Source organism: Pongo pygmaeus, chromosome 12 (genome assembly GCF_028885625.2).
Source record: "Pongo pygmaeus isolate AG05252 chromosome 12, NHGRI_mPonPyg2-v2.0_pri, whole genome shotgun sequence".
In the NCBI taxonomy this organism is placed as follows: Eukaryota; Metazoa; Chordata; class Mammalia; order Primates; family Hominidae; genus Pongo; species Pongo pygmaeus.
In genome coordinates, this window is record NC_072385.2 from 25,787,468 (window position 1) to 25,848,415 (window position 60,948).

At 56.5% G+C, this 60,948-nt stretch overlaps 3 protein-coding genes across 4 annotated transcripts; all 3 read right to left on the minus strand.

The window, feature by feature from the left end:
• Nucleotides 1-9,535: 9,535 nt before the first annotated feature.
• On the minus strand, nucleotides 9,536-13,241 carry ADRA2B (adrenoceptor alpha 2B). The gene has a single exon (XM_054476595.2). The coding sequence runs from the start codon at nucleotides 12,806-12,808 to the stop codon at nucleotides 11,453-11,455; it is 1,356 nt and encodes a 451-aa protein (XP_054332570.1). The 5' UTR covers nucleotides 12,809-13,241; the 3' UTR covers nucleotides 9,536-11,452.
• A 6,247-nt stretch (nucleotides 13,242-19,488) lies between these two features.
• ASTL (astacin like metalloendopeptidase) lies at nucleotides 19,489-39,960 on the minus strand. 2 transcript variants are annotated; one of them, XM_054476369.2, is made up of 9 exons: nucleotides 38,844-39,960; nucleotides 34,178-34,303; nucleotides 32,101-32,162; nucleotides 30,723-30,816; nucleotides 30,141-30,258; nucleotides 29,258-29,439; nucleotides 26,776-26,857; nucleotides 26,538-26,692; nucleotides 19,489-20,938 (listed from the first exon to the last, which is right to left on the minus strand). In XM_054476369.2, exons 1-9 carry the CDS (start codon nucleotides 38,899-38,901, stop codon nucleotides 20,517-20,519), a joined length of 1,299 nt encoding a protein of 432 aa, XP_054332344.1. In that variant the 5' UTR covers nucleotides 38,902-39,960; the 3' UTR covers nucleotides 19,489-20,516. The 2 variants fall into 2 exon arrangements, with proteins under 2 accessions (XP_054332344.1, XP_054332345.1); XM_054476370.1 differs by lacking the exon at nucleotides 38,844-39,960 and adding an exon at nucleotides 34,974-35,094.
• Nucleotides 39,961-40,046: 86 nt separating this feature from the next.
• Nucleotides 40,047-42,377, minus strand: DUSP2 (dual specificity phosphatase 2). Its single transcript, XM_054476371.2, has 4 exons — nucleotides 41,843-42,377; nucleotides 41,639-41,760; nucleotides 41,032-41,251; nucleotides 40,047-40,915 (listed from the first exon to the last, which is right to left on the minus strand). Exons 1-4 carry the CDS (start codon nucleotides 42,228-42,230, stop codon nucleotides 40,701-40,703), a joined length of 945 nt encoding a protein of 314 aa, XP_054332346.1. The 5' UTR covers nucleotides 42,231-42,377; the 3' UTR covers nucleotides 40,047-40,700.
• Between the last annotated feature and the right edge of the window lie 18,571 nt (nucleotides 42,378-60,948).

The window sequence follows — 60,948 nt, forward strand, 5'->3', positions numbered from 1 at the left end:
CCAGGACGGGAAGGGGGCTCCCCACTGGCCATGAAAGGCAGAGGGCTTGGGGCCCCCACACGTTTACCCCTCAGTGGTATCTGGAAGCCTGGCAGGTGGGCTGAGATGGGTGTCATGTGAACCCGATGGCTGCGGGATAGCTAGGGCCCGTCTGCCCCCGGCCCTCCCATCCACACCCAGAGGCCTGTTCTCACAACTGCAGGCCGCCCCTTCCCTCCTGCCCCTGCTCCTCACAGTAGTGTGGGCTGATGCCCCACGCAGATGGCTGTGCCTTGTGTGTGTGTAGACCTGGGCTCCAGAGTGGCTCCAAGCATCATCAGACACAGAACCTGGGATACATCCCTAAACCACCTGGGCCAGGTTTCTTCATTTGCAGAATGGAAGGGCTAGAAATCAAATTCAAAGCACCATGTTGTTCTCTTCCTCCAAACAGGCTCTTGGAAACCTGGTTCCTTTTGGCTGCACTCAGTGGGGTCCTGTCTCCCGCCCTCCACTGACTGGGTTTCTAAGACATTCTCAGGACACAAGGGTGCTGGGTGTGCAGCAGGGCTCCAGAAGACCAGTGCCCTTACCGGACCCAGGGGGCAACAGCCTGAGACTTCAGGCCAGAGAGAAGAAAACAAGTTTGTTGGATGCCTTCAGCTGTGACTGCTGTCTCCTCCCCTTTTCCTCCTCCCTGTCTTGTCCCCTTCCTCCTTTTCCCCCTCCATCTCTGGCTCCCCTTCTTCTTCCTCTCCCCTCTTCCTCCTCCTCCTCTTCCTCCCTTTCCTTCCCTTCCTCCTCTTCCCCCCACCCCCTCCTCCTCCTCCTCCTTTTCCTTCCCTTCCTCCTCTCCCCCTCCTCCCCCCTCCTCTCCCCCTCTTTCCCCATCCTCCCCCCATCCCCTCCCTCTTCCCCCTCCTCCTCCTTCCTCTCCCTCCTTTCCCCAACTTCCCCTGCTCCTCTGCACTCGAGGCCAGCTCCTGACACTCATCACTCTTCTCCACTTCCTGGAGACAGGAGACTCTGATATCCCAGCTTATTTTAGTCAGCTGCCTCCTGGAGCCTGGCTGCTGGCCTGGGGCCTCACTGCCTGTCCCTTGCCCCTGAGGGGGCAGCCTGGGGCCAGAAGTCACCTCAGAACATGAGCAAGCCCACACCCAAGCCACAATCTGGAGAGCATGCCCCCTGCTCCCCTTCTCCTGCCTGTGACGCTGGCCTCCAGCCCTCTGCAGGGTGCTACCCTCCCACAGATCCTCCTCCCTGCGCCCCACCAAGGCCCACCCACTCGGGTACCTGCTGATCCTTGCCTTCCCCAAGGGTCACTCACGCCATCCCTCAGTGCTCTGCGCCCTTGGCACTGGTGGTTTGACCCCATCTCACAGCCAGGGTGCAAGGTGGTGTTGGTTCTCTGTGGCCTTTGAGCCTGGCATGGAGCTTAGTGCACTGGAGACTAGTGTCAAGGTAGATTTGACACAGGCACTCTAAATTGTGTATCCTGGACCAGCGGTCCATCCTGTTTCTGCAGCTGAGACGGGTGCAGTGGCAAAGGGCACGTGCCTACCTCCAAGTTCTCCAGTAATTCCCTTCCAGCCCCAAACTTGCCCACCCTACTCAGCAACACCAACACTGTGCTGCAAGGGCACTCAGCCCAGCCGCCCTCCACAAGGGCCACTTAACAAACAACCAGCATCTGTTGTTGTTCAAGCTTGTCTCTGGAGGCTTCAACTATTCCTCCCTCTCTGGGAGGAGATCTCATAAATATAGTTTTCTCCATCTCACCACTTTTCCAGGGATATTTTAGCGCCCCTGAGAGACTGGTGTCAGGGGCCACTGACAAGCCAGGCCAGCCCTTCCATTTTCACTGTTTGCTGGGCATTGTCACACATGATCCTGGGATGCACAGGGAATGAGACAGAAATATCTTGACACACATGGATGAGGGCCCCCTGTGTTGTCAGGATGGGAACTGCAGGGTTGGCCCCATTGCTGTGGAGCACTGTGCTGGTGGAGGGAATTGGGGCACAAGTTCCACTCCTGGAGCATGGGGAGCAATGATGCCCACCATGAAACCAGGCAATCAGACTCACAGGCAGCACCAGAGGCCATTCAACTGTGTGGGCTCAGGCAGTGCTTGAACCATCCTTGCCTTGCTTTCCATGCTCCTGAGAGAATGGGACTTCCAAGTGCCCCTGCATCCCTTCACCACCCTTCCTGCCCGTCTTCAGCCTAAGTCAAGGTATGCTGGCTCAAGAAGCTCTCACCCTCACCAACACCTACCCTTCTCTCTGCTCACTGGCTGTGTTTCTGATGCAGGCTTCTCCAAATATCAGAGTCCTCCTGGGTGCCGACATTTGACCCCTGGATGCCCCTACTGCAGCAGCAGCACAGGAATCCTAGAGGTCTCCGGAGATGGCCCTCTTTACTGCCCTGGATGACACCCCTCACACCAGGGTGAGCAGCCCTTTCCCCTACACCACCAAGGACAAGGCTGGGGTTCTCCACAGATCTGAGGGACAAACGGTTTCATCTTTCACACCAGCAATTGTTTTCCACCTGGGACTCCCTGCAACTTTGTCTCTAGTCATGGAGAGAGCTCTGGGGCCCATTATTGATGTCTGGAATGAGCACAGCAAGACGGGCATAGGCTCACATGTGGCACATTTGACACAGCTGCCTGAGAACCTTCCCCTACTAGCTCTACACTGGAGAGGGCCTGCTGAAGCTCTCCATGGGAGAGTCCTGGAGCCCATGGAAGCATGGGGTGAGAGCAGGCAGGACACAGGGCGGAGTCCACCCTCCTTCCATCAGGCCTCTGAGCAGGAGTCAGAGGACAACTGGGGCAAGGAGTTCTGCCCACCCACTTTGAAGAGAACCTGAGGGTCCAGAGGATTAAATGTAATGGGTCTGCCATTTGCAGGTGCCCGTCTGTACCTTCACACTCTATAGGAACACCTTACATGTCATCTCTACCTCTCAACACGCTCCCCAATCTTAAAGTAGTTGATGTTATCCCATTTATTTATTTATTTTAATTATTTTCTCCTTCCCTTTTTTTTTTCTTTTTGATACAGGGTCTTGCTCCATTGCCAGGCTGGAGTGCAGTGGTGCAAGTACAACTCATTACAGCCTCAAACTCCTGGGCTCAAGCGATCCTCCCACCTCAGCCTTCCAAATGGCTGGGACCCCAGGCGCACGCCACCACACCTGGCCAATTTTAAAAAATTTTTGTAGAGATGGGATTTCACTATGTTGCCCAGGCTAGTTTCCAACTCCTGGGCTCAAGTGATCCTCCTGCCTCGGCCTCCCAAAGTGCTGAGATTTCAGGCATGAGCCACCACACCTGGCCCTTTTTCGTCTTTCTTTTTTTTCTGAGATGGAGTCTTACTCTGCCGCCCAAGCTGGAGGTGCAGTGGCGCAATCTCAGCTCACTGCAAGCTCCGCCTCCTGGGTTCACACCATTCTTCTGCCTCAGCCTCCCCAGTAGCTGGGACTACAGGCACCCACCACCACGCCCAGCTAATTTTTTGTATTTTTTGTAGTAGAGACGAGGTTTCACCACGTTAGCCAGGATGGTCTCGATCTCCTGACCTCATGATCCACCCGCCTCGGCCTCCCAAAGTGCTGGGATTACAGGCGTGAGCCACCGCACCCGGTCCACGTGGCACATTTTAAATGTGAGCAAGTCAAGGCTCAGAGAGGTTTAGCGGTCTGTCTGAGACCATATATCTGGTAAGCAGTAGAGCCAGCTGTGACTCCAAAGCCAGTACTGTTTCCATGCTGCTCCAGGCCCCAACCATGCTCTCCCTCTGCCCATGCCCTCTCTGTCAGGCCCTGTCTGAGCCTCTGCTCTCTGGGTCTGTTCCCTGCCACCACCTCTGCAGATGCCCTGGTGCATCCCGGGTGCTGTGGGGACAATTCTCCTGCCTCTAGCTCAGCCAAGGCCAGGATGGAATTTTCCAACAGAATTTCTCTAGGAAACTATGGAGAAAACAAAACAAAACAGAAAATGAAAACCCCAAATCACAGACACACTCCCAGAGCCCAGGGTCCCCAGCCTTAGATAACCAAGGCTGCCCCAGTTTGCTGGGAAAACTCACTTCTCCAACAAATATTTACTGGGCACCTGCTCCGGGCCAGGCTCTGCCAGAGGGTGAGGAGCACAGGTACAGACAAGGTAGCCAAGTCCCTGGCCTCTTGGGCTGTCCTCTCAGGGGAGGTCCCTGGGCACAGACCCAGCCCTGCTGGGGTGAAAGCAGGTCTGTTGTTAGGAGCTGCATCTTCTCCTGCATCATCCTGAGCCATGACCCCATGGGAGCCCGGTTTCCCAGAGCGCACCTCCCCACTTGCCCCTTCCAGAGTATCTCACCCACTTCCTCCTCTGTTGCCCCCCAACTCCAGTGCCCCTCCCAGCCTTACTGTAGACACCATGTCCCGCCCAGACAGGTGGCCACTCCCCTCTCCCACCCGCTTCCACCTGCCCTGGGGAATGTCTTTCAAGATGACCCTTCTGGGGCTCAGCCACCTAGATTTCCCCAGGACACAGGTGAGGGGTGTGACTTGAGCCCATGTGGGGTTGGTGGATGGAGGCTATATGGGTGCAGGCGGGAGGGCAGAGGAGGAAGCTTGGTGAGCAGGGAGGGGAGCTGCTTCCTGAACAATCAACAAGTAGAAAGGTGGGGGGGGGCGGGGGGCAGGAGGCCTTGGTTTCCCCTCATCTCTCCTGGGGCAGCACCCAAGACATCATTAGAACCATGCTCCTGTCTGACCCCCTCACTTGACAAGAAGGCATCTGAAACCCAGAGAGGTGAGCAGCCTTGCCCAGGGCCACCCAGCAATTTGGTGGGCCTCCTAGGATCACATCCTGAGCCTTTGGACCCCGAGACAGCTGAGGAATCCCTCAAAGAGCTGCCAGCTAGGTGCCCACCCAAATCCAGCTGCCAGGCCAGCAGGGGCAGAGGGGCCACAGCCTGAGGGGATTTGCAGCTGGAACAGCTGCATCAAAGCTGCACCTGACAAACAAGGACCAGTGGAGCCTGCTGCTGTGGCTGCTCCACCAGCCTTTCCCGCACCGGGAGGAGGAAGGCTGTGTTTAACCCTTGGCTCCCCAACAATTGACTGGGGAATCCAAGCGGCGGGCCCAGGTAGTCTCTCACGCTTGCTTCACGGCTGGGCTGGGCTGGGCTGGGCTGCGACACCAGGACACCTGGATCCCCCATGCCACAGCCCAGCCCTCTTCCCTCTTGAAGCAGCTCCAGTCCCCATGGGTGGGGAGCAAATTCCATCTGAGTCCCAGCTGCTCTGAGATTGGTGGGGTCCACCCTGCAGCTCCAGAAGGGGGCCTGCCCTCTCCCTGGGGAAATCAAAGGTCAGGACCCTCGGCACCTCCCCCGCCTGCCCTGCCAGAGAGCCGGGGGCCCCATGGGCTGCCGCAAGGACAGAAATAGCCCTGACTTTCCAGGGAGGGAGGCTCTTTTTTGGTCTCCAGTGTGTTCCGGTCCCCTCGCAGGCACCACTGCTCCATGGAGCCCGTAAGCTCATGAAGAGCCAGCACCATCCCCCTGGGCAAGGCAGGGGTCAGGGGATCAGCAGGAGGCAACAGGAGGCTCGGAGGAGGGGGAGTCGCTGAGGACCCGGAAGTGGGAAGGGCCAGGATGGGGGAAGGGAAGAAGGGAGGAGAAGGGAGAGCAGAGGAAGGAGGGAACGTAGACTCCCAGGGGGTAGTGGTAGGCAGTAAAGGGGCACCTCATCTCTGAAATCACTGCTGATCAATCGCTGGCCTCAAGGCCACGCCAAGGGCAGGAGCCTTTGGCCAGGGTCAGTCCAGGGTGTGAGAAGATCAGAGCAGACAAGCCCGGGGGAGGGTGCGAGCTGACATCCAGGCCCTTCCAGCACTGGCCTTCTGACAACAGCCTTTCCCAAGCCCAGATGGAAGAGCGGACGGATGTGGGAGCACGAAGAATCCCAGAATCTAATTTTAGCCCAGAGCTCCCCGCCTCCCCTGCTGACAGTGAGCAGAGCCTGGGAGGGTGGTAGCCTTGCACCCCCTGCCAGGGCTCCTGCTCTCGTGGAAGGGCCAGCCAACAGGGAGAGCTGCTAAGAGTGGCTGGGGTCAGCAGGTGAGGCTCCCAAGCTCACACAGGGCAGGGGCTTTGCTGGACTGGGAAGGACCCAGAGCCTGAGCTCTGGTGCTGGAGGCAGGGCTAGTGAAGAGGCAGAGGTTGATGCTGGAGGCAGGGCTGTTGAGGAGGCAGGGCTGTTGAGGAGGCAGAGTGAGGCCAGTGGGTGACACCACTGAGATGAGATTGGGTACGTTTATGTCCTGGTTCTGGAAGACCTCAGCCAATTGCCTCTGCCTCAGTTTCCTTGCCTGTGAAATAGGCATAGTAATCACATCAATTTCAGATGATGTGTATCCAGCCCTGGACCCTAATGTCTTAGGACTGTCATGATTGCTTTCACCACGGCACATCTCAGAGGGCCCCAAACCGATCTGTTACTCCAGAACTGGTGCTTAACTTTGCGCTGAGGTACGAAGGTGAGGAAAACACCACCGCCATCCTTCCCACGAGCCTGACACTACGAACAACTGATTAACTCCAGGAACCTTCATGTCTGGACCTCCCAGGGAGCTGGGGCAGGGGGTGACAGTGGGGGGAAGGCAGAGATGGAGCCCCAAGCTGGGGAACCCTGGGGACCGCAGGGGCAATCCTGCGTGGGCAGACAAGGACACCAAGGCCCAGAGAGGGACCGAGTCCTGCCTAAGGACAGCCCAACAGGTGGTGGCAGGGAGAGGACATGAATCCTGAGTTCCCCACCTCCCCCTGCCCTGCCGCCCACAGCAACCAGGATCTGGGAGCAGAAAGCCCCACCAGTGCCAGGGAAGCCAAAGGCTGCCCAGGTCCAACTCCAGCTGGGCAGACGCCTCCTCCCCAGCCAGCGGCAACCCCATTTGCAGGTGGGAGCTGGGCAAGGTCTCACACCCCTTGCCAGTGGCCCCCCACACACAGGGTGGGGACCATGCAGAGGATGGGGAGAGGGTCCAGGGCCTGATGAACCCACAAGCCTCCTGCACCTTAAGCACTGACAGTAGATCAGCCGGGCCCTCCTGCCACAGGTCCCTTCTTAAACAAGGGTCAGGAGTCCCTTCAGCCACAGTGCTCCAAAGAGGAGTTCTCAGCAGCCCCAAAGTTCTCAGCAGCTATCCCAAGGTAGAGCTGGCTCTTAAGGCCCTCTCAAGGGTATTCTTGCCATCTAAGGACCCAGGCTCTCAGAGGGGAGGTGCCGCTGTGGGAAATTCCTCATCCTGCTCTGCCCAGCTCCTCTTTAACTGCGTTCTGCAGCAGCGCCTCCCTTCCAGCAGGGAAGGGGTCTTAAGAAAGGGGTGTCTGGAAGGATGATGTGACCATCTGAGACAGCTCCCGTCCACCTGGTGAACTGCCAGGTAAAGCACCCCTGCCGGCCTCACACCTGCCCCCACACCCACCACCCTCACCTCCAGGTGACTTGCCAGGATTATTCTTGGAGGCAGAGGGCTGCACCCACCCCACTCCCACCTCTACTGTTCTCAGCCAGCCTGATCAACCTGTAGCCCTCAGATGGGCTCAGGGTGAAATCAAAAGCACGTCCTACTCATAGAGAGCTTCAGGAATGGAGCATGAGAGAGAAGAAGGCCTGATCGGGAGCCAGGTCCTGGGCCCAGCTCCAGCTGCACCCTGTTAGCCAAGGGGCCTGGGCAGGTGCCTGAGACTCCGCCCCCCAGTTCCTCATCTGAGAACTGAAAGACAGCAAAATGGGGACAAGCCAAGCACAGGTCCTGCCACACAGCTGACTGTCAGTGGATGTTTCCTGAATGTGGGCCTGTTATTCCTTGAGTTCGGATGCAATTCCTTCAGTGTGAAAGTGTGGCATGATGGGCAACCTGGGTCTAGATCTAGATCCAACTCAGCCAGCTGTGTCTGTGTGACGCCCTCTGAGGCAATTCAACTCCTCTCTCTGGGCCCCAGTCTTTTCCTTCATACAATTCAGCGGTTGGACTGAGCTGTCAGGAATGGAAAACCTGGGAGACACCTGCCATCAATTACATAGTCTGTGGCAGTGACAGACATGAACAATCGATCACAGCATAGTCACCTGGTGAATCCATCCACATGCAGTTTCAGGATCTTCAGATACCCAGCGCCACTGAATGAGAACTGGCTGAAGAGATGGAATCACAATTCTTCATCACCTGAATTTCATAGTTGTGTGATTTCAAGACTTAGAGAGGTCACTTTAAGTCTCAATTTCGTTTTTTGTAAAATGATCATTCTCAGCAAGGTTGTGAGGATTAATGAGATAATGTATTCAAAATGGGCTTGCAAACAGTCCTGCTCTAGGAGGGGTACCTTTCCACCACCATTTCCAGAGTCGGGGCAGGGTTCTCTACTCCCAGGCTCAAGGGCCTGCCCCTTGCAGACGCTTAAGCACTGGGGTACAATGTGGTCCAGCAGAAAGAGCCTGGGCCTGGATGACCTCAAGCGGGTCATTACAGCCTTCTCAGCCTGCATTTCGCTAGTATAAAATGGGCTGATACTTACCTTACAGTCAGGCATAAGGATTAAGTGAGGTCATCAGACAAAACCAGAAGAGCCTGGATCAGTAAAAGGGAGTCAATGAACCATCCTCATCTACCCATATCAGGCCTCTGGGTGTCAGCAGTGGGCGCTTCGGCAGGTGTGGGGAGCTGAGAGCAGAGCAGGGCATGTCTTTCTTGTTAAGTCCTCAGCAAAGCCCATGTCCCCATGTCTGTCAGTGATGGTGGGTACACTGGAGGTCTCGCTGGTTGTCCCTAGCAGAAGCATGGCCCACGCCAGTATGGAGGTGGTGAGAGTGAAGATTCTGGGCCAATGTGGAAGTAGAGGGGTGGCCTCACACTGAGGATTCTGGGGCTTCACGTGTCCTCCTTCCTCCCTCCCCTCCCTGGGCTGGCCACTGGCGCTGGCCCTGCCCACAGCCTCCTGCTGCCAGCCTGCCATCTGCCCCCCTGCCCATGGGACCAGGCCCACCTGGTTCAGGCCCCGGGGACTGCCCACTCTGTGGCGACTAAGTAGGGCAGGAAGGCTGTGGCACCAGACCACCCAGGGCTAGCTTGGGGCTGTTTTCAAACCCAGTTACACATCCACCAATCACATCCTTTACACATGCCCTTCCCCCTACCCAAAACACCCTCCCTTCTTGCCTCTTGTTGTACTCCTGCTCTTCCTCCAAGACCCAACCCAAAGGCCACCTCCTCCAGAAAACCCTCCCTTTTTTTCCCTCCCAGGGAGCCAGTCTCAGGCTCCTCCAGCCACCCTCACCCATTGGCTTGTGATGATGAGTAAGGATGCTTTGTGGACAAAGATGGGTAGGAAGGGCAGGGGCTTGGGGGAACCAGCCAGCCACATCTCGGGGAGGAGAGGACTACTGGCCCTGGGATGGAGCCCCGGGTCATTGGGCCAACACCCAGAGTCTGCTGTGCCAGCGGCTGAGGAATAACTGCTCCAGGCAGCCCTTGGGCAACAAGGACACCACTTACTTATTACAAAATATCCTTTATTGATAAAATAGCTCAGAGTTTAAAAAAAAAAAAAAACCTGCATGTCACAATAAGAGGTCACAGGCAAGAACACTGGGGGTCCCATGGGGCACACACAAGACCAGCCAGCAGAGGGTCACAGTGAGTCCCTCTCCTGGCCCAGCTCCCCACCACATCCCAGGGCGACGCTCTGGCCTCAACAACCCACCGAGGACCAAGCTAGGAAGCCTCCCACACCCCAGGAAGGACTCTTTTTGGTCCCCTCCATTCTCTCTACACCCAGAAAACTCCCTCAGTGCCCTTCCAAATCTAACAGGTCCATCTGGCCCATTCCCCTGACACCTGCCAAGCTAAGATGCCTACTGGCCCAATGTTGAAGCCAGGCCCTCCCCAAGGGAAGGCCGGAAAACCTCCTTTCCACACTTCCAACTGTTCTGGGTGCCAGGTTTTGGGGTGGGACTGAGAACCAAGAAGCAGGGGTCCTCAATGCACAGCCCCATCAGCATTGCGGGGAGCAGCGTGGCTGGGTCTGAGGCAGTCCACAAGCACCCACCTGGGGGGATCAGTTGTGGTTCACAAGGACTCATTTGGGGCTTGGAGACCTGGCTGGGCACTCCAGTGGGAGGCTCCCCTAGGGGCGCACCAGGCTTTCATGCCAGTACCCCACCTGGGGGCGCTGCCACCTGTCACAGTCTCTCATCTTAGACTGTTGCCAAGGCGTGGATATTTTGGGCTGTCTTGGGGAAACAATTTGCCTCCTTGATGACAGAAGACTTATCCCCCACTGGGGAGGCCCAAGCCACTAAAAACCCTCTTGGTGTTGCAGGTGAAATGTCGAAACATTGTCATGTAGCATAATAACTCAGAACTTTGCAGCCACAAGAACACATTCTCAAAGAGATCCTTTAACTTGAAATAGTGATTCTGTCTGCCACTCCCGGCTTCCAGTTTGGGGTAGGAATTCACACACCCCAGGGACAGAACAAAAGTCTACAGGAAGACAGGTGGTGGTAAACACAGAGGAAAAGGATTTTTATATCACCGGATAATCACATTTTTGGTTCTCTAGTGCATTCCCCCACAGAGCTCAAAGCTTTCTGCAAAGCCTTTCATCTCCCTGCAGCAAGTAGGCGGCGAGCTATTGTCGCCCCGATTTTTGCAGGGGGTGAATGCCAGTGATCGGGGATCTCCCGTCGAGGCAGAGACCAGGCCTCCAAGACCGCCCCAGCGAGGCATCCACGTGGCCACCCACCTGCTGGAGGGGTGCTGGGTAAGGAAGCCCATCCATTGTTCTGGGTTTTAAAGGAACCACAGATCCGAAAACAGGCGAAGGGGGAAAGGAGGGCCCAGAGATGGTGCCACCCCATAAGCCCCCATCCCAGCACCTGCCGGGGACCGCGAGTGCCTAGCGTGGGTGATCAGTCTTCGTTTCTTCCTCCCCCTCAGCAGCAGGCCCCACTGGGAAAAGTGGAAGGCTGGCTCCGTGCTCTTTGTGGGTGGGGGGGAGATGAAAAAGAAATGAAAACACCACAAGCAAGTGACCTGCCAGGAACACAAGGTCCTCAAGAAAGGGAAGCCCAGACATTGGCCTGGAGAGCACGGGGCTCTGGGAAGAAAGTGCTCTCTCTTCTCCTGGTCTTGGGTATGTTCCAGAGGATTTGAACCACCTCCATCGGCCTGTGCTCAGGGAGAGGGTGGAGAAGGGGTCCCCCACAGCTAAGCCGGCAAGGGGAGCCTTCACTGGGACCCTTGCTAGCAGCTCCCCTGCCCACCTCTCCCAAGGGGTCCCTAAGATGAGGCCTGCAGGATCTGGGCAGGGAGCAGAAAGCCCAGGGGATGCAGCCACACACAGCAGGGCAAGAAGCAGGGTGGCCCCGGTGCCACCGCACCAACCCCACAGGGGCAGCACAGGCGGGCTCACCAGGCCGTCTGGGTCCACGGGCGGCACAGGATCCTCCGGAAGGCACGGCGGAAGTCCTGGTTGAAGATGGTGTAGATAACAGGGTTCAGTGAGCTGTTGCAGTAGCCGATCCAGAAGAAGAACTGGAAGAGGCCATGGGGCACCTTGCAGTGCTTTGGGCAGATGGCGCCCAGGCTGTAGCTGAAGAAGAAGGGGAACCAGCAGAGCACAAAAACGCCAATGACCACAGCCAGCACGAAGGTGAAGCGCTTCTCCCGGGTCAGCTGCGCCCGTCGACGCCACCACTGCCCACCTATAGCACCCACGCCCCTGCCCAGGAGCACCTGGCCACGTAGGGTGGCCAGCACCCGGGAGCCCTGTGGCTGCTGCAGCGGGGGACTGCAAGCTGAGGCCGGAGACACTGGCACTGCCTGGGGTTCACACTCTTCCTCCTCCTCCTCCTCCTCCTCTTCCTCCTCTTCAGCTTCATCCTCTGGAGATGCCCCACAAACACCCTCCTTCTGGCCCTGGCTTGAGTTGGGAAGGGCAGCCCAACTGGGTGGCAAGGCCCGGGTCCCAGTATCTTCAGAGGTCTCCCCCTCCTCCTTCTCACCAGTGGACTTCGAGTGTCCATTGACCTCTCTGGCAGAAGCCAGAGAGGCCAGGGCTGGCAGCTTGGCTGAGGCCAAAGTCCCACCACGGTCGGGTCGGGGCTGCTTGGACTCACCCTGCCCAGGCCCCCTCTTGGCCCTGGGACCTCTGCGGTTGCTGCGTTTGGCGATCAGGTAGATGCGCAGGTAGACAAGGATCATGATGAGGCAAGGAGCAAAGAAAGATCCGATGCTGGAGGCCAGGATGTACCAGGCCTCCTGGTTGAGCTTGCACTGTGGGCGCCCACGCGGCTGGGGGCCCTGGTCGCCCTTGTAGATGAGGGGCGGCAGCGAGATGACGGCGGCGATGAGCCACACGGTGAGGATGATGCACTTGATGCGGCGCGGGGTGCGCTTAGAGTTGTACTCCAGCGCGCGGCTCACGGCCCAGTAGCGGTCCAGGCTGATGGCGCACAGGTGCACGATGGACGAGGTGCAGAAGAGCACGTCGAGCGCCAGGTACACCTCGCACCACGTGCGCCGGAAGTACCAGTAGCCCAGCAGCTCGTTGGCCAGCGAGAAAGGGATGATGAGCGTGGCCACCAGGATGTCGGCGGCGGCCAGCGACACCAGGAACAGGTTCTGAGGTGCGCGCAGCGAGCGGCTGGTCAACACAGCCAGGATGACCAGCGCGTTGCCGAAGATGGTAAAGAGGATGAGGAAGGTGATGGCCGCCGCGATGGCCGCCGTGGCCTGCACGGAGTAGGGGTCCTGGTGGTCCATGGCGGGGCGGGACGTGGGCAGAGGGAGCGCTGCCCGCCCAGTGCGCAACGTGGGCGACAGTGCTGCCCGGCTCGGCTAGAGAAGAGCGTCGCCCCTTCGGCGGCGCCGAGGGCGCTGGAGCCCCATGGCCTGGACGGGCGGGGCCTAGGAGGTCGGGAACACCCAGGACCAGCAGCCGCCCTCCTACATCCTCCTCCACCGGCGCCCGGGGCCCCTGCCGTCCGCCCCAGAGAAGTTTCCCAAGTTGTCCCGCCGCCGTCCCCGTCCCGCCCGGGACCGGAGAAAGTCGCGCCCTCCCGCCACGCGGATGCCGGACGCTCTGGGGGCGCGGGCCGGGCTGAGCCAGTTCTTGAAGGAGGCGCAGAGGACCCTGCGCCCGCTCAGCTCACAGGCTCTCGCCCCAGCCGCGCCTGCAGGGGAGCCGGGAGCGGGGAGCGCGGCTGGAGGAGGGCGGAGACTGGAGGCGGGCGCGGGAGCGGGCGGGAGACGGGAGGCGGGGCGGTGGGCGGACCGAGGTGGGCTGAAGGTGCGCTTCGCGGGAGGCGCGAGCTCCGGACTTCCCGCGCCCGGACCCCGCCCCGCGCCACTGCCTGCCTTCCTCCCGGCGGCCGCGCCTCGGGAGAGCGGAGGGGCCCGGCGGCCGGGGTCTCCGGCCCCCGGGCAGGACGCGCGCAGCTGTGGAGGGGTCGGTGGGTGCCGGGAGCCGGGACGCGGAGCTAGCGCGCGGGCCGGCACCGGGACGGGACCCTTCTCCTGGGGGAGCTGGGCTGGGCCGGGCGCCGGTGCGCGCTGCTCTCCCTTCCGCCGCCCGGGAACCCGCAGGGAGGGCAGGGCGGGCATGGGGCTGGGGCGCCGGGTCGTAATACACCACAACCCCGCCCGGCCCGGCCGTGGAGACGCCCTGCGGAGAGGTGGGGGAGCGGGGAGCCGGTCCCGACCCCTTCCCAGGCGCTGCCCCTCGCGGACGGGCTCCGTCGGGCCAGCGCCGCGCGAGGAGGGCGCGTCCCGGCCTGCGAGCGCCCCCTGCTGCCGCCCGCGGGCCCAGCCCGTCCGCGGCAGCCCGGGTCCCGGAGCCACCGCTCGCAGCCTGGGTCTTAGGACTTCGGCTTCTTGTGTCTCCGCAGCTGCCTCAGTTTCCTCCATTAAGGGCAAAGGAGGTAAGAGGGAATCTGGCTTGGACTCGAATCACAGCATCAACTGCGATTCAGCCGAGGGTTTGTACGGGGCACAGGGCAAGCTGCCGCCCCTTAACTAATGCGAAGGGGAGGTCCCTTCCTGGGAGTAAAGCAAGGAGACCTTGCGGTGGGTGGGTAAAGGGTGGGGCCTTTGTCACACAGCTCCGAGAAAAAGCAGGTCTCAGGGGCAGCCGTGAAGAGAGGAGCGTCCCTCCGCTTCTGTAGTGACCCCGGGGGAAGGGGTTTACCCTCCCTTCCTGCTGCGGTCCTGCCCCGCTTACACACTGAAGCCCTTCTGGGGGTGACAGTGGAAAGAGGGTTGGGGTAAAAAGAAACTTCAGACTAAGGCCCCCCACTCGCCTTCAAAGAGCTATGAGCAACTGTTCTCCCTCAAGGCCCCAACTCACTCTCCCTGCCACACCGCCACCAGCTCCAGCCTGGGCAGCCCTGAGGGCATGTTCCCCCGGTTCTGGAGCCCCTAATGTCATAAGCCCCGCCTCGAGCCAGGCCTCTTATTCACAGTCCACGACTCTGCAAGGCAACTTCTGTATAAATAAGCACCAATCCACTTCTGACGGTGGGGCTCCCCCAGGCCCCATCCAACCTGCTGGACCTCCTCTCCTCCCTGCCCCCTCCATGAGAGCAGAGCACGTGGCCTCACAGTACCCACGGACAATGTCTAGCACCTCCCCAGGCTCAGGTGGGAGGTGCCCCGTCTCGGGTACCCAGACCAGCACCCCCAGCCACGGGGGGGTGTTGGGACTCGGTGCCTCCTTGATACCCCCATCCCTGTCATTCTGACAGACTCCCCAGCTTCTGGTGAGGTGCAAGTGCCCACAGCCCATGGGGTGGATGCTGCCAGGGCTGGGTTCGGACAGGGCAATCAGCCTCCTCCCCACCCCCAACCCCAGGCTTCAGCTCAAAACCGACCACTCTGCTAGACACAGTTTCCTGGATGTGTCTTTCCCACCCTCTGGGCTGGGCAGGGCCTGGGCACCGCCTGGGCATACGTCACCAGTGATGGAGAGATGCCAGTAGCTCTTTCCCTGAGGAAGGACAGAGGGTGGCCACGAGAGCCTGGGAGCAGCTACTTAGGCAAGTGCCTGTCCATCCCGGGGCTCCCAAGGCCTGCACAGTCTGGGCCTGCTAGAGGCCCACGTGGGCATCGGGAGGAACCGCCTTTCCACCGTCTCCAACCACACTTGGGCTGGGGGCCAGTGAGCAGCTCCCCAGACTCTGCAGCCAGCATCAGCCTTTGTCTTCTGACCCATCTTCCTTCAAGGGATGCTGCAGGAGCTGAGACTGGGTTGCCCGTGTGCCCTCCCCACCCTGCAAGTCCCCACTGAGGACGCTCACCTGGGCCTTCCTAGAAGTGACAACTTTGGGTCTACTGAGTGCCAAGCCTTGCTAGGCATCTTTCATTGGGCCAGCTAGGCACTAGGCCAGATGGGGACAGCCAGGGACAGAGTCTACAGCTGGCAGACCTGGGAGATGTGTGCCCTCCGGGCAGCAGGAGCTGCCTTGGCATCCATACCGCTGCCCCAGGTCGTCACCTTCTACTGCAGCCGTCTCCTCCTGGCTCCACCCCAGGATGGACAAGTGCAGTGTGGGTGCGCCGGCTCTCCAGGGCCACGTGGGCCATGACGTAACTCAGCTCCTGCTCCTCTCCGAGGCTCACCGTCTCCCCCCGCACACACACCTTCAGGCCTTGCCTGCTCCAACCAGCCCCATGAGGCTGCTAGGTGCAGGAATTGGAGCCTACTAGCCATAGCAAGGCTTCCTTCAGCTTTTCCCAAACTAGACCTGACCTTCCACTGTCATCCTGTTCCACAGGGACGGGCATAGTTCAGTCCCAGACCAGCAACAGCCAGCAGCAGGAGCAGCCGGAGCGTTCCCAGACACATAGCAGGGGAGTGGGCAGCAGGGCACAACCTGAATCCCAGCTCTCCATCCCTGCCCCGCCAGGCCAGTGTTGGATTCTGAATGTGCCCTAGGTCTCCACTCTCCAGACCTTCCCCGGGGCTGTTAGCTATGATAGAGATGCCCTGTCACCCTTCCTTCTGTGCTTGATGGGTTCCTACTCACATTTCAAGGCCCACTCACCAGTCACCAGGCTCTCAGGCAGAGGGAGGACCTCCATTCTCCAGGTTCCTCGACGCCAGGCGGCACCACCTTCACACTCAGCACACTGTACTAAGATGCTGTCTGATGGGTTTGTTGCATCACCTCTGCCCATCAAAGTGGACATCACTTCTCTGTCCCCGGTATCTGGCACAAGGTCATTGGCCGTGAGGGACAGTGGCAGCAGGCAACAGTGCACACATACACATGAGCATTCTAAGACAGATAGCCCAAATGAGGGTGCCCTGGAGGGATGTCCTTGGGAAGAGGGGCCATGGGGAAAGGACCTAGCCATGGAAGCGATCCACCTTTTCCAAAGAAGGGCAAGACTGTTGTCCCATCGCTGGCTGTGAGACCTTAGTTGGAAGCCATGGAGCCACTTCTCCAGGCCTGAGAGGTGACATGGTGCCACCAGATCTCCTGGGCTGGGGCTCCAGCAGCTCACAACGGTGCCTTCCCTCCCCTAAGGGCCCACTGGGACAGACCCCCATCAGGCCACACACCCCACCTTTCTCCAGACGTACCCCACCCCCCACCAGCCTTTCAGTCCCTGGGACTCTTAACCCCAGACCATCCTGTATGCCCCAACATCCCCACTTCCCAGATCCTTGGGTCGTGTCCTCTATAATAGAAGTCAGTTGTCCTCTCTGCATAAAGATCTTGACAAAACCCCAGCTCTGGTGAAACCTAAATCATCCACCCACTGCCTGCCTTTGACCAAGCAGCTGCTCTTTCCGGAGCAAAACACTCTCTGCATCGACTGGCCTCACTCTAAATTCATGACCACAAATCTCCAAACTTCCCTAGTACGCTCACTTTCCCACTTGTTAAAATTGGCATCCCTCCCTCCGTCTCCAACCTCCCAGCCGCTCCTCCGCCCCCCCATGCTGTGACTCTGCCTGGTACTTAGGGGAAAACGGAAGTCCAGGCAGGAACTCACCCCCCAACACCCGCCTGCATCTGACCTCAAACTCTCTCTGCTGATTGAAGGGCAAGTCCTCAACCTGTGCCCTAGTGCCCAACCCCTCTCATTTCACCCTAGGGTTCCCCCACTTCAGTTATCTCCCTCTTATGGTCACTGCCCCTACTCTACAAAGCCAGCCCCACCCCTTAGAACCGCCCCCGCCCCCAGCCCCATCCCCTTTCTGCTGCCTCCCATAGCCACCTTCCCCACGTGTCTGTATCCAGGCACTGTCGCTGACCTCTCACATTCTCTCCTTAACCCCCGGCAGGTCATCTGCAGACCCTCCACCGAGGGTCTTCTGTGGGTCATGCCCTACTCCACATCACCAAGCACCAGGCTTATTCTGCCCTCTTTCTTGGCAGCACTTGGCACAGCAGCCCTTCCCCTGGAACACTCACAGGGTCTGTGACCGCCTTGAAAGCCACTGCTCTGCAGCCCTTTCTTCTCCCAAACTCTTAAGTCAGAGGTTCTTGCTAAGGGTGATTCTCTCTCCTCCTCTAAAGGACGTTCGGCAATGTCTGGAATACAGGGAGGGGGGCCACTACTGGCATCTGTGGGTAGAAGCCAAAGATGCCGCCAAACGTCCTGCAAAGTTCAGGGCCGTCCCCACAATAAAGAATTACCAGGTACAAAATGCTGAAACGCTGAAATTAAGAAATGCTGCTCTAAATGCAGCCACCCAGCTCAGTCCGGGGATCCTTCCTCTTCCTCTACACGCATGGCTCCCCTCCAGATGCGACAGCACTCCCCCAGGCACCTCCTGCCCTGCTCTCCCCGCTGAACCCCGGGCTCCTTCAGCCCACCTACTCTCTGACCCCTTTGATGTCGCATGGATACCTCAGACCTGACATACCCATTTCCCCCAGCCCTGCCTTGCCCCGAGGTCCTCAGTGCTGGATTCTCAGTGAATGGTGCAGCTCCCACCCAGAGCCTGTGCCCTCACCCCATGCATGCAATCACAAGTGGGGCCACTGTGACCCCTAAACACTCCAAAAGCACCTGCTCCTGTCCATCTCTGTAACCTCTCTCCCTTGCATAACCTCAGTGGATTCCCGGCTGTTCTGCTTCCAGCCCATTCTCCAGAATGCATCGAGGACGTTTTAAACCTTAAGTCGGATGTGGCACCATCTTCCTTCAAACCTTCCAGTAGCTGCCGCCTGTTGCTTATGGAATAAAACCCTCCCCGTCTCTGACTTGGCTGTGGGCCCCTCCCCATGCCAGTTACACAGACCCGACACACCTTGCTTTCCCCTGCCTCAGGGCCTTTGTACTGGCTACTCAGTTCCTGAATTTTCACAGGCAGCCTTCTGCCATTTAGGGCTAGGCTGAAATGTCACATCCTCAGAGGGGCCCTTCCTAACCAGCAGCCTAAGAGGGTGCTCCGCTCTGCCATCATTTGCCAATGCCAGATGTTTTCTGGTTTGCTGACTTATTGTCCAACCCTCCCCACCCTGAATAAGCTCCATGAGAAGAGGAACCCGCCTTGCTCACTGCTATTCCCAGCAGAACAGAGACTGCCTACCTGGTATGTTGGATGAGTGAACAAATTGAGCCTACACAGCTGCATGGTCGTGACTGGGGAGGTGAACAAGCCACAGACCCCTGGGAGGGGATGGCTAGCCACCTGGGCTTGGTTTACACCCCAAGGCCCTGTACCCCTCCCACCACCCAGGCTGGGGCTCAAAGCACTGAACCTTGTCCCTGCGCTCCCCTTAAGCCACCACGGTCAGACAAGTGCCATCTTCAAGAGAACACAGGATTGGAGACCAAGAGCCAAATCCTAATGGAGGCTGGTGACGGGTTGCCCGAGAGCCAGGGGCCTCCCCGGGCACGAAGCACAGCACCTCCTTCCACCCAGCAGCAGAGGCCGAGAGGAGTGCCAGCCTCTACTGTCCTTGATAAACGGGGCACTGCATGTACTGCCTCTGTCCTAGGGCTGCCTCAAGGTCTCTGCCTGGGAGCCTCCCAGCGGGGCTGTCCCCTACTCCTAGGGGCATGGCCAGAGCCCCTATCCACTCTACACTCACACAGATCCCACTCCCCCAGCCAGGAGCAAGAGGAGGAACAGCACCTCCCTGCAGTCCTTCCCTTGTGCTAATGCCCGGGACTGGGCCACTGTTCAGTCTCAGGGGTCGTGACTCATGACTGAAACCCAAGGCCGACTGAAGGCAGAGGACACAGTGTTCCCTGAGCGCGTCCTCGTGTCCTCAGTGCGGCCCCAGCATGTGACCTTCTAGAAGGCTGGCAAACAGCGACCTCTCCCCAGAACTTGGGAACTCCAAGCTTCAGCCCTGCCCTGCTGCTTCCTGGCCAGGACCCCTGGAGTACTCGCTGAAGTCTTTGTCTTCCCTGGAAGGTGGGATAGCCACCTGGGGCTCCAGAGGGCAAGGGGAGTTAAAGGCACACAGGAGGCGGGAAGGTCAGCACAGCACACTCCACTTTATTTCCTCCCCCAACATGTAGGGCTCCTACCCGTTCTACCCCAAGCAGCACTTCCTTGCCCCTCTGAGAGGCCAGCAAAACAGTAGCCTTGGGGACTGAGGGGCCTCAGGCCCAGGCCCACTCACTGGCACCCTGGATGCTTTCTTCATGCCTGGGACAAACCTCATGGGGAAAGCCGGAGCTGGGGCAGAGGAGTGGGGCCTGCCTGGAGGAGGCCAGGCTGGGAGCTGGGGCAGAGGAGGAGGGGGGCTTGCCTGGAGGAGGACAGGCCAGGTAACCCCAGCCCTTTCTCCTTCCAAGGCTGTGCCTGGCTGAGCTCCAGGGAATAGCGGTCTGGGGTGGAGACGACTGAGTCCTCTGTTCAGGGGCCAGCTGAGGTTCCCATTGTACAATCTGGTGGGGCCCCACTTCTCTCTCTTCTCCCCGATGGTGGCCGCCCTTGACCTAGCACCTTCCTGCTCTGCAGGGGAGTGAGTTGGGCTCTCAAAGCCTCCTGGAGAGAAGGGCTGGAGGCTACGCCACTGCAGAACATTCCCCCACACTTGGGCATGTTGGGTGGGATGGGAGGCCGTTCCCAGGGTCCCAGCCACAGGGCTGCCCTGATGGAGAGGTAGGGACACCATTAGTCCATGCTGGGGGACAGGGCCTCAGGCACAGAAGGGATTCCAGGGTTCTGCGGGGCTGGAACCTACTTCTTCCCCACTCCTTCCAGGACCTGTCCCTGGAGAATGTCACCTCCCATTCCCAGCATCCTCCAGGGCTGGGGCAAAAGTCAAGAGCAGGCACAGCCAGGCCTGCTTCCCCTATGGCAGAGCTAGAAGAACCCCTGGCCCTAGGAGCCCTTAGGGGAACACAGTGAAGAGAGGGGAAGAGGCCTGGTCCTCTGAGATGGGGTGGTAGGTTGGGGCTGGAAGACAGTGGTGTGGCCCAGAGGAGCCAAGAGGTAGATGACCCAGCTCCACTGGGCAGAGGATACCCTCCCTACTTGGGGACAGAAGCCACAGGCTTAATCTTCGGACCTCCCCTTGAAATGATTTCCAGGTACACAGCCCCCTGGCAGAGCTGGGCTTCCCTGGACAGGGACTGACTGGATTCCTGCTTCTGAAGATGGGACTGTGGGCTCGGTGGGCACTCCGGCCAGCCAGGACTGCTCCTGAGCAACACCGGGGGCACCTACTCCAGGCCTTGACCTTGAGGAGGAAGCCAGGGTCTGAGGCTGCCTTGCCGAGGCCTCTGCACTGAGCTTTTTCAGGGCAGGGGACTCCCACCCACGTGGGCTCTCCCCAGGCCCTGCAGGAACGGGCTGGCCTCGCGCACTGGAGCCACTGGGGTCGGGGCTCCTGGATTCCGCCGACAGTGCCTCCAAAAGCTGCTGCAGGGATAGGGAGGCCGGAGTGGGGCTCCTACCAGTGCTGTGGGCATGGGACCCTGCAACAGGAAAGACAGGAGGTGGAGCCTCAGAACTGTAGGATGACTTGTGGCCCAGCTGTGCAGAGCCAGAGCTGGCTTTAGTGTTATTCACGGGGACAAAGAGCCCGGCTCACGGGAGTGGTGCCCACCCATGCCACCGCCTAGTGCCTCCAAGACCCGGATTCCCACACTACCAGAGACCAGGACAATAAAGCCATCCCATCTCTTCCCTGCCTGGCCCCTGAAGTCACCATCAAAATGTCAGGCCACTCAGGCTTCCACCACTGCCCCATTCACACCCGAGACTGCTGGGACAGTTAAGTCGCCTGACCTAGCACCAAAGCGCCCGCCTTCCGGACCCTTCACCCAGGCTGCTCTGCCCGCGGCCACACCCTACCACTCGCCCCGAACCCAAGACCTCCCTTAGAACCGTTCCTGCACTTAATGGCCACATCTAAACCCTGCACCACTGCCAGGAGGTAGGTTGGGGCTTCCTTGTTCTTCACTGTCATGCCAGACTATAACTGTACCCCACTTCTTTGTGGGCACTTTTCCTCATTCAAGCCCATGTTCTCTGGCTGGCCCCAGCCCCTCAGCACTGCCTCCCATCCCAGTTCCTCCTGCGCACGCAGCGGGGGCTTTACCAGGAGCCTCTTCCCTCAGCTGACCCTGACCAAATCCTTACTCCCACCCTTCAACTGGGGACTCTTCTACCAGGTCCTGTTAGCCTCACAGCCCACACCTCCCTCCGGACCTGGTCAGCACCAGGAGCTACCACCACTGCAGCCCGTTCCTGGGGGCCACCCTCCACAGTACCCCCTCCACCTGTGTACACTGAGGTAGCGCGGCTCTGCAGACACTCCCCAGACCCAGCATCATCCTACACCAGCCCTCCCCACTTCAGATCACTCCCACCTACATAGGCTCCACAGCCCCCATGGCAGTCATCCCCTCGGAGACAGCCTCAACCACCTTTCCCTGCTGTCACACCTGCCGCCAGACAGAGCTAGAGCACTGGCATCCCCCACCTCTACCAGGTGTCTCCTGCTCTCCAGTCAGCGGAGGCACATCTTCTCCTTTGTTTCCATCCCCTTCTCCCTACCTCTGGTGGCCTCACCTCTCCTTATGTAACAGAGTCCCCCGCATCCGTACATCAAGATCCTCCTGCAGACTTGGGTCTATTCCTGTCTTCTTCCTTCCCACTAAATCCAAGGAAATGCCTCAGCTCCCACCATGTGCAGCCTTTTTCCAAACATTCTGGGTGTCCTTTCTCCCGGCTGTATCCACCCCTCTCCTCCAGCAGGTCATGGTTCCAGCATCTGAAGGTACTCCCATGCTCACCATCTTGATAGACCCATCCCTTGACCACAGGCCTTTCCACCACCTCCCAATTCCCTAGTCATGGTAGTCAAACCTCTAGAAAAATTGCATACAAGGCCAAGCATGGTGGCTCACATCTGTAATCCCAGTACTTTGGGAGGCTGAGGCAGGCGGATCACTAGAGGTCGGGAGTTCAAGACCAGCCTGGCCAACATGGTAAAACCCTGTCTCTACTAAAAATACAAAACGTAGCCAGCATGGTGGTGCTCACCTCTAATCCTAGCTACTCAGGAGGCTGAGGCGCACAAGACTCCATCTCAACAAAAGAAATTACATACAAATTTCTCACTACATCTATTCTTTAGGGATTTTTTTTTTTTAGAAGATGTTTAGTACAGTAAAAAAGTGTAGGGGAAAGAATGGTGCTGGAACAACTGGCTAGTTATATGAAGAATGAAGTTGAACCCCTTCCTTACACCCTGTTCAAAGGTTCACTCCAAATGGGTCATATACCTAAATGTAAAACCTGAAACTAAGACTTACATGGAAACAGGAGCAAATCTCCATGACCTTGGGTTAGGCAAAGGCATCATAGACACCAAAAAGGAGTGACAAAATTGGTCAGTTGGACTTCCAAATTTAAGATGTTGGTGTTCAAAGGACATCATTAAAAAGTGGGAAAAACAAAAAACATAGGATGTGATGAAATATTTAAGGGCAACATCTGATGAGGGACATGTGTCTAGAATATATAAAGAACTCTTACAACTCAGAAGAGACAACCCAATTGAAGAAAAACAGACAGAGGATACGAACATTCTCCAAAGATGCAGATGACCAACAAGCACATTAAAAGATGTTCGTCATTAGTTATTAGGGAAATGCAACTCAGAACTACAATGAGATACTACTTCATACTCACTAGGATGGTTCTAACCAAAATGATAGATAACAAGTGTCAGCAAGGATGGGAGAAATCGGAACCCTCGTATACCGCTGGTGGGAATAAAAATGGTGCATCCACTTGAAAATATCTTAGGCGCGGGTGGCTCATGCCTGTAATTCCAGCACTTTGGGAGGCCGAGACGGGTAGATCACGAGGTCAGGAGTCCTAGACCAGCCTGACCAACATGGTGAAACCCCGTCTCTACTAAAAATACAAAAATTAGCTGGGCATGGTGGCACATACCTGTAGTCCCAGCTACTTGGGAGGCTGAGGCAGGAGAATTGCTTGAACCCTGGAGGTGGAGGTTGCAATGAGGCAAGATTGCATCATTGCACTCCAGCCTGGGCAACGGAGTGAGACTCCATCTCAAAAAAAAAAAAAATCTTTGCAGTTAAACACGGAGTTATCGTAGGACCTAGCAATTCCATTCCTAGCTGTATACTCAAAAGAACTGACATGTTGACACAAAATCTTGTACATAAATGTCCATAGTAGCTCTATTCATAATAGCTGCAAAGTAAAAACCCAAGTGTCCCTCAACTGGTGACTAAGTATGGCATATCTATCCAACGGAATGTTATTCAGCGATGTTATTGATACATGCTACAACATAGATGAACCTTGAAAACATTAAGAAGCCAGACACAAGAGGCTATGTGTTATGATTCCACTTATGGGAAATGTCTAGGTAAATCCAGAGGGGCAAAGTAAGTTAGTGATTACCTGGGGCTGGGGGCAGAAGCAGGTAGTGAGGGGAGGGAGAGGGCATTTGCATAGAAGATGACCTAGGAGTAGAATCTGGATCAGGGGTTATGTACACTTCAACCTTCCAGGATGTCAAATTGTTTTCCAAAGTGGTTGCAGCCACTCATATTCCTACCAGTAGGGTCTAGCATTTCCATTCATCACTCTATATCCTTACCAGTATTTGGTATTATTGGGCTTTAAAGTGTCTAGTTTAGTGGCTATAGAATGGTATTGTAGTCTTCATTTGCATTTCCTCAATTACTGAGGTTGAGCATCTTTAGTGTGTTTCCCATTTGGTCTCTGAGATGTCTGTTAAGTCTCTTCCCATTTTTCTGTTCGATTTTTTTTTTTTTTTTTTTTTTTTTGAGACAGAGTCTGGCTCTGTTACCCAGAGTGGAGTGCAGTGGCACAATCTTGGCTCACTGCAACCTCCGCCTCCCAGGTTCAAGTGATTCTCCTGCCTCAGCCTCCCTGAGTAGATGGGACCACAGGTGCACACCACTATCCCACTAATTTTTGTATTTTTTTAAGAGATGGGGTCTCACTATGTTGTCCAGGCTGGTCTTGAACTCCTAAGCTCAAGCGATCCACCCACCTCAGCCTCCCAAAGTGCTGTGATTACAAGCATGAGCCATCACACTCAGCTGGTTTGTTATTGTATTAATGTGTAGTTCTTTATGTATTTTGTATACAAATTATGTGTTGCAAAAAAATATATTGGGGCCAGGCACAGTGGCTCACATCTGTAATCCCAACAGTTTGGGAAGCTGAGGCAGGGGGATTACCTGAGGTCAGGAGCTGAAGACCAGCCTAGCCAACATGGTGAAACCCCATCTCTACTAAAAATACAAAATTAGCCGGGCGTGGTTGTATGTGACTGTAATCCCAGCTACAAGGGAGGCTGATGCAGGAGAATCACTTGAACCCGGGAGGCAGAAGTTACAGTGAGCCAAGATCGTGCCATTGCACTCCAGCCTGGGCAAAAAGAGTGAAACTGTCTCAAAAAAAAAAAAAAAAAAAAAAAAAAAAGTCTTCATTTGTAACCTGTATTTTCACTTTCTTTTTGGTGCCTTTGGACAAAGTTATAATTAATGTAGTTGAATTTATGAATCTTTCTAGTTTTACAATTAGTGCTGTATCTCATTTAAATGATCCTTCCCTATCCCAAGATCATGAAGAGATCTTACTATATATTTTTTTCCTAAACATGTTAAAGTTTTTATTACATGTGTCTTTCATGCATCCAGAGTTATTTGCACATGATATGAGTTAGGAATTTTTAAATAGATGCTAAATGGCTCTAAGACAACTAAGTAACTTAACTGTCCTTCCCTAGTGACCATCAATGGTCCTTCATCAAGGCTCTGCTTCTGAATGGAATCTGTTTCTAAATTTGATTCTGTTCCAGCGGGCAATTGTCTAGCCTTGCTCCAGTGCTATGCGTTTATGTAAAGACGTTTCATGAACTAGATGACTAACACCTGCTAGGGCAAGTCTTTTTAGTTTTTCCTTCAGGGATGTCTTGGCTATTATTGACCTTTCATGTTTTCATATAAAAACTTTATAATCACCCTGTCAATTGGGAGGCCAAGACAGGCATATCACTTGCAGTCAGGAGCTCGAGACCAGCCTGGCCAACATGGTGAAACCCTGTCTCCACTAAAAATACAGAAATTAGCTGGGTGTGGTAGCATGCACCTGTAAGCCCAGCTACTCAGGAGACTGAGGCACAAGAATTACTTGAACCTCAGAGGCAGAGACTGCAGTGAGCCGAGATTTTGCCACTGCACTCCAGCCTGGGTGACAGAGTAAGACTCCATCTTTAAAAAAAAAAAAAAAAGAAAGAAAATCACTCTGTCAAGATCAAAATTATTTTGAGTGGGAATTTATAGATTAATTTGGGAAGACTGAATTTTTATAACATTGCCTTCCTTTCAATAACAGATTTCTCTGTATTTAAGTTATTTAATGATTTTAATAAAGGTTCATTTTTATTCAAATGTTTGATACAGCTGTCAGATTTATTCCTTGGGACCTTTATGATTGCTATTATAAAGGTATGTTTACTAACAATTGTGTTTTCTAACTGGGTGTACAGAAATATGATTTTTATATTAACTGTATTTACCTTTTCTAATTCTTATTAGTTCTAATAACTTGTTTATAGATTGTTGCTTTCAATACAGGTAATCATCTATTATGAACGATTTTTTTGCTTCCTTTCCAGTCCTCGGACCTTTAGTTTCTTTGGCTCTACCTCAGTGCCCAGGACCTCCAGTGCCACACAATGTGGAGTAGGTGGGACAATGATGGGAAAACTTGTCTTGGTCCCAGTTTTAATGTTTTACCCTTAACTTTTGTTCTAGGTTTTTGGTAGATGTTTATTATCTAGGCTAAGCAAGTGAGCCCTATTCCTCTTTGGTTAGAGTTGAGTCATAGTGAGTGTTAACTTTCCTCAAGTGCTTGTTCTGCGTCGTTGTGGCAAGCCGTGATCTCACCCTGCTCCCCCTGCAACCTCATCTCCCTCCGTGTCACCCTCCCTGACACCATTAGAGCACAGGCGCCTTCTCCAGGTTCAGGTCACCTTCCTGTCACGCCACTCACCTCTCCCACGGGGCCTGGGGCCACTTGGGCTGCAGCCGTAGAGTTTGAGGACCCGGGTGATGTCCGAGGCACTCAGGTTCCATCGCTGGCCGATGTGGACACTGGGGGCCCAAAGTGGTGTGATGGTGGGCAGCCCACGCCGGCTGAAGGCGAGCCTGGAACCCAGCGGGAGACCCCTGAGTGCAGGTCACATGGGAGAGGCTGGGGGAAGCAGAGGGAGAAGAAGGCAGGCCCTCACCTCCCATAGTGCATCACAGAGGAGTAGTCATAGGGCGTCAGCATGTTGCTGCTCCGAGACTTGATGAAGTTGATTTCAAAGCCTAAAAATACAAAAACAATACAACTTACTGACATACAAAGAGGGCAGGCAAGAAAGGGCGGGCAATGGCTGGGAGAGTCTTCTGGGAGAGTCTTCGGGGAGCTCATAACTCACCCAAGCTGAGGGGCTGAGCCCGCAGCCACCATGCTGCTTCTGATACCAGTCCCACTCTCCCCAGCCCTGGGAGGATCCCTAACCTGTACTAGTTGAGGTAGAGGCACAGGGACCCCATGGCTGGCCAACCATCACCTCTTAGCAGTTCTCTCCACCCATCCTTCCTCCTTGCATATTCGCCCTGCACGGGGCTGGTCTCTGTATAACCCACAGCTGCCATGGGTCACACACTGCTCAGGGTCTCAGATGCCCCTCCCACCCCAGATGAAATGTCTATTCCTTGACTCAGCTTTAAAAAGCTGCCACGCTGTCATCTGCAGTGGTGACGTCCTAGTCCCCAGTCAGAGGCCCACCTGTTCTTCCTATGTCAGGCCACAACACTTCCCCAGATTTGGAGCCCATCTCCCCCTCGCTCAGGTCCCCCAGGCCTTCAGAGGGATTGCTCCCCAATCCTCCCAAACCCAGCCAGCCACGCATACACACCACCTCCATCACAGCAGCTACCTCTCCATGGAGCAACTCAGCGCTCCAGCACCTTCATACCCCCACCACCTGCCTAACATAGCCGCCTCTCGAGCTCTTATTTCTTTTTAAAAATTCATTAAACATATTTTTGAATAAGTAGTATATTCATTTGGTTCAAAAGTCAAATATTGAGATGTAGTAGAAGTCTATTCCATCCCCTGCTTCCTGAGTTCCCACCTCCCCGCCCCACAACAGTTAATTACTGTTATTCATGTGTCTGCCTTAGCAGTTTCTGTACATGTTAACCTAATGAGAACACATTAACCTAAATGAGAACAAATATGCCCTCATTTTTTCCACTGGAGAACCCGTGTTTTAGCCTGTTTTATCATTAGGAATAATTATTAGTGCTGTTTTCCAACTCCATTTCTGCTTTTACCTTTTGAAATTCCCTCCTGCTTTCATCTAACTTGGGTTGACATGCTCAATTTGTTCTGTTTACTGATACGTAAGTCTACACATTTTCTCTGAGCATTGCTTTAGCTGCGAACCACTGGTTTTTGTATAGTCTTTCATGATTTTTGTTTTAGAATTGCTGTACTTTAACTCCAGAGCTGAAAGAAAGTTTTGTTGTTTTTTTTCAATTTCTGAATAGGAGAAGCTTTTGGTTTTGATGTATCAGTTTCTACTTTATATCATGATCAGAATGTTTACATTGATCTACTTTCAGAGTTGTAGGTTTTCATGGCATTTCATGGTATATCATGAAATTATCAGGGTAAACTTTCACAACTGTTCCACGAGCATTGGGAAGGATCAGTCTGTTTTCAGGGTACAGAGTCACCTGTCACCCCCCTCACAACCTCCCCAGCCTAGTCTGATTCAATATCCATCCCTTCCCTTTGTGAGGTGCTACCCACATGCCCCAGTCACCCCTTTCTCTATGACTTGTGTTTGCTGACAGCCACTGAGAAAGTGGTGTTTGGGGCCTGGGAAGGTCCCTGGGCCCAGGCAGCTTCCCTGGCTGCCTCACCTGGCTAACATGACAGCACTGAAAGGTCTCGTGCTGGACACCCTCCACCTGCGGGAGGCCTTTCCGCTCCAACCCCTAAGCCAGACTCCCACCCAAACCTCCTCTGCCCCTCCCTCGTGGGGCTCTTCCTGCCTCCTGAACCAGACCATCAAGCCCACAATGGGAGAGACCCCACCATCACTAGGATCTGATCCCTGGCGCCACACAGCTGCTGCTGCCAGCACAGGAACCACAGCCCACCTGCCTCCAGCCTCCACTCTCCCATGGCCACAGTCTGCATTTCTTCTACCTGCTCACTGGTACCACTGGCACATGTCCCAGCCCCACAGCGCTGCCCTCAGCCCGTGGCCCAGCACTTGGCTTGTGCAGCCTGCTACCTTGGGGTTCCACTTTGGCTCAGCTCCCCAAGCGGGCACACAGCCCCAGCCCATGGTGGTGGTGTCTGGTACATGAGACCACTGCTAGAGTACACAACAAGCAGGTAACATGGGCACTGCCTGCCCCATCCCCAGGGAGAGGACAGTGTCAGGGATGAGAAGCGAGACAAAGCAGGTGGTGGCGCCCTAGCTCAGGCACAACTACAGGTGGGCGGAGGAAGGCCTGGGGCCCAGAGCAGCAGTTGGACCACCTCCAGGTCCCAGAGAGAAGCGAGACCCCCACCTTCCCCACAGGAAGCAGGCAGGTGATGGGGAGGATGGATAGCCTCACCCATGGGGACCAGGCGACTTGGACCCGAGCCCTGCTGTCCCCTCCCCGGCACCAGCCTGTTCTGCGTGTGGCCTGGCTCACCTGGGAGGATCTCGTTCCAGTTGACACGGATATAGCGGTCCCGGTCGGCCCGCGCGTGCTCATGCCAGAAGCCCAGCACATGCATGAGCTCATGAAGGACAATGCCCCGGCCCTTCTGGAGACAAGTGGGCGCCAGGGAGACCACCTGCATCCCTCCACTGCGCCCCACACTCGAGAAGCACCTGCAGGGTGATGAGGGCAAGCAGGGTGAGCGCCAGCCCAGATCCCTCCAGACATACAGACCTGGGCTCTCCCTCCCCACACAACACAAGATAGACAAACTCCCAACAGGAAGGCCCCACTCTGGGCACTAGTCTCAGGTTCACCGTTCTCCAAGCCCCTTTACTGCCTGGACTTCTGTGAAATGGCCATACCGGCCCCCATCACCAGCCTGGGCTACAGGGAGGCGGCAGAAACTGGTATATGAACGCAGAGGACAGAAGCAGCTCACTAAGTGAGCACACCCTCCTGGTCAGCCCTGAGCCAAGGCTTTCACACACATTGCCTCAGGCCCCTGACAAGCTAGGAAGCAGGTATCGCCACCACTCGCACCCCAGAGGGGACAGAAGAGGCTCAGAAGTTAGGGGACTTGCCAGGACTCAGTGACTCACACACTGTCTGCCCCGCAAACCTCCCCTCTTTACCACCCCATGGAGTCCCCCGGGAGAGGAGGGCTTTGTAAATGGAGGGTCTAGCACCGTTCCCATCCCTTTCCCACCTTCCGCCCTGGAGGTTCAGCTCACACTGGGCAGACCCCTCAGGGTGGGCAGGGGGACTGAGCCCTGGAGGATGGGCCCAGAAATACATTTTAGATAATGGACAAGTTAATTCCGGGCTGAACGCAGAAGTGAGCTGAGATACGCGTCCTGGCCCCGGCACTTACCCATACATGGGGATGATGGAAATGAAGTCTCTCTGGCCCTGGTAGGCGACAAACCTGATGCACGTGGAACGTTCAAACTCCGCAAGAGCCTCCAGGATGACCTGGCGGTTGGGCTCATCTGGAAGACACCACCTGGCTGAGCCCCCAGAGCCCTGGTGGTCTTTGAGCTCTACATGAGGGTCTGGGAACAGAGCTCTGAACTCACTCTCCCAAAATAGCATCAAGAAAAGGCAGCCTAGTGGTGCCAGGAAGAAGCTGGGTCCCAGACAGACCCTGGCTGTGTGGCCTTGGGTAGGTCACTGTCCTCTGCACCACATGGGGAACCAGATCCCCATCTCAAGGGGAACCAGATCCCCCTAGACATACCTTCCCATCAGTTCTCCCAGGATTTTAACGGCTCCCTACTCAGGAGACCTTCAGGAACAGAAGGGCTTCTGTGGACAGGTTCTTTGGGTGGGGAGGTGGAGGGGATGTGGTGGTGGAAGAGGAAAAGGGAAGAGAGGAACACCTCTGCCACATTAGGAAGAAGGGGCTGAGGCAGGGAGGGAGCCCGCCATGCTCACTCACCGTACTTGCACTCACCGTACTTGCTGGAGAGCAGGAAGGGGACCTCCACGACACCACCACCACCCGTGGGCCACTTGTTGCTGGTTGCTGACAGCAGTCGGAAGGGACTCTGAGGAGAGAGCAGCAGTTCAACCCCTGGGGACAGAGGCCACCCAAGCTTTGTGCCCCAAGGGTACCACACCCCAGGGCACCAGAACCCCAAAGATGTGGGAGTCAGGATCTGTGTGCATGGGAATGGGGGACCATTAGAGATGGGACAGAGCTGTGGAAGGCAAGGGGCCAGCTATGTGAACCTTGATGCACAAGGGGGTCCCTTGGCCTATGATGAAAGAATTTCAGTCTCAAGCAAACAAGAGATTAGTCCCTGAGGATGTTGGCTAGGAGGCCCAGCACCCCAGGGTGCCCTGGATCAGAAGGGCTTGGGCCACCCCAGCATGTGGGCAGTGCCCTTTCCAGAGGGGAACAGCCACCAGGCTTCCCTGAACGTGGGACGATCATGGGAACAGAGCCTATATGGAGTGAAAGCGAGGCAGCACCCTGGCCTCGGCCACTCACTTCTGCTCTCCAGCAACCAGAGCCCTTCGGCGCCCAGGCTCCACAGCACCCCAGCGTGCCTGTGCCATCAGCTGGAGGCATTTGATTCTGCTCCGGGTGGTCGCACACCACCTCCTCGAGCACTCACTGCATAACCCGGAGGGTCTGCCCTGCCCCCGGAGTTCCCGGGCAGCCTTGGGCCAGCCTCTGGCTCTCCTGCCCAGCCAGAGGCTATGCCATCAGTGGCAGCCTCCAACAGGACAGTCTTGCCTTCCCCTGGGTCACTGTCCTATTCAGGAGCCTTCTGCCATTCGCAGTTGCCTAAAACACATCGCTGCTGTCCTGGGCACAGTGTTCCCTTTTCTGCTAGCAAGGCACCCCAATCCCCAGCAACCTTCTCCCTTCAGATGCAGCCCCTCGACCACAGCCAAGATGGTCAGGCTCAACATCACTCCTTGTTCCACCATCCCTAGGTCGCCACTGCCACCAGGCCCTTTATCCGCCACTGGCCACTCTGCCACCCCTTGCTCATCTCTTCCTTTATCTGAGCACCACCTGAGTGCTGAGCACCTCCCCTGGGCAGGGTACCAAGCTAGGTCAAGTGTTCAAACCTCCTCCTTCAGGAAGCCCTCTCAGGCTGTCTTTGCCAGCACTTCGGATACCAGCCTTTCTTAGCATTCAGGCTGGCTTATTCCTATTTCCTAACAGAACAGTCGCTCTGACCTTGACAAAAAGAGGCATCTACCAAGCTATGTATGTCCCTCACACATCAGGCCCCGTGACATCCAGGGTGGACTCAGAGGGCCTGTCACCAGCTGTGGGCTTATCCGCACCCACACACGTCAGTGTGTGCACTCACCGGCCGGACGATGTCCCCCTCAATGAGGAAGCTGCTCTCTGGGGTTTCTTCCGGGATGAGCCCTGGGAAAGGAGGAAGGACGTGTTGGCCCATGTCCCCCAGAACACTGACTCGTGGGACAGGCCAAGCAAGTCCCTACTTAAGTCTATTCTTATATCTTTCCTAGTGGATTGTTACTTTTATAAGTTCTTAAATGGCCTGATAAAAGTATAGGTCATCGGCTCTCCGAGCCTGGGTGTTTAGTTAAGTCATTAGTCGATGTTTGAGAATGTCAGCCACCCTGTGCGGACTGTCTGCAGGTGTGAGGGGGCTGGGGGACAAAGACAAAGGAGTCTGAGGCTTGGGGTCTGTCCCTCTCCTGACTGTGGAGCTAGAGGTTCCCTGAGCACTGAGCCTGCGTGGCCTCAGGGAAGTCACACAGTCCCTGAGCGTGCGAGGCTTCTCGGCTGGACTGCATCCTTCCCCTGCTCAAACACAGCCCATGACCCACACAATCCAGTCCCAAGCCCGGGTCCCTGCTGTCAGGAAGCAGCGGCTTCTTCCAGCCTGAGCCACACTCCTCAGAACAAGCCCCGGGGTCTCCTGCCCACCTCATCCCCCATCTATTCCCCACCCATCTGTTATATTCAGGCCCCTTGAGGTGGCAATTCTGTTCTACACATTTGTTCCACCATCAGAGGCAGGCAAATACCGGCTCTCGCAAACCCCTCTCCACTGACTTGCACCACCTTGAGGCAGGGGCCAGACTCCTGTCCCTTAGAAGTCACAGTGGGCCACCTCAGGCAGACAAGGGAGTAGCCCCCAGGCATCTCTGGCTGAGGCAGCTCCTTTTGGCCGAGGGCCAGTCTTAGGAGGCAGAGACAGCTGTGCAGCATTAGCCATATTCACAGTGGCTGGAGATGGGCAGGTGCTTCCCAGGAAAGCACTGGGTGAGGCACGGACAGCCCTTATGAGACAGCCTCACTGTAGGTGATAGGATAGTTGTTGGGGTCACCAGCATTTGGGAGTTTTCTCCATTGGTTCTGGTTACCTGCAGACCACTCACGGTGACCCAGGGGTGGGATGGTGCCTGGGGCTCAAGGCTCAGCTGGTGCTGGGCCCCCAAGTCAGCTCACGGAGGAAGAAGAGGGCAGATCACACAGTGGCTACCACATCTGGTAGGATCTCACCCACCCTTAGGGCAAGGTTGCCCCCTGTTCAGCCCTCATTGCTTCAACCCTGAGTGCTTCAGCCCTCATTGCACCAACATCTGAACTCCAGTCTCCATTTCGACTAGCTTTGTTCAGGCTATCTATACACCCTCATTCCTCAGCTGACATCCCCAGACAGCAAGACTCTGAGCCTCAGACTTTGTGTGTGTGAGATGCTCTGTCGCCCAGGCTGGAGTGCAGTGGCACGATCTCAGCTCACTGCAAGCTCTGCCTCCCAGGTTCATGCCATTCTCCTGCCTCAGCCTCCTGAGTAGCTGGGACTACAGGCGCCCACCACCACGCCCGGCTAATTTTTGTATTTTTGGTAGAAACGGAGTTTCACTGTGTTAGCCAGGATGGTCTCGATCTCCTGACCTCATGATCTGCCCACCTCGACCTCCCAAAGTGCTGGGATTACAGGCGAGAGCCACCGCGCCCCGCTGAGCCTCAGACTTCTTAATCACACCTGCAGACAGTCCTGCACCTCAAACGTCGACTAACCGCTTAGCTCCACACCCAGGCTCAGAAAGTCAACGAACTATACTTTTATCAGGCCATTCAAGAGCTTAGTTTTTCTTATAAAAGTAATAATCCACTAAGAAAGATACAAAAAGAAAAAGTAGACTTAAGCAATTGCCCATAGAATTTCCACCCATTCACACCTGTAGTCCCAGCTGCTCGGGAGGCAGAGGCAAGAAGATCACTTAAGGCCAGGAGTTCAAGACCAGCCTGGGCAACATAGCAACACCATCTCTTAAAAACCACTTAGAGCCCAGAGTAAGCTGGTCCATTTCCTCCCAGGCTCTGCATTTCTGAGTGTTCAGTGTGGTTTTCATACTACATAATGTCGTGCCCCTCCAGGCCATGAGAAGATGTAGTGCCCTCACCTTGGTTAATTGCAGGAATGTCCTTGTCCCCAGAGGCCTGGGTTCCCTCAGGGGTGAGGCCATCTGGGAAGCTGGTACCACAGGCTCCTGGGCAGCTGGAGGCCAGGGGCGCTCCTAGGATCACACCTGGCCAGACAGACAAGGGCATACACAGGTGCCTGGAGCACCCACCGGTGAGACCAGACAGCAGGACATGGGGTGGGTGTGGGGGATCAGACTGTAAGACTCAGTCCCTAGGAAGAGTAGGCTCCAGCACAAAGCCAAGGAGCCTTCCCAACCTCCCTGCTCAACCCCAGCTGGTGCCAAGGTCTAGATGACCTCAGGGAAGGAGCTCCCTTAGGGGGACCAAAAGGGCACATGCCCCACCTATGAGGTAGAGGAGGCGCAGGAAGGAAGGAGGCAGGACAGACCTCAGGATGCCCGTGACGGGCAGGGCCAGCCTCAGACCCCACTCTATGACTCTCTCAGCCCAGGCTCTTGGACAATGGACTCAGTCTGGATGACTCCCTGCCTGACCAGGCTGGAGTGGGGACTTACAGCCTACCCCCACCCCAAGACAAGTAGGCCTGGGGCACAACACCTATCTTCTGCCAGGCAGGCCTTCTGCTTCCAGGGCCTTCAGGAGGCCTCCCCTTGGCCCCCAGGAGTTGACTTCTAGAATAACCCTGGAGAGCTCTGTGCTCTGAGCCACTGAGCTCAGCTACAATCCCTGCAGGCTCCAGCCACAACCTTCTGGCCTCTCCCCAGCTTTCTCCAGGCCGGAGCCAGCAGCAGGAGGGACAGACAGCCAGCTTACCTGGCAAGGAGAGCAGACCCAGCACCCAAGGCCAGAGACCCCCTACACCCTCCATGGTAGAGCCCTGCTGCCCCTTCAGCAAACAAGACTAAGCCCCAGCAAGACACAGTAACCTAATTGCAGAACCAACACCACCATCCCCTCTTAAATAGCAGCTGCTCCACCTCCCACCTTGCTCCCCTCAACCGCCTCCACCTGCAGCCCCGCCCCAACCACCTCCACCTGCAGCCCCGCCCCAACCAGCTCCACCTGCAGCCCCGCCCCAACCAGCTCCACCTGCAGCCCGCCCCAACCAGCTCTACCTGCAGCCCGCCCCAACCAGCTCTACCTGCAGCCCCGCCCCAACCACCTCCACCTGCAGCCCCGCCCCAACCAGCTCCACCTGCAGCCCGCCCCAACCAGCTCTACCTGCAGCCCGCCCCAACCAGCTCTACCTGCAGCCCGCCCCAACCAGCTCTACCTGCAGCCCCGCCCCAACCACCTCCACCTGCAGCCCCGCCCCAACCAGCTCTACCTGCAGCCCGCCCCAACCAGCTCTACCTGCAGCCCCGCCCCAACCAGCTCCACCTGCAGCCCCGCCCCAACCACCTCCACCTGCAGCCCCGCCCCAACCAGCTCTACCGGCAGCCCCACTCAAACCAGGTCTACTGGCAGCCCCTCCGATGCCTGCTTGTGGTTGCCACCCCAGCCCAGTCCCCTTCCTGGCTGTAGTGGGTGAAAGACAGGAGGGGCCCACTTGGGAGTGTGGCTCCGCTGAGGTTCCTTCCTGCCACCAGGGGGCAGAGAAACATCGCAGAAAGTTGCTCCAGGCCCAGCTGAGGCCCCAGCCCAGGTATAGACCTATTCCTCCAGCGAGGGAGACCCCCTTTCCTACCCCGGCCTGTGCTTAGACATGGGGAAAGCTGCCTGAGACCCTGGGGCGCCCTCCGTGTATCTCCGGAAGGAGGAAAAGGTCACTGCACTTTCACAAGCTTTTTAGTACACATATAGAAAATTTCACTATCACAAGCACAGGGCTCCAGGAAATTTCACAAACTGAACAGTGTGCAGCACCCTAGAAAGCCTACCATGTGGAAAAGGTGGAACCCCCAGATGCCCAGAGCCTCGCAGGGAGTCCACCCTCCTAATCCCACAGCAGCTGGCATGATCAGTCAGTATTTAATCCCATTTCACAGATTTGGAAATTTAAACTCCCTACCTATATCACCCCTCCTCCATACCCCTGAGCCGCAGAGCCAGGTCACTCAGGGCCCCACCTGGATTGAAGTCCCAGAGGAGGAGCATGTCAGTGTTGGGCAGCATTTGGGGACACCCCCACAGTCACCTGCACCCAGTGAAGGGAAGCGACAGAGCCAAGAAGAATAGCTATTTTCCACAAGGACCTTTCAGCATTCCCGCTGTGCCTGGAATCCAGAGCTTCTCCAAAGATAGGAATCAGAATCACAGGGAGACCGTGATGGAGGCAGATGCCCTGCTGCCAGGGCAGGGTATTGACAGATGTCAGGATACACACATGAGTATGCTAGTTAGCTTGTTGTAGTCATCATTTCACAAGGTATGCATATGTCAAAACATCACGTTGTACACTTAAACATATACTACTTTTATTTGTCAATTATGCCTCAGTAAACCTAGAAAAAATAAGTAAAATAAAGAATAGGACCCATCAAAAAACAAATGCACGAGGCTGACCACTTAAGATGAGTGTTCAGGCAGGTGCAGTGGCTCACGCCTATAATCCCAGCACTTAGGGAGGCCGAGGCAGGTGGATCATGAGGTCAGGAATTCAAGACCAGACTGGCCAACATGGTGAAACCCCATCTCTACTAAAAAATTACAAAAATTAGCTGGGCACAGTGGCGGGCACCTGTAATCCCAGCTACTTGGGAGGCTGAGGCAGGTGAATCGCTTGAACCCAGAGGTGGAGTTTGCAGTGAGCCGAAATCGCGCCACTGCCCTCTAGCCCGGGGGACAGAGTGAGACTCCATCTCAAAAAAAAAGATGAATGTTCAGTAAAAAAATTAAAGTAGGCCGGGTGCGGTGGCTCATGCCTGTAATCCCAGCATTTTGGGAGGCCAAGGCAGGCAGATCACTTGAGGTCAGGAGTTCGAGACCAGCCTGGCCAACACGATGAAACCCCATCTCTACTAAAAATACAAAAATTAGCCGGAAATCCCTTGAACTCGGGAGGCAGAGGTTGCAGTGAGCCGAGATTGTGCCACTGCACTCCAGCCTGGGCAACAGAGTGAGACTCTGACACAAAAAACAAAAGAATTAAAATAATGATAAGAAATAATCACCCTGCTTGTGGAGAGAAACAGAGTCTTTATTAGGACAAGCAGTTAGTCTGAGGATATTTTGCTGAGTGAAACAAGCCAGTCACAAAAAGACAAATCCTGCATGCTTCTACCTCCAAGAGGTGTCTAGAGTAGCCCAGTGCACAGGGTCGGAAAGTGGAACAGAGCTTACCAGGGGCTGGGGACTGGGGAGGGGAGTTATCATTTAATAGGTATAGGATTTCAGGTTGGCAAGATGAAAAAGCTCTGGATATCTGTGCACAACGATGTGAATACACTTTACTAAACACTTGATAATGGTAAAGATGACCAATTTTATGTTGCGTTTTTTACCACAATTAAAAGTTTAAAAATTTAATAAATAGGAAAGAAGGAAAGGAGGGAAAGAGAGAGAAAGAGAAGGGCAGTTTGCTAGATGACAAGCTATAAAAAGCACGGGGAAGGGAGGAGAGGGGAGTGGGGCTGGGTAGGGTGGGATGGGTTAGGGCCGAGGGTGGGGTGGGCAGAGGCCTCAGCCACCAGTGCGGCTGTGTGTGAGATGAGGCTGTGTGGTGTGAAGTCCCCTATGACTTAGAGCCCCAGATGTCCCCCGCCCACCCAAGCTGGGCATGGCGGTACAAGTGGGTCCCAACAGATGCCCACTCAGCTCCTAAGGAAGGCAGAATAGCAATCCCGGCTCTGCCCAGTTCACACTGGAGTGGCTCACCTCACCCCTCAGACAGCAGCGGGAACAAGGAGCACCCTTCATTCGGCCTCACAGAGTGAGCGCCCACCTGTGCCGGGCTCCAGGCACAAGGCTGAGCAGACCCCAGACCTAGCCGTCATGAGTGTCCATCCTGGTCCAGATGCACACCTCGCACCTGCACACCAGCACATCAGATCAACCTCATTCCTAGGGCCATAGTTAGCTAACATTTTCTGAGCGCCTACTATGGGCGGGCACTACATGGATTGACTTGTGTAAGTCTACATCCTCAGAGGTGGGGGCTAACAATGAAACTCCATTTTACAGACAAGAAAACTGTATACAGCAAGATGAAGCAAAACCAGCCCCCGGACTGTCAAACTATGCTGCCCCCTGCCCCACAAGTACACCCTCCCAGATATTCAGAATGCCATTAAGACAGCAGTTCCCAACATTTGTGGCACCAGGGACCGGTTTTTGTTTGTTCCTCTGTTTGAGATGGAGTTTCACTCTTGACGCCCAGGCTTGAGTGCAATGGCGCGATCTTGGCTCACTGCAACCTCCACCTCCCAGGTTCAAACAATTCTCCTGCCTCAGACTCCCAAGCAGCTGGGATTACAGGTGTCTGCCACCATGCCTGGCTAATTTTTGTATTTTTAGTAGAGGTGGGGTTTCACCATGTTGGCCAGGCTGGTCTCAAACTCCTGACCTCAGTTGATCCACCCATCTCAGCCTCCCAAAGTGCTGGGATTACAGGCATAAGCCACCGCGCCTGGCCCAGGATGGTGAGGGGGATGGTCTCTAGGTGATTCAAGTGCATTACATTTATTGCGCACTTGATTTCTATCATTACATTGTAATCTACAATGAAATAATTATACAACTCACCATAATGTAGAATCAGTGGGAGCCCAGAGCTTGTTTTCCTGCGACTAGACGGTCCCATCTGGGAGTGATGGGAGACAGTGACAGATCATCAGGCATTAGTTAGAGTTTCATAAGGAGCATACATCCTATATCCCTCCAATGCAGTTCACAACAGGGTTCGAGCTCCTATGAGAATCTAATGCCATCGCTGATCTGATAGGAGGCAGAGCTCAGGCAGTAATGCTAGCAATGGGGTGCAGCTGTAATACTGATGAAGCTGCTCACCTCCTGCTGTGCAGCCCAGTTCCTAACAGACCACGGACAGATCCATAGAGGTAGCACTGTGCAGAGGCAACCCTTGGCTGGATGACACTCCGAATGGCTGAGTGTCCCAGTGAGCCTGAAGCAGGACTGGCTCCCGCACAACCATTTCCAAAGGAATCAGCACCCCTGCTCACGGGCAGATCACAGCACCCCCTCCCGGCAGCCTCAGCAGGTACCCCTTGGCTTCTGGCGTGGGTGGGGCCCTGGTCTCAGGTCTCCACTGAACCTTAGTCCTATGCTGGGCCCATAACTGGAAGCTCGACCAAGATGTGCTAGTTGGGTGGGTGTGCAGAGCAATGAATTCCATCTCTGGTGACAGGTCCTCCGCACCAGACATGGGGCCACATGCCTTTGGGGGACATGAAGGAGCTCTGGAACAGGGGGCACTGTAAGCCCCAGCCCTGGGATGTGGGAGAAGAGTAGGGAGGCCGTGTGGGCCTGCTGTGAGGAAGTAGAGACCCACACAGCCTAGGAAGTACTTCTTGTGTGGGCATGCACACACGCTCCCACAGGAACACCATGCGCAACATGCAGGTGTGCACGGGCCAAGACCACCCACCCCCACAGGACCACACCCTCAGGCACACACTCACATCCTTCCACGTTCTGAAAAGGAAGCGGGGTCTGATCGGGGCAGCACTGGGTCCGGCTCTGAGTCACGGACGGGACCCAGCCTCCCAGAAACAACCCTGTTCAGCTCTGGAGCGAGGTCCCTGTCTGGGAAAAGACGCCAGCCCAGGGAGAACTGGGGCCAAGAGAGCAGCCTTTGTGGGGAGGGTCAGACCTGCCCCTTCCGGCCGCTGGCCCCTCTGCCCGTTCACTTCCCAAACCCCGAGGGCACAAGGAAACGTGAGGTTCAAGCAGGCTCCCAGGTATCAGATGAGACCAGACGCTGGGTTGTTGTTTTTCAAATATAACAATATTTTATTGACACATCCTGAATGTTCTGTATAAATATAAAGTGCTAAGTTTCCAACCCCTGCCCACAGGGCTAGGAGGAAGCGGGGGAGGGAGTGTTAAATGTCAGCTGAGCACAAATAATTTTCCAGCACCAGCACAGGTGTGAAAGGCTCACAGACAGACACACGCAACACGACACACCTATCACTTCCCAAGTCCCCAGCTTCCCCAGGAACACAGGGCTTGGGCTCCAGGCCCTGGGCAGACAAACCCACAGACAGGGCTCCTGGTTGTCACAGCTTGTTCCTTAAAGCTCTCAGGCTGCCAAGGGCTTCAACATGGTGGTGGACCAGGGAGAGTCCACGGTATAGAGTCTAGCTGATTTCTGCCAGAGGATGGGGTGGGAAAGAGCAGACACACCCTCGGCTCCCGACCCCGACTGAGGGCCAGCCTCAGTCCCCCAGCAGAAGAGCACCAGGTCGGAAAGACCAGCATGCTGGCATTCCTAGAGCCCCCATGTGGGGGCTTCTCAAACTCTGAGGAGGTAGCAGCCCTGCCAGAGGTGAGGGGACTGTGCTGGCCCAGAGGGGAGCCCACCAGTCCACAGTCAGCTCCTGCCAGCACAGTGGGGCAGGCAGGCAGAGGGGCACCACCTCAGTGACACAGCACCTGGGTCTCAAACTGCAGCAGCTGCCCCATGAAACTGAAATTGGGGGAGATGACCCCCCGGCGCTGCTTAACGAAGTCAAAGGCCTCGTCCAGCCGCACACGGCGACTCTGCATGAGGTATGCCAGACAGATGGTGGCAGAGCGTGAGATGCCCGCCTGGCAGTGCACCAGCACCCGGCCTCCGCTGTTCTTCACCCAGTCTGCAAGGGAGATGGGGGAGTGGTGTCAGACGCAATGTGCACAGCCCAGGAGACAGGTGCCCCCACTCCTCTCCTCTGGAGCCCCTCGGGATCTCTGGGCAGAGGCACCCCCTTACCAATGAAGCCTATGGCCTCCTGGAACCAGGCGCTGATCTCCACCATCTGGTTGTCCTCCACAGGGATACTCTTGTAGCGGAAAAGACCCTCAAAGTGGTTGGGGCAGCTTGTGGACACGTTGAGGACGGCTGTGATGCCACAGGCCTGCAGCCCCTGCAGGTCTGACGAATGGCTGCAGCTGCCCAGGAACAGGTAGGGCAAGATCTCCACAGGGCCACCCTGGAGGGGGAAGAGGGGCGGTGAGGCCTTTCCAGCCCAGCCCCGGAGAACCGGAGCAGCAGCGGATGGAGACCCCATGGGCTGGCCGAGACAAGAGGACACCTCAGCCAGTCCTCCAGACCTGAGACAGGACTCAGGAATGTGCGGAGGACACACCGGGACACACATGCCCCTTCATGCTCCCAACATACACATGCAAACATACACAGACCCACACAGGCACGCGCGAGCAGCCATGCCCCACCCCCTCCCCCAACACACACACGTATAAAGGTGTGTATATGGGCAAACTGCTCGCGTCCCCAAATGGCAGGCTCTCCCTAGAGGCGCCCAGTCTGCGGTGGGGAGGGAGGGACGGAGGGAGGGTGGGAGGGGGGCAATACTCACCCGGTCGTAGACGGGAGCCCTGGGGTCGGAGCGGCTGGTTTTGTCCCCTGTTGGCGGCAGCGCAGGGGCGGGGGCCTCAGAGCACAGATCGGGACAGCAGCCCTGGAAGCCGTCGAAGCCTCCTGCAAGGAGGGGAAGCACGGTCAGCAGGGAAAGCCGGGCTGGAGTCGGGGGGGGCGGGCCAAGGGCGGCCGGCGTGCTCACCTCGCAGGAAGTACACGGCAGTGGGCCCCGCGCGGGTCTCGTGCAGCAGCGCGGTCAGCAGCACATGAGCCGGGCCGTCGGGCCGGAGCTCCGCCACCGAGGCACTGCCCTCGTCCAGCACCACGGCCCGCGCAAGCTCCCCGCGGGCCAGGCGCGTCCGCAGCGCGCGGTCGGGCAGCAAGCAGGCGAGAACAGCGGCAGGAGGGCCGCGCGCGCGGCGCCGCAGCAGCGCGTTCCAAGGCACTGGCCGCGCGGCGCGCACGTGGCGCCGGCAGAAGGCCAGGAAGGGGCGGCAGTCCAACAGCAGCGTGCGTTCCGCCTCCCGCGGCTCCCGCAGCAGCGTGCCCAGCGCCGCGCACTCCAGCTCGCGCGCCGCTTCCAACCCCATGGCCACCGGTGCCTCTTCCTCTTCCTTTCGGGCTTTCCCGTGTCCCGGGCTCTCGTGGCGGTGGCGCTACCAGAGCGGTCGACTCCGGGCGCCCTCCGCGGCGGCCCGGGTTAAGTACCCGTGGGCTGGCCTCCGGGGCACCATACAAGGGCAGAGCAGGAAGGCGCTGGCGCCCGCCCCCGCCCCTCACGTGGGGCGCAGTCTGGGCTGACCCGGGAACTCCGGGGGGTGGGGTGAGGGGGAAGGCAGGGCGCGGGGACCAACACACGGGGAGGAGGCGGGGACCAGCGACTAAGGGAAGGGAAGGTGTTATCTGGAGTCGGAGGGACCAGCACCTCTCCGTCTTTGCACCCACCTTTTGACCTGTCCCAAGCCACTCAGTCCTGGGGAACCCAGCTTCTCAGATGCAGGTCCCCCTTTAGGGCCAGCGATGTCCCTTGGAGTACCCCACCCCCCAACCCCACGCTTCCTCTGCCTTTTCCCTTTCCCTCCTAGAATTTTCCTCTTAGTAATTTGTCACCACAAACATTGACAAATGCCTGCTGCCACGGGTGATTTCTACACTGGATGATGGGGGGGGGATACCTGCTGAGATGTCCTATTTCTCATCTATTTGGAGACCCTGAGCCAGAGGGACTTTCTCTCTCCTCCCTCTCCCCACCCCCCATTGCCTGGCTAAGACCAGCACTCAGGGTCTTGCAGTAGGTTGGTGGCCAAGCTAGGCCAGAACACAGTCCCCGGGGCCCAGGCCCCTGGGCTTGGGCCGAAGGGAAATGAGGGGGGTCCCGGGGCCTTTCATGGGGAAAGCAGGGGTCTGTGACTGGTTTCCAGTTATGTGTAGGGCAAAGCTTCTTCTTCCTGGGTGCAGGGAAAGCCCCCAGGCCCCGGAGAGAAGCACTTCCCCCTGCCACAAGCCCGCCCTGGAGGGAAGTCCGCTGACGCTCCCGGCCATCCCCAGGCCTGCGGGGATTTCAAGACCCTGGCAAGGGGAAGAGGGAGAAGCAGAACAGAACTGGCCTCCCCCATCCTAGGCCTCCCTGTCCAGCCCCACTGGGCAGCAAAGTCCAGGGCTAGCACTGCACCCGGAGGACTGGGGGCCTGGGTATCCCCTCCATCTTGCCCTCCCCCAACCCTGCTGCCGGATGTGGTGAGGCCCAGGTGTGCGTGGGGTGTCTGAGCCACAAGAATTGTTGGCAGTGAACTCCCAAACTCAAGCAGAGAAGTTGAGGTGGGTGGAGACAGTGTCACTGCGCTGGAGCTGCCCTCGCCCTGCCCCCAGCTGCGTGGGATTTCAGAACCCACCCTCCAAGCCCCCAGTCTCCTGAGGCCCTCCTCCGTGCCCTCTGAAAGACCCTTCCGGCTCCCCCACAGACCCCTGTGTCCAGACCGTCTTGAAGAGTGACAGCTGGGACCTGTGTAGAGCCCGCAGCCCTTCTGGACTTGTCTGCTCTGAGTTCCTCACAGCAGTGTGCTGTATGCCTGGTTGTGTGCACGGGAGCATCGTACTTGTGCAGTTCCACTACGTGTGAGAAGGAGCTGGAGCTTGTGTGTGCTGGGGTCAGAGGAGATGCGGAGTAGAAGAGCCCCAAGGACTCCAAAGGTCCCTGGAGCCACATCACCCTCTCAGTGTCTCCATCTGTAAGGGGAGCACATCATGGTGCCAATGGCCCTTCCACACTGGCTCCAAGGCTCTAAGGCTACTCCACTGTCTGGGCAATTTGGCTGAGGCCCCGCCCTCCCTCGCAGGCCAGTCTGGAGGCTGAGGCAGCAAAGCCCACAACAGAGCCAGGGAGTCTGGGCCACAGATCCCAAAGGCTGATGTGAGCCCTTATCTTTGGCATCGGCCTCCAAATGACTTAATGCTGATTCCAGGGGCAAATTACAGAGCATGCAGGACAATCAGGTCCAGTCTTGCTGCTGGGCCGGGAGCCACAGCCTTCCAGCTCCGTGGGATGACCCCAGCCAGGTGGGATCCCTGATTCAGGAGTGAATTCAGCTCAGCCGTGTAAGGGGCTCCAGACCCAACTCCCATGCTGGGCTGGGCCTCTTCCCCTCCTTCTGGAGAACCTGGTATACCTTGCTGGGGAGTTCCGCATGTGGGGAGAGCACTGCTGAAGGTTTGCTCTGATAGCACAGTCCCTGGGGCCTGGCACTCTTGGCCACGACCAGTGGTCTCTTTTTCTTTTTAAGTGACAGGATCTTGTTATGTTGCCCACACTGGCCTCAAACTCCTGAGCTCAAGTGATCCTCCTGCCTCAGCCTCCAGAGTAGCTGGGACTGTAGGCACGTGCCACCTCCAGCTCAGGACTGGTGATGACTGCCTAAAGTGGCTGCACATATGTCACCCCCTTGAGGCCATTTGTCTTGGGGCTGTCCCCTTTTCAGCTCTGGAACGTGGACTTAGGGAGGCCCAGCTTAGCCATGAAGGAGGGCCTTCTCTTTGCCTTCTTTCCCTACTCCCAAACTGGGGAGAGCCCCACCCCTGATTACTGGGTGAAAGCCCAGGGCTGGGGTAAGAAGAGGGGGAGAGACTCACAAGCCCATGTCCGTCTCCCGCTTTGCTCTGACAAAAGCCCCCCAAGCCTTGGATGCTTCCTCTGGTGATAATGGTGCAGGACGCCTGCTCCTCTCCGCCACCCCCTCAGAGTCTCCCCAACCACCGTTCGCCAGAGCCCAGTCTTGGGAACCACAGCAGAGAGGAAGCAGGGCATTGGGTGTAGGGGTGAGGACACAAGGAGGAGGGGTCTCTGCTAGACTGGATGCCCCACAGCCTGAAGGCTCTGGAAGCAGGACCCAGTCCTCGCCACTGTCTGGGAAGGGGCTGACCCAGGTTGGGGGTCCCTGCTCAGAGCTCTGTTTTTGTTTGTTTTTCTTGTCCTGGCTCTTACAGAGCAGACAATATCAAGTAAGTTTGGGCTCAGCACTGTTTTTAAAATTGAAAACCTGTGAGACTCACCGGGAACAAATGATGATTCTGCGTGTTATTCTTTTTATAACCATCTATTTTGACGGCTGTTTAAGCATCACTGGCTCCTGCCTTTGGGATTCCAGGTCTTTCCCGGCCCTAGCAGCACATCCACCCGGCCCCCCACACATCAGGTCTCCCTCCCACAGCTGCCTTGCTGATGCTGCAGAGCCTTCCTTCCTCCTTCCAGCCCCCACCTCCAAGCAGATGCCTCACAGGGGGCGGGAGGTGAGTGGCTTGGCTACAGTGCTTGGGCCAGAATAGGGATGGAGGTGAGAGTGACGGACCACGCCAAGCCCCGCCTAAGCAGTGAGTCAGGGATGACGTCGGATTTCCTGTGCCAGGCCTCTGACGAACACGCCGATGCGGCGGCCACCCCCACAGGCTCCTGCCAGGCGCCGGGCTCCAGGGACAGCCCCTGTGTGAGGAAGGCGTGTCCAGCACAGTGCAGGGTGGGGGCAGGGGGTTCACCTGGGGCACCCAGCCCTTAGCAAGGCCTCCTCCTGGCCACGGTGAAGCAGGAAGCCTGCAGCTGAAAGGGCTGGTGTCTGTTCCCACACTCTGTCATGTGTCTTGTCACGTGTTCACGTGTGTGTGTGTGAGCAGGACCAGGACCACCCAGGAGCAGGGCTGCTGGGGAAGCTCTCCTGGACACCCTGAGGCCTCCTCAGGGGACCCGTCGCTCAGGCTAAATGCATAGGGGCCCGCAATATGCCCCAACCCTTGCCCTGCCTCTCACCCGGGTGCCACCCTGAGCTTCAGGTCCCCTGGCGTGCACCCCCTAGCAGGATGTTCGGATACTCAGACACCTCGAGGCTGCATCCAGACCAGCACTGAGGAGTCCCCAGCCATGCGCGGAGGACGTTCTGCCTTTTTCAAGTCAATCAGTCCTTCTGAGTACATCAAGAAGAAAGTCTCCACGTGGGGCCGGCATGGCTGTAACCTCTAATTCCTGATTTTAACCAAGGGGCTTAGCGCCCCTTTCTGCATTTACCACTTACTCAACCCTGCATTCAGAAATACATTTCAAGAACCTATTATGTACCAGGTACTATTCTACGTGCTGGGGATATAGCAGTAAATCCCAAACCACTGCCCTCAAGGCGCTGACCTCATTGCTTCAACAATATATATTTTTGTGATTATGTTGTGTTCATGGTAAATGATACTAATTATCCACCTAGAGTAATGATATCTTTTCCTTTTAAAGTAAATTTTAGGTTTGTAAAAACTGAGTTGACTTAAGGAAAACTGTTGGGAACAGATGGTACCCAAACATCTTTAAAAGTGAGGTGCATGGCCGGGTGCGGTGGCTCACGCCTGAAATCCCTGCACTTTGGGAGGCCGAGGAGGGTGGATCACCTGAGGTCAGGAGTTCAAGACCAGCCTGGCCAACATGATGAAACCCCGTCTCTACTAAAAATACAAAAAATTAGTCAGGCGTCATGGCAGGTGCCCATAATCCCAGCTACTCGGGATGCTGAGGCAGGAGAATCACTTGAACCCGGGAGGCGGAGGTTGTGGTGAGCCGAGATCACACCACTGCACTCCAGCCTAGGCAACAGAGCAAAACTCTGTCTCAAAAAAAAAAAAAGAAAAGAAAAACAAAGAGAAAAAGAAAAACGTGCAGTGCAGGCAGGAGATGCCAGAATCAGGTTGTGTTGTCCAGGAAAGGATCCCATGGCCCCTTCCAGCTTTGGGAGGTGCGGTGATATGGAATCTGGTTCCCGCTTCTGCCATGGTTTCCCATAAAGAGAGGAGGCCACAGCCTGAGGAAGGGACTCTGGGAGAACTCATTGCCAAGGCCCCACTTGCCTGTGGGCCTGTCCACCAAAGCAACTGCGTTTGTCTGTGTTCCCAGATGGGCCTGGGCCTGGGCCTGGGGGTGGAAGGGACCTCCTCTCTGAGCTTTTCCCTGGGCACCCACCCCTGGCACACCTGTGGCCGCCAACCCATGGGGGTCCCAGTAGTGAAACCGATTCCCACCCTGCTAGCCAGAGGCACTGTGGCTTAGGCCCAGGTATCTAAGGAGGGAAGAGGAGGTTGCTAAGGAATAGCTGTGGCCAGTGGTAAGAGTTGGGCAAGAAATGAAGGAGTCTCAAAAATATGACTGCACTGCGGGCACAGGGCGAGTGTCAAGAGGCCTCCTGGGGCTCCCCTGTGACCAGAGCAGGGTGCACTGTTGGGGGGGGGGTGACAAAGGGACCTCCTTCCCACCTCACCAGCACTGCTGACACCTTAACTACCATCGAAGACCAGGCCACGCTCTCTGCCACCCCCCAAAACCAGCAATACCAGCACAGCAGCAGCAGCAGCGGGGGCAGCTCTGGGCATCAGTTAGCTGTGGGGGCTCTGAAGCCACCTTGCCTTGGTCAGACACAACTGGGCTGCTTCCCTACAGTGTGATCTTGGTCTAGTCCCTCATTAAAAAAGAGCAATCACTAGCACTGTGTTCGGTGCCTTGGGAGCATCACTGCATCTAGCCTCACACCCTGGAGAGCTGCCTCATTACCCTGCTCTGCAGATAAGGAAACCGAGGCCCAAAGGTGTTAGGGGGCAGAACCAAGGCCGCACAGTCCATATGCAAATGAAGAACTGGGATTGGAACCTGGGCTTAACCACTAGGCTGCCCTGCCCCTGGCCAGGGTCCACATGGGTCCGCCTGCATGGTGTCCCCATCACACACCCGCCCGCCTGGGTCTCTTGCTTCATGGGACAGCCACAACAACCGACACCGATTGTGTGCTTGCCATGTGCCCTGACTTGTCCCAAGAGTTGAACAGAAATTATCTCATTTAAACCTCAAAGAGCCCCATAAGTGGGAGGGATTGGCACTCCAAATACAAATGGGAGAGCCATGGCTAGAGAGTCTGAGGAGTTTGCCCGAGCTCTCAGAGCCAAGGCTGAAATACACAATTTTGTGTCCCCTCTTGACTGTCTCCAGAATCCAGGTCCCCATCCTCCAGGCCCTTCCCATCTGCCTCCCATCCTTGCCCACAGCCCTCCTTTCTCTCGGCTGCCGTCTTGGAGGACCTTCAGGGCATTAGTGCCACCTCCCCAGCTCTGCTGCAAACCCCTTGAGGATGCACAGTGCCCAGGGCACTGCCCCTCTGAGTCCAGCGGGAAGCACAGTGCCCAGCCCTGAGTGGGGCTCGATGCATCTCTGCAGGCATGAGGACTTGCCCCTGTGCCCCCAGGTAGCGCTCAACAGGAAGCTGACACAGGAAGCTGAAATCCACAATGCGGGATGGAAGTCATTGTCAGGCTAGGCCTTCATCCCCCACCATTCCTCAAGCTCCAGGGAAAAAGAGATGTCCTCAGGTGCCAGAGCAGCAGATGGTTCCCAAGAGCAGACAACCCAAGCATGTCAGTAAAAGAACCCAACATGAGGCCGGGCATGGCAGCTCATGCCTATAATCCTAGCACTTTGGGAGGCCAAGGTGGGCAGATCACTTGAGGCCAGGAGTTCCAGACCTGCCTGGCCAATATGGTGAAACCCTGTCTCTACTAAAAATACAAAAATTAGGCTGAAGTGGTGCCATGTGCCTGTAGTCTCAGCTACTCAGGAGGCCGAAGCATGAGAATCACTTGAGCCTAGGAAGCGGAAGTTGCAGTGAGCTGAGATTGCAGTACTGCACTCCAGCCTGGGCAAGAGTGAGACTCTGTCTCAAAAAAAGAAAAAAAAGAAAAAAAAATCTACTGTGACAACCCACTGAATGTCCTAGGATCAAAGGCAAGCTCTGCCACACACAGCTCTGTGGCTCTGGGCACACTGCGAGCTTCAGGCTTCCTGTGGGTCCCAGCACTCATTCACTCACCAAGTGTTACTGAGTGCCAGGCTGCTTTCAGGGTGCTAGGGATGCAGTCGTGAACAAGACAGACAAGATGCCTGCCCTTTGGGGCTGGCCTTCCAATGCAAGGCCAGAGATGGATGGAGTAAGTAAATGAATAAGACCACGGCAGACACTGGGAGATGTTATGAATGATGCCACAGAGGAGCATGAGATGGAGCAGGGGAGAAGGCACCAGGGAGGATTCTGGGAGGAGACGGCCTTCCGCTGCAACTCCAGGGATGACAAGGAGCCTGCCAGGGCTGGGGCAGGGAAGAGCAGCGGGAGGCAGAATGGCAGGGACAAAGGCCTTGCAGCAGGAGCTCTGGTTGAGCCCAGGGCCCTGGTCAGGATCTGATTTCATTAAAAGGACAATGGGAACCGTTGGAAGGTCCTGACTGGAGGTGGGCTAGGGAGGGAACCTGTGAGTGGAGAGTGGACTGTGGGGCCAGGAGTGGCCATGGGGAGAGGTCAGGAGCTGATGCAGTGATTCAGGGGACAGGGGGCTGACTTGACCCTGGGTGGCAATGAAAATGAATGAGCCTCCAGGATCAGCAGGGGCAGGCTGTCAGGAATTGCGGGCAGATGGGATGGGGTGGGCAATGAGAAAGGGAGGGGCGGGGGTGGCTCCCAGGTCTGGGCTGAGCAGAGGGCAAACAGGTTCCTGAGGAAGGAGGAGGTTCCCTCCTCTCCCCTGTCACCCCAGGCCCTGCCAGGGCTCCTCCTCCCTGAGACGGGGCCTGGGAGCAGCTGAGAGAGGCCAGCTGCTGCCCAGTTTTATAATCTGGAAGAGGGACATGTATTCAGCATAGGGTGAAGGCCAGAGAAGAGAGGTTGCCCCCACCACAGCCAGAGAGAGCTGGGGAGCTGCAGGAGGTGGGGGCGGGTGACGGGCATGGGGAGCTGAGGCTCAGGTTTAGAGCACAGGTGGCTGGGGTGACGCCAGACAGGAAGAGACTGATCAGGGAGGATGAGGGCCCAAATCCGATGATGCTTCCTCGAGAATGACTGCGCCTGGAAAAGCTGAGCCCATCACTGCTCATGGAGCCACCCAGACACCCAGAGAGGGTCAGGTGTGCGCACACACGCATACATGTGTTGTGTGCACATAGACTCATACACACACACCCTGCACTTACATAGCCACACTCACACACCTGTCCTCCTGCACACGGTGCTGCACGGTCAAGCCTAAGCATCCTCTCCATTACCCACGGACACCCGGACACACCACGGTGATGTGGCCTCCCTAGCCCCAGGACAGCCCGCAGAGCCCTCCGTGATTAGTCCTGCCATGGTCCCAGTGGCCCCAGGAGCCAGCCCCCAGATCCACGGGGATGGGCCACCCCTGGCTCACATGCCCCAGCTGCCCCTCCACAGCCCATGAACCTGTACTCCTGACCACCAGCCCTGAGACCCACCACCACCCACCAGCGCCCTGCCCACATTTCACGTGGACACAGCCCTGCCTGATACAAGCCCCGAGTCCATTTCTCAGACAGCACAGGTGAGTGGCCCCTCACCTACTTGGCCAGCACCACCCGGAAGGAAGCAGGTTCCTGGACGGCGGGGGCGTTCAAGCAGGGCCATTTCTGGGGCCCTGGCCTCAGCCCTCTCCTCACACACAAACACAGGATGACCACACACCTGCCACACACGCACACACACAACACACACACACCCCAGAACACACACACCACACATTTGTGACTATGAATGAATCTCTCATTTGAGTGTTGCAACCCAGAAGAGGTCACCGCCAATGTCCCCTGATTCCTTCAGGGGGGTGTAGCTGCTGCCCAGAGAGGTGTGTGGCCCTATCCCCAGCTCAACTCACCCACAGCAGGGCCTGGGCAGGAAGTGCCTGCCTCTGTTTCCCCAGGAGCAGGGGCAGGACTCAGGTTTAGTCTGAGAGAGGTAAGGCCCTGGAGGAGTGGCTCCCAGTGGCCACCAAGGGCGTCTCAGGCTGGGCCTGGCAAAGGCAGTAGCGACCTAGGTCCAGCTTCCTAGAGCCTGCAGGGGTCAGGCACACCCAGTGCTTTGCCAGCACAGGGCTGGGAGCTGTGGCTGCAAGATCACCCAGGAGCAGGGCCGAGTGAGGGCCCCCGGGAGCAGCCCCAAAGACAGCAGTCACTAAGCCAGAACCCCCAAGCCAGGAGGCTCCTTTCTGCTGGCCTGGGTGCTGAGGGCAAGGGAGACACACGAGGGACACAGGATGGCCCGGAGGGTGTGCTACCCTTACCCAGACCCCATGGGAGGACCCTGGAGAAGGGCAGGAGGGTGGTGCCCAGGGAGGCGCCCTGTGTGCCAGCAGGGAAGGCCTGCAGCTGGAGGGCCACCTGCCTTCCTCCCTTCTCTCTCCTTTCCCTCTACCTACCCACTGTCACTTTGTTCTCCTCCTCCTCACCGATCTCTCTCCTCCTCCCCAACCCCTCAGTGCTCCCCATCTTCAGGCCACCCCCCTACCCTCAGTAAATATCCCCCTCAGCCAGAGGAGGCCAAGGTAGGGGAGCTGAGCAGTGGCTGAGGCAGGGACGCTGGTCCTGGCCCACGCTGTCCAGGCTCAGGGGACACCCTGACAAGCCTCTCCCAGGACTCCAGCCCCTCGTGTGCACTTAAAGGACTGAGGCCCCTGATGCCAGTGCCTGGCCCAAGACGAACCAGTATAGAGCCCGCCCCTCCCTGCTCAGAGACCACAGTGGTGACAGCCAATCCCCACTCATGCGCCTGGCTTAGAGGACTCGCCAACGACCCCCATTCACCCTGCAACCCCAACTTCCACACCTCCGCTCTTGCTGTTCTCTGCCCCTGGATTGCTGGAGCCGCCTCTTCTGTGGACCCTTCTGTGTCCCAGCCCAGCCCTCCCGACTTCTCCTCCATTCTGGGCTCAAGCATGGCTGCCTCTTCAGCCTGCGACGCACTCCTGGAGGCCAGAGGAGGTGCTCCGTGACCGCTTCTGAGCACTAGGTCTGCAGACGGGCCTGCACATGCCCAGCCTTGCCCTGGCCAGGCCTGCTGGACCAGAGAAACCCACAGGATAAAGGCCCAAGGTCACAATGCAGGGGAGCTTCCCATGCCCCCCAGGGAAGGCACCCAGAGCCGAAGTCTTCTCCTTCTGGGGACTGAAGCCCCTCCTTGAGGCAGGGGAAAGGGCACACCACCTCAACACAGGTTGCTCACCAGGCACAATAGGATTGTTGGTGGCTTCTGCGTGCACCAGAATTTCACCTCCTTCCACCCTTCTCCACCCACCAGGCCCCTCTGCTCAGCCTCAGACCCCAGCCCAGAATGTCCAGTTATTAATGGCCCCAGTCAGTGAGCTCCCAGAAGCTGCTCCATGCTCCCCAGATCCTGGAGGCCAGAGTAGCCGGGGGCCTGGCTGCAACTGCCTAGGCTCGAGACCCAGAGGGTTTCCTCGGCTCCGTTCCAGCAGCACCAGGCACCTGGATGTTGTCTCATTCTGGCTAAAAATAAGAACTATTTGGCAGTGTTTTCCAATAACTTCCAATTATTGTGAATCTACCATGAGCTAGCTACATTAAATCATACCTCTCGGCCGGGCGCGGTGGCTGATGCCTGTAATCCCAGCACTTTGGGAGGCCGAGGCGGGCAGATCACGAGATTAGGAGATCGAGACCATCCTGGCTAACACAGTGAAACCCCGTCTCTATTAAAAATACAAAAAGAAATTAGCCAGGTGTGTTGGCAGGCGCCTGTAGTCCCAGCTACTGGGGAGACTGAAGCAGGAGAATTACTTGAACCCGGGAGGCGGAGCTTGCAGCGAGCCAAGATCACACCACTGCACTCCAGCCTGGGCAACAGAGTGAGACTCTGTCTCAAAAAAAAAAAAAAAAAAAAATCACACTTCTCATCAGTTTCACATCACTTTGCGGGACAGGAATTACTTGCTATTCCCATTTGGCAGATGAGGAATTTTTTCCCCAATGTCAAGGCAGAACTGGGACTCCCGCCCATCCTTTCCTCGTTAAGGCCCCTGGGCTCTGTGCATTGGTCCTGCCTCTCCGATAGCGGTAAGGTTCTCCAAGGAAGAGGAGGCCTGCCATTCCCATGGCCGCGCTGCCACCTATGCCCCTGGCACCATCTGATCTTGGTTGGAGCCCAGCAGTCCCCCACCCCCACCCAATGGAAACAGAACAGAAATGCGTGTGTGCCCAGGACCCGGGGCATGGGACCTCACATGTGGCTACAAATTAGATGGGCTACAGATTAGATGTGGGTTAGAACCCCAGATGGGTACACCATCTTCCAGGGGCTGGGGAACCCCCTCCACCTTGGCTGAGAGACAAGCCCACTTCAAACACACTTTTACCTTTTACTTATTCTCCAAAATTTGTTTGGAATGATGACATAAAACATGAGAAAAACAAACAAGCACTGCTTTTTAAACCAGAGAAGCAGAGAGGTGGTTAACTCCATGCCGCAAAAGGATCAGAGACCCGGCATGTCATGTGCCCACACCAGGGCCCATGTTGGGGTGACTCCAAGCAGTGTGACAAACTGGTTTGGGGGCTAATGTGAGGTTGCAGCAGAGGTTTCCCAAATCAACCAGCTGGTTTCAGAATCAGCCAGGCCCTGTTGTCTCCTAACCAGACTATGATAACAGCCACCCCCCAGGTCCTGGGCACCTGCCTCTGCCTCTCCCGGCCCCGTCTGCCCACTCCCTTCCATCACAGCCCAAGTCTTCTTCCCCAAAGGAAATCTGAGTCCCAGCTCCCTATAATTGCCTCTGAGATGCATCCACACCCTTCAGCAGGGAGTCAAGGCCCCATATTTCTTCCCCTTATTTGATTCATGTTCTTCAGCAAAGCCCAGCTTAGTTCTTCCCACCACCCTGTTCCCCCGGCCCCCAAACCACCTTGCTCACAGCAGCCACTCTGTCTGCAATGCCCTTCTTGTGGACTCAGAACGCCCTCATGCCCGCCTCCCTGGGGCCAGCACCAATGCTGCCTCCTCCGGGAAGCTTCCCCGTCACCGTGGCGGAGCGTGGTGGCTCCCTCTTGGGTGCCCTGAGGCACTGTGAAGCCCTCAGGGACTTGCTGTCCCATGGGAGCTGCTGTCATGCAGCTGCCTCCAAGCACGCTCCACCCTCTTGGATGTCTCCCTCTGTCCTCACCCCAGGGATTGTCATCAGCCCTTCTTTACAGGTATGGAAACTGAGGCCCAGAGAGGGAAAGTGAGTCACGCTGGGTGAATCCTAAGCAAGAGGCTGGAGGGGCGGAAGACATGTCCTCTACAGGCTGCCCAGAGCCATGTTGCCTTCCCCCACCCTCAGCAGAGCCTGCCTGCCCCCAGGTCAGCCACAGTACCCCCAGGAGGCCCCCATGCCTGAACACAGGGGTGGCCCCTGCCAGAGCCACACTGGGCAAGTAGGGCTGTGGACAGGACCAGTGCACAGTCATGGTTCCCACAGGGCAGAAGGAACAGGTCACAGAAGAACCACTGGGCTTATCCTCAGCCATCTCCTACCTCCCCAAGGAGCCCTTGGGGCCTGGGGACAGGTCGGTAGCAGAGGAAGGACGAGGGGCTTACAGGCGTCTTGGCCCTGGCATGGAGTTGAAAATGGGTGAGCAGGTGGCCACATGGGTTGGGGACCACAGGGCCAGGCAGTGTCCGGCAGCCCAGAAGCCCTGAGCTGAGGCCAAGCGGGGCCCTCCCCACACCCCACCCTATAGAGGGTGGAGGAAGTCCCCTGCTGGGTCCAGGGCTGGGACAGTGACAGGCCCCAGCGGGGAGGAGGCCCCATAGTCCCAGTCAGCCAAGGGAAATAGAAACTGCTCACACGCCAGCAGCAGGGCGCACACGGGGTATCTTCCCCTCATGGCGTGTGAGGAGGGGTGGCCCCTCTGTGTGGGCGGCGGCAGTGCTGAATCATATCACCCTGCCCCTGCCGCTTCGCTGGGGAAGGGGCCCCGGCAGCACAACCTCACCCTGCTGTTGTCGGAACTGAATGAGCCACCATCCGGGAAGGTGTTTTGGAAGCGGTGAACGGCCTGCCATACGTAAATAACTAAAATAATGTAGGAACAACAGACTCATGAGTGTAGGCAAGTGGGCTGGCCTCCCAGAACAGGGGGCAGCCCCCACCTATAGGGAGACCCCAGAAGATGCCTTTCTTCTGTCCTCCAGCCCCTCCCCAGGCATAGGGCTCTTCCTGGCCCCTCTGCCCATGTGTAAGCTTCTCTCACAGCCGAGGACGAAGCCTTCCCCAGGACCCTCCTCCTCTGGTACCTCTCAGCCTCCTGGCCCTTGACTCCCCAACTTTGGATCCTGTAGGGCAAGAGGGGGCAGTCAGGGAGAGCAGAGGTCCCATGGTTGTCAATTCGGGGGGAGCGTCACAGACAGTGCCCCCCTGCCCCACCTAGCTGGGCCCCTTCCTTGTGCATCTCTGGGCTGCTTATGCTAAGAGAACCTTCCTTTCCCTGATCAGTGGCCCTTTCTGTAGGCTCCATGCAGCAGGTGCTGGGACGGAAGAAATCCATGCTGGTGCACTGCAGCCATCTGCTCCCGAGAGGGCCGCCTCAGGGCCTACTGCCAGCACGGGCTCGGGCAAGGCTTGCTGAGAGGCTCAGGGCACGGGGGATCCAGGAGTCCAAGGTGGACCCAGGGGGCCTGGCCGCCTGCACAGCCCCTTCTTGTCCTAGCTTGGACAAGAAGGCCCTCAGACTCTGGCCAGTGAGGTCCAGAGAGGCTGCACTAGGATGGCCAGTCACATCAGGGGCAAGAAGAGTCATGAGAGAACCAGGAGCTGGGTCACAAGAGGGGGCTGTTCACTGCTTTTGGCCCCAGCCTCTTCTTGCCCCTTCTTTCCCCTTCAATAGACTTCTCCTCCTCCACCCTGGAATTTCCCCCAGGAGGATCACACACATTAGAGGGGCGCTGCCCAGAACCAAGACCTCCGTGAGACTCAGCCATTCAACACATATTTGTGGAGCAGCTCTTATGTGCCAGGCACCGCTCTGGGCTCTGGGAATGCAGTGGCTTTGCTGGTTACTCTCTGTCCCCTTCCCCTTCCTACCTGCTCTGGGCCCACAGGCTGCCATGCACGGACAGTCAGGTGGGATCTCTCACTCTCTGCTTCCTGACTACTCAGCCAGAAGGCACCAGGAGGCGAAGCGGGGAAAGAGTCTCGAGGACTTCCATCCTGCTACTCCTCTGCCCTGACACCAAAGTGTGGGCCGGGCTGGGTCCCTCTGGGACTCCCGCTCCCATAGCTCGGCCCCTCTGCACAGCCCTAGCTGTCCCAGGCTCTGACAACATCTTCCCTCTCCTTGTTCTCCCAGCCCAAAAAAGAGGAATGGCCTTGTGGTACAGTGCAAAAATGACTACAACATTTTGACGCTCTTCTATCAAGAGGTGGAGTCCAATTCTCCACAACACATCAAGGACACAGGACAGCCCAGCCTGTGGCACAGGTGCTTTCTCATACCTCCTGCCCAGACGCCCACGGTTCCTGATGCTGTGTGTTTGCCCTCGCTGCAAATACGCCCGATTTGTTCAACTACAGCTGTGTTCCTCGTGGTCTTTGGCTGGAGGGAGTTGACAGACCCCACCTCTATCCTGGTTCCAGCGTCGCCCCTCCTCCTGTAGCATCCAGAATGAACTTTCTAAGTTTCTAAATTGCTCTGCTGGAAACCTTTCAGCGGCACCCAGGTATGTCGGTAGCAGTTCGATTTGGCTGACAGGACAGTGGCCCAGGGTTAAGTGGGGACTAGCAGCTCAGGCTGATATGCAGGCTCTCCTCCCCAGAGCTCCCAGGCATATAAAAACGATAAAAACCCTAGAAGAAAACCTAGGAAATACCATTCTGGACGCAAGCCCTGGCAGAGACTCCAAAAGCAATTGTAACAAAACAAAAAATTAACAAATGGGACCTAATTAAACTAAACAGCTTCTACACAGCAAAAGAAACTATCAACAGAGTAAACAGGCAACCTACAGAACAAGAGAAAATATTTGCAAACTACGCATCCAGCAAAGTTCTAATATCCAGAATCTATAAGGAACTTAAATTAACAAGCAAAAAACAACCCCATTTAAAAAATGGACAAAGGGCTGGGTACAATGGCTCATGCCTGTAATCCAGCACTTTTGGAGGCCAAGGCAGGCAGATCACTTGAGGTCAGGAGTTCAAGAGACCAGCCTGGCCAATATGTGAAACCCTGTCTCTACTAAAAATACAAAAATTAGCCAGCTGTGGTGGCTCGCGCCTGTAGCCCCAGCTAGCTACTTGGGAGGCTGAGGCAGGAGAATCATTTCAACCCAGGAGGCAGAGGTTACAGTGAGCCGAGACCTCGCCACTGCACTCTAGCCTGGGTGACAGAGCAAGCCTCTCAAAAAAATAAAAAATAAAAATAATAAAAATAGGCAAAGGCCATGAACAGACACTTCTGAAAAGAAGACATGCATGTGGCCAACAAGCATATGAATAAAATGGTCAGTATCACTAATTATTAGAGAAAGGCAAATTGAAACCACAATGAGATAACAATTCACACCAGTCAGAATGACTACTATTAAAAAGTCAAAAAAAAAACACAGATGCTGGAGAGGTTGGAGAGAAAAGAGAACACTTCTATGCTGCCAGTGGGAATGTAAATTAGTTCAGCCACTGTTGAAAGCAGTTTGGAGATTTCTCCAAGAACTTAAAGCAGAACTATCATTTGACCCAGCAATTCATTACTGGGTATGTACCCAAAGGAACATAAATCACTCTACCACAAAGACACATGCATGCGAATGCTCATTATAGCACTATGCACAACAGCAAGGAGGAGGAATCAACCTAAATGCCCATCAACGGTGGACTGGATAAAGAAAATGTGGCGCATATATACCATGGAAGACTACACAGCCATAAAAAAGGAGATCATGTCCTTTGCAGCAACATGGATGGAGGTGGAGGCCATCATCCTAAGCAAATTAACGCAGGAATAGATAACCAAATACCGCAAGTTCTCACTTATAAGTGGGAGCTAAACACTGAGCACACATGGAGCCTACTTGAGGTGGAGGAGGAGGGTGAGGGTCGAAAAACTACCTGTCTAGTACTATCCTTATTACTGGGGTGACAAAACAATCTGTACACCAAACCCCCACAACACGCAATTTACCCATGTCACAAGCTTGCACACATACCTTCTGAACCTAAAATAAAAGTTGGAGAGAAAAAAAAACAAAATAAACTTAAAAGTTTTTTAAAGTTTCTGTATGCTCAAACTCACCACAAACAAAAGTAAAGGGTGAGTGACAAACATGGAGAACATATTTAGAAACAGGCTGGGCACGGTGGCTCATGCCTGTAATCCCAGCACTTTGGGAGGCCAAGACAGGCGGATCACCTGAGGTCAGGAGTTCAAGACCAGCCTGACCAACATGGTGAAATCTCGTCTCTTCTTAAAAAATACAAAAATTAGCCAGACGTGGTGGCACGTGCCTGTAATCCCAGCTACTCGGGAGGCTGAGGCAGGAGAATTGCTTGAACCGAGGTGGCAGAAGTTGCAGTGAGCCGAGACTGTGTCACTGCACTCCAGGCTGGTCTCGTGGGCTCAAGCAATCTGTCTCGACCTCCCAAAGTGCTGGGATTACAGGCGTGAGCCACCGCACCTGGCCTACATTCTACATGAACATAAATGTGTATGAAAAGCTCTAGGAGAAAAAGTCTGGTTACAAATCAAGGAAAAAGCATTGAACCACCAGAAGGGGATGGTGACTGAGTGAGCCTCGGGGCACCCCTCAGTTGGGGCTGCTGGGGAAGTGGGGGGACAAGCCTTCCACTAAGTGGGACTTGACTGTGGTCTAGACTGTGAAGGAGGACCCCGAGGCTTTCTGAAGGTGTGGGGGAGCCATGGACCTGACAAGGAAAGAGAATGATGGGCCAGAGGGGAGGCTGCAGACCTCAGAGAGGAGGGATCTCAGGAAAAGCCCTGAGCAGGCCAAGGGGGGCGGGCTCAGACTAGGGGGGGCACAAAGGCCCCGGTGACATTGACCACACCACTCAGGCTGGGGGTTCCCTCTGCGCCCTGTGCTGGCCGACCTGCCCGGAATGGCTTCACCCACCCCTCGCCTGCCCATCCTTGAGACCCCTCAGGCTTCGCTTCCTCCAGGAAGGCTTCCCAGATCCCCAGGCTGAATCAAGGGCTTCTCCCAGAGCCTCCCAGATGAGCTTGGGCTCACCTCTGGCCTTCACAGGCCTCATCAAGGCACCCACCCAATACTGATGCCTCCCTGAAGCCAGGGAGTAGGCCTTGGCGGGTTCGCTTTCCCCGCACCTGGCTCAGGCCTGGCCTGCAGTGTTGGCTGATGGACAGCCGGTGAGCTATTTACCCTGTTTCTCCATTGGTGGCCTTGGGTAGGTACCAGGCCTCCCTGGGGGAGCTGGGAGCCCTTATTAAGGTTTGATCCCCATCTCTCTGAAAGGCAACCTCCTTTCCTTCTCTTGCCTACTATCCCAGTGCAGGGGTCAGATTCCGCCCTGGCCAACAGCCAGGCCAAACGGGGGAGGCCTGTCTCGAAGCAGGATGTAAGGGCTCCCACGCAGCCCGGGGTATTTTTCCGTGGCTCAGAACACGCTGTACCAGGTGGCCACCTCTGCTGGGTGTCACCTTGCTTCTCACAGCCCCCTCTCTGCTCACATCCTGTTTCCACCCCTCCAACACTGCTGGGCCCCGCGCCCCCGGCCTCCGCCCCCAGCTGCTGGGTTTTCACATGGCTTTTCCTGGGTTGCTCTAGGGGCACAGGCCTCTTATTTTTAGCTCCTTGGGGGCTGAAGGAATTTACATCTGAGTCTGCTCTCCTGAAGAGACAGACGGTTTCAAATGTGTCTAATGTGGTCTCCCGGGCAGCCTTAGCCTAGGCCAGCGCTAAGGAAGGGGGAAGGAGTGAGATGGCCAGCCCAGCATCGGGAGGCTCCAAGCGCGCTTCACCACCGGCATACCGTGTGGCCTCAGGCAGGGCCCGCAAGACAGCTGAGCCCCACTTTCCTCAGCTACCAAGTGGGAACCCTGAGGAGGTGACCCCACCGGTGTGAGCCAGGAATAAGGATGCCCATAGGACAGGCAGGGAGGCCCTGGAGATGCCCATGTCAGGGGAAGGAGCCCTCACTCTGGGCAGGAGCCTCACCTACCACACCACCCTGCACAAGTCTATCACACATTTGTTATTTTCCCTAATTATCCCAGAAATCCCCCCACACTAGGAAATTTGGAACACACAGAAGAGATGGGAGAAGACAGTAATGCGTTGCTCATAACCCATCACAGTTCCTATGTGGAGTTGCCCCTCCCTGAGCCCTTTGCGATGCACTCAGAACGAAAGGCAGGAGGGGAGGTCCCTTACTGAAAACAAAAGCCTACTGTTAGCCCAACAGGGCCTGGCAGGGAGCCCCAGGCAGTGTCCACCAGCCCTCCTCAGGCAGCATCAAGGGACCCAAGCCCCTCTCCCCCTTCCCTTCCTCCTTCCCGGCTGATCCCAGCAGCCCTTCTCTGGCGGTGGCGCTCCCAGAGCCCTGCAGTTTTTCCCCTCCCCAGGTGGGTCCAGGGATGGGCTGTAAGGCCAGGCCTGCCCCCAGGAGATGGCAGCACACATCCTGCAGTGAATATGACTGGTAGTCGCTGGTCCCAACCTCCTCCCTACCAGGCGCAGAGACTTGCCCTACACAGACCTCTCACGCTTGGCAAAGCCATGTGACTTACTCCAGCCAATGAAACACCACCTCCAGACTCGGGCAATAAAAAGCCCTGTGCGATTTTCCCACTTGCTCATCCTCTGCCATGTCGATGGAGAAGATCTTGAGTTCTCCAGGCACCGCAGCTGCATGACAGCCAGTCGGCCGCATCCGAAAGGTTCTGCCTAGTTTTCGACTGGTGAAAACCCACTCCCTGTGGCCCTGTTCCACCACACCCCC

Coding starts and splice junctions, on each gene's coding strand:
- ASTL (XM_054476369.2), bottom strand. CDS start 38,901: ATGGGACCGTCTAGTCGCAGGAAAACAAGCTCTGGGCTCCCACTGATT. Junction 34,304..38,843: donor CCCACTGATTCTACATTATG/GTGAGTTGTATA, acceptor CTGTCTGGCCAG/GTGTGATCCTAGGAGCGCCC. Junction 26,693..26,775: donor TCTGTGATGCACTATGGGAG/GTGAGGGCCTGC, acceptor GCTGGGTTCCAG/GCTCGCCTTCAGCCGGCGTG.
- ADRA2B (XM_054476595.2), bottom strand. CDS start 12,808: ATGGACCACCAGGACCCCTACTCCGTGCAGGCCACGGCGGCCATCGCG.
- DUSP2 (XM_054476371.2), bottom strand. CDS start 42,230: ATGGGGTTGGAAGCGGCGCGCGAGCTGGAGTGCGCGGCGCTGGGCACG. Junction 41,761..41,842: donor TGCCGTGTACTTCCTGCGAG/GTGAGCACGCCG, acceptor CCCTCCTTGCAG/GAGGCTTCGACGGCTTCCAG. Junction 40,916..41,031: donor GGAGGCCATAGGCTTCATTG/GTAAGGGGGTGC, acceptor TCTCCCTTGCAG/ACTGGGTGAAGAACAGCGGA.